This window comes from Schistocerca cancellata, chromosome 2, assembly GCF_023864275.1.
Source record: "Schistocerca cancellata isolate TAMUIC-IGC-003103 chromosome 2, iqSchCanc2.1, whole genome shotgun sequence".
Lineage (NCBI taxonomy): Eukaryota > Metazoa > Arthropoda > Insecta > Orthoptera > Acrididae > Schistocerca > Schistocerca cancellata.
In genome coordinates, this window is record NC_064627.1 from 977,849,920 (window position 1) to 977,922,008 (window position 72,089).

The following is a 72,089-nucleotide window of genomic DNA, read 5'->3' on the forward strand; positions in this document are numbered from 1 at the left end:
TCCTAATTCCACTAAATAACTGGTTCACAAGAAATGATTCACACAACTTTCCTTCATCGAGACGTGTTTATTGCGGATTATGTGTGACGTGCGCTGGAGAACCGTATGACCAAGACATTAATGTAGACATTAGAACGGAAGAGCTAAACGAAATGAAATGTCAGGAACATTACGACGTCCACTGTTGCTGATTCACGTTTAGAGAAACCCACTCATAAAAAGTGCAAATCAAGAACTGACAGACCACATTCACTTTCTAAACAACTTGTTCCCTGTTCCTTGTCCCTTCTTCGCCTCTCTCTCTCTCTCTCTTTCACACACACACACACACACGCACACACACACACAACACACACACACACACACACACACACACACACGTTCTTACGCACGTGTTCCCCGAACGCTTAACCGGAAACCTGATTTAAATGGCCCAGCACTCCTTCACATCTGACGTATTACGGCTGTTGCTGCATCGACAGAACAGGGTAGTGCCGGAGGGCTTACGGTCTTAAGGTATTCACTTCCGGCGTGATATTAAGATATCATTTTCTTTGGTGTTGATCATATTTTTGCACAAATCTCTAAAATGAAACTAGTCATGCGCATGAAACTTACGCGTGACGTAGGCCCGGAATTTACGGATTGTGGACTATATTAAAAGATGCATTATGAAGCTTCAAGGCTAAGGAAACGGACAAGTATGGAATGAGTTATGTAATTGGCCTAGGTTATACTCTGTTATCAGAGAGCTGTATTTCCTGTATTTACATACTATAAATTTAAGTCCCCCAACGCGTTTTTCTGACTCTGTGTGAGTGCAATTCGCGAGAAGTGCTGTAGGAATTTTGATACGGTATCCACTAATAGACAGACAGGTGCAGCTATTCCCTATGAAAGTATGTGGAGAGAAGAATTTACGCAGATGTTACCAGAATCGTATCATCTACATTCATTTAGACAGCCAAGCAGCTCTGAAATGTCTATCAGCCCCTGTAACGAGGCCAAATATGGTTGCAGAATATCATTCAACTCATGTGAGGCTAGAGGAAAGCAACAGGGGAAACGTGCTGTGGGTCCCTGGTCACTCAATAATCAGTGGTAATGAGCAAGCTGACTGGCCGGCTAGAGCAGCTGTGATGATTCTTTTTGTTGGTCTGGAACCTGTCTTAACCATCACTAAGGCGATGGTAAAATCTAAACTAAGTAGCTGGATCAGGCGGCAACAAATAGAATATTGGACTAAAATCCAAAAACAAAGACAAAGCAAGCTAATGACGCCGGAACCATCTTATAAGAGAAGTTCTGCAATTTTGGGCTTGAAAAGGACACAGATTAAACTCATGGTAGGTCTAATGAGTACCCATTGGAAATTCAGCAAACACCAGCACACAATGGGAATGAAACCGCACCACATTTAATTTTACAGTGTGAAGCACTGGGGTCAAAAGACACAAAATATTTGGATCATTAATTTCTGAAGAAATTGTGGTTAACGGAGATCTAGTAAATGGAATTCTGCTACTCTATAAGTCTAGTGGCTAATTTTCTACAATGACAGGGCGAAATACTGCACAATACATACGGATCCAGTGTGGACAACAAGGGACTAGGATCACTGTCGATTTGGCTCCCTGGCTAAATCAAATCAGATCAGTTGTCTGACTGATTCACGAGGAAGATTTCTGTATATAATTTACAATTCTAGTAATCATGAGTGTGTTATATCTGCCGGCCGGGGTAGCCGAGCGGTTCTAGGCGATACAGTTTGGAACCGCGCGACCGCTACGGTCGCAGGTTCGAATCCTGCCTCGGGCATGGATGTGTGTGATGCCCTTAGGTTAGTTGGATTTAAGTAGTTCTAAGTTCTAGGGGACTGATGACCTCAGAAGTTAAGTCCCATAGCGCTCAGAGCCATTTGAACCATTTTTTGTGTTATATCTATTATTTGTTACATATTTAATTGACTTTTTGGTTGACATGTCGTTAGAGCTACGAGTTGATCACCTACAGATGAGGCGTTGTCCGAGGGAGGAAGCAGGAAAGTAAACAGCTGTCGCAAGTCAGAGCAACGAAGCTTGCCCAGAATCTATGCATACCTACACATACACTCCTGGAAATTGAAATAAGAACACCGTGAATTCATTGTCCCAGGAAGGGGAAACTTTATTGACACATTCCTGGGGTCAGATACATCACATGATCACACTGACAGAACCACAGGCACATAGACACAGGCAACAGAGCATGCACAATGTCGGCACTAGTACAGTGTATATCCACCTTCCGCAGCAATGCAGGCTGCTATTCTCCCATGGAGACGATCGTAGAGATGCTGGATGTAGTCCTGTGGAACGGCTTGCCATGCCATTTCCACCTGGCGCCTCAGTTGGACCAGCGTTCGTGCTGGACGTGCAGACCGCGTGAGACGACGCTTCATCCAGTCCCAAACATGCTCAATGGGGGACAGATCCGGAGATCTTGCTGGCCAGGGTAGTTGACTTACACCTTCTAGAGCACGTTGGGTGGCACGGGATACATGCGGACGTGTATTGTCCTGTTGGAACAGCAAGTTCCCTTGCCGGTCTAGGAATGGTAGAACGATGGGTTCGATGACGGTTTGGATGTACCGTGCACTATTCAGTGTCCCCTCGACGATCACCAGTGGTGTACGGCCAGTGTAGGAGATCGCTCCCCACACCATGATGCCGGGTGTTGGCCCTGTGTGCCTCGGTCGTACGCAGTCCTGATTGTGGCGCTCACCTGCACGGCGCCAAACACGCATACGACCATCATTGGCACCAAGGCAGAAGCGACTCTCATCGCTGAAGACGACACGTCTCCATTCGTCCCTCCATTCACGCCTGTCGCGACACCACTGGAGGCGGGCTGCACGATGTTGGGGCGTGAGCGGAAGACGGCCTAACGGTGTGGGGGACCGTAGCCCAGCTTCATGGAGACGGTTGCGAATGGTCCTCGACGATACCCCAGGAGCAACAGTGTCCCTAATTTGCTGGGAAGTGGCGGTGCGGTCCCCTACGGCACTGCGTAGGATCCTACGGTCTTGGTGTGCATCCGTGCGTCGCTGCGGTCCGGTCCCAGGTCGACGGGCACGTGCACCTTCCGCCGACCACTGGCGACAACATCGATGCACTGTGGAGACCTCACGCCCCACGTTTTGAGCAATTCGGCGGTACGTCCACCCGGCCTCCCGCATGCCCACTATACGCCCTCGCTCAAAGTCCGTCAACTGCACATACGGTTCACGTCCACGCTGTCGCGGCATGCTACCAGTGTTAAAGACTGTGATGGAGCTCCGTATGCCACGGCAAACTGGCTGACACTGACGGCGGCGGTGCACAAATGCTGCGCAGCTAGCGCCATTCGACGGCCAACACCGCGGTTCCTGGTGTGTCCGCTGTGCCGTGCGTGTGATCATTGCTTGTACAGCCCTCTCGCAGTGTCCGGAGCAAGTATGGTGGGTCTGACACACCGGTGTCAATGTGTTCTTTTTTCCATTTCCAGAAGTGTATCTTCTAAACATACACTGAGGCGACGAAAGTTGTGGGACAGCGATGTACACGTATATAGATGGCGGTAGTACCTCTTATACAAGGTATAAAAGGGCAGTGCATTGGTGGAGCTGTCATTTGTATTCAGATGATTCATGTGAAAAAGTTTCCGGCGTCATTATGGCCGCACGACGTAATTAACATACGTTGAACGTGGAATGTTAGTTGAGCTACACGCAAGGGACATTCCACTTCGGAAACCGTTAGTGTATTCAATATTCCGAGATCCACAGTGTCAAGAGAGTGTTGAGGATACAAAATATAAGGCATTACAACTCACCGCGGACAACGCAGTGGCCGAAGACCTTCGCACAAAGACCGACAGCTGGACGTTTGCGTAGAGTTGTCAGTGCTAACAGTCAAGCAATACCGCGTGAAACAACCGCAGACATCAATGTGGGACTTATGACGAACGTATCTGTTACAAGAGAGCGGCGAAATTAGGCGTTACTGTGCTATGGCAGCAGACGACCAACGCGAAACCATTGATTTTGATACGGGTTCCATTAACAAACAGACTGATTCACGAGGAAGATTTGTGTATCTAATTTATTACCGTTACGCCAGACAAGCCGTCAGGCCGTAGATTATTTTGCCCGTGCGAAGTGGTAATGTTGTTCTAAAAGAATGTGATATATGTTAATTCGAAATTTTTTTTTCTTTCTCTGACTTTTTTTTCTTTCTCTGGTACTGCTGTTCGGTACCATATTAAGAAGTGCTTTGACATCGTGGAATCAACAACTATTGAGCCTACTTATCAGATAGTGTTCCCAAGATTGTTCGTTGAGGACAGGGTAGTATTTTGCTTGGGTGGTAGAAAAGACTCGCTGAACGAGTTACAGAACATTTATAATCAGTATTGGGAATAGCAGCTCTCTTAATAAGTGGATAAATGCAGAATAATGTCAGTAAACAAGAGAAAGAACCCAGTAGTACCATATTAAAGCAACACTGATAAACTATTTGAACCCTGCCCACGTTTCCGTGCCTATGGCTCATATGAGTTATTCGAAACGATAAAAAAGTAATAACACTTGAAATCTGTAACAGGGAATTAGCGGAAGACTAAGGTTTATCGTTATGGTTATGTACAGTACATCTCTAAGGCAAATCAAACTGCACACACAAGTCTAATGCGATTTATTATAGAGAACCGCTTCACTGTTTGTATTCTTTATCAATTCGGCCTGGTGGAAGACGTCGAAGGAATCCAGAAGTACACTGCTATGAATTTAATAGGTCAGTGTAGCGATCTACGAAAGCAGTGCAGAGGTGGCCATGAGAGTTATAGGGGAAGCGTTGTAAGAAACGGTACGTTGTTACTAACGTATAAATTTAGAGAAATGGTATTCGAGATAGTTTGTACCGGTTTTCTATCGTGTATCTGGAGTAGGGATCGAATAAAATGTAGATTAGCTAGCGCACGGAGGCGCACAATAGGTCATCTCTTCATCGTTTCTTGCACGAGTGCAGTGGGGAAGGGAGTAGCGGATACTGGTACGATATACTCGTAATTTCCATCATGAATAGCACAGTGGCTTGTAAAGTACGAAGTGCGTATATGTAGAAGCAAGTGGAGTCACAGCAGTAAACCAAGTTTTATCTAGAAAGGCATTCTCCCACTGTACGGAATGTGCATGTGCGGTAAATGTGGACCAGCCTTCTGATAAATGTAACCTACAGCTCTCTACGCCCGCAGCTCGTGGTCGTGCGGTAGCGTTCTCGCTTCCCACGCGCGGGTTCCCGGGTTCGATTCCCGGCGGGGTCAGGGATTTTCTCTGCCTCGTGATGGTTGGATGTTGTGTGATGTTCTTAGGTTAGTTAGGTTTACGTAGTTCTAAGTTCTAGGGGACTGATGACCATAGATGTTCAGTCCCATAGCGCTCAGAGTCAGTTCTCTAAGTCTTTAACATTTCTTTTCGTTGTGACGTGTTAGAGCTTTTACTCTCATTTAAAAAACAAAACCCCGTCCCCCTATCGAAACAGCGTTTCGCTCTTAAGGAAGGGACGGCGTGTGCACAGGGTTAGTCACAAATACCTCCGTGGTTTCAGAAGACGACAGCGTTAAAACTAAAAAACACAGAAAAATGACACTTATCAATGGATAGTGTATCTTCAAGTTTAGACTCTTAATACGCACCATGCTGTAGATGCACTAGGTGGCAACCGTATCAGAACGTGTGCACAAATCATCCTCTCTGTACGGTCACATCGGATTAGTTCGCGCCTGAAAATAAACACAATGAACATATTTCCAAAGCTGTCTGCTGTCAGATCTTCCCGAGCGGTTTGCCTCAGTGACTTCAATGAGTTCTATCCACGTATTGGCGGTACCCATAGTAAGCATATGTAATGTAAGTTAAGAACTTAGAGAGATGCTTTCGCCATTTGTATGTGTCTATCTTCTGTATGTGTTGTAGTTGTTGTGCAGTCGTACTCTGAAACTCTGGGGGCACTAATGAATAACCCTGCGTAAACTAGAGTACTCTTCGCTGAGGCAGGCAATTCAGCTCGACGCGTTCTTCGTGTGTGCTCAATAAACGTGCTTATAGTGGTGATAATTTTAATTTCGGTTTCTACATGACGTTATCGTCTACCAGGCTGTAAACATACAAAGTGAACAGTGTAGTCTCAACACACTTCCCTAGGATACATCTGAAATTATTTCTACATCTGTCGATGACTTTCTGCCCAGGGATTAACTGGGCAGCACCCCAGATCTTCGTTTGTAATGGAGCAGTCGAAAATGGAGTTCTGCATTTCTGCTTTTGCTCTGCACTCTTCAGTTTCGGTTATCTTGCCATCCATTAGAGTCTGGACCCTAGATTTTATGACACTGACAGATTGAACGTGGCAATAATTTCTTTGGGTTTTAGGACAGGTTTTTCTATAAAATTTTGCTGTGTTATCGTCCATTGATTCATGCATTGTCCTTTTAACAGCCAAACGAGTTTCATTTTGCATCTCTTTATTTATAGCCCTATGCTTTATTTCACACATATTGAGCAGTAGTCGCTGTTTCCTTAGATATTCCTTTATAGAAACTGTTTTCCTTTGTTGTTTCATGCATTGGAAGAGAAATTAATTAATGTAGCTCCATATCCGGAGTACGGGACTTCGGCTGGTCGATTTCCAATAACAAAATATCAACAGCCGTTATTTTGATTTTACGTAACCAATGTCGGCATTGCATTGTGCCATCTCCCGGCCTGCATATATCGTGTAACCGTCGTGTTAGAAACCGTTGGTGCACTGTCAATTGGTATCGTGAAGATTTTTTTTCCCCACGGGCATGTGCACTACTTGGACAGTTGCCAGTTGCTGACAACATGCCAGTGAGAAAAAAATCTTCACGATACCAGTTGGCAGTGCTGCGTTGGTTTCTAACACGAGGGTTACTCGATATATGCAGGCATGAAGACGGCATAATGTAAAGCCGAAACTGGTTGCCTAACAAACAAAATTAAAATAACGGCTGTTGGTATTTTATTATTGGAAAAGAGATTGTCGGTACTCCCTCGTTATAAACTCCATTTCGTCTAATATTACTGTCGTGATTATTACGCAAGATGTATTTGGAGGAAATAGTAAGTTCTTTTTACTCATTTTCCAAAGTGAGCTCTGGAATTACGTTTGTAAGGCTCCGAGGGATGCACAATGTCTTTCTTGTCCAGCATTCCACTGCAATTTGCTGACCTTTTCTGTGATTCTCTCTCGCTGACTAAAAGAACCCGTGACAAGAGCGCACCTCTTCTTTAATTATACGCTACGTCTTCCGTGAATCCAGCACGCTAAAGGTCCCAGGACGGCAAACAATGTTTAAGAATTGACTGAACGAGCATTTGGTAAGCGGGATTTTTCGTGAGTTGTTTAAATTTTCTTAGAAATAAAGGAAATAAATATCCAAAATGTATCTAAGATCAGTGTGAATATTTGTGAACAACGCCGTCCAGATACATTTAATATAAATTCCTTTATGTGTAACGGCGTTTCAGCTTCTGTCATCATCAGATCAAAACTTAGAACTTGCAAAACAAAATGGCAGTAGAGTGGCATAGGAATAGATTTTCTTGCAACTTACAGTGAGCTTTGTTTTACTAATTTTAAGTTTTGATCTGATGATGGCATAAATGCAGAAATACATTAAACGACCTAGACTGCTTTATTATACACTGAAGAGCCAAAGAAACTGATACACCTCCTAATATGGTGTAGTGGCCCCGTGAACACATAGAAGTACCCCAAAACGACGTGGCATGGACTCGACTAATGTAGGAAGTAGTGCTGGAAGAAATTGATACCATGAGTCCTGCAGGGCTGTCTACAAATCCTTAAAATTACGAGGGGGTGGAGATCTCTTCTGAACAGCACGTTGCAAGGCATCCCAGATATGCCAATAATGTTCATGTCTGGGAAGTTTGGTGGCCAGCGGAAGTGTTTAAACTCAGAAGAGTGTTCCAGGAGCCACTCTGTAGCAGTTCTGAACGTGTGGGGTGTCGCATTGTCCTGTTAGTATTGCCCAAGTCCGCCGGAATGCACGATGGATATGAATGAATGCAGGTGATCAGACAGGATGCCTACGTACGTGTCACCTGTCAGAGTCGTATATAGGCGTACCAGGGTTCCCATATCACTCCAACTGTGCACGGCCCACACCGTTACAGAGCCACCACCAGTTTGAACAGTCCCCTGCTGACCTGTACACGTCCATCTACTCGATATAATTTGAAACGAGACTCGTCCGACCAGGCAACATGTTTCCAGTCAACAACGGTCCAATGTTGGTGTTGATTGGCCCAGGCGAAGCATAAAGCTCTGTGTCGTGCAGCCGTCAAGGGTACAGGAGTGAGCCTTCGGCTCCGAAAGCCCATATCGATGATGTTTCGTTGAATGATTCGCACACTGACACTTGTTGACAGCTCAGCACTGAAATATGCAGCAATTTGCGGAAGGGTTGCACTTCTGTCAAGTTGAACGATTCTCTTCAGTCGTCGTTGGTTTCTTTCTTGCAGGATTTTTTTCCGGCCCCAGCGATGTCGGAGATATTCATGGTACACTAGTGAAATGTTCGTATGGGAAAATCCTCACTTCATCACCACCTCGGATATGCTGTGTCCCATCGCTGGTGTGCCGAGTGTAACCACGTTCAAACTCACTTAAAGCTTGATAACCTGCCACTGTAGCATCAGTACCAATCCAACAACTCGGCCATACACTTGTATTACAGACGTTGCCGACCGCAGTGCCGTCTTCTACCTATTTACATACCTCTGTATTTGAATACGCATGCCTATACCAGTTTCTTTGGGGCTTCAGTGTATATAAAAAAAACGCAACCTCACATTTCTTCCAATGAAGGCAGGTGCGGCATCTATTTAGTCCAGATAGATTTATGTACTCGATCCATCTTCAGTTTTTCCGGACAGATGTTCCTATATCCATTATGCATGTTACTGATTTCAGCTTCTGTTCACCTATCGTGTAGTCAAACAATATTTGATTTCTTGGTCTATTAACGCAGCTTTCATTACACTGATTTATGTACAGGATCGGATGCCAATTCTCGCATCACGTGGTCGTCACCTCCAAGTCTTCTTGCAATTTCTGAGAATTTCCGAGCACTGTCACCACGTCTGCGACTAGCATCAGGAGCTACAGTCGTTCAGTCGTTACCCGTCACCCTATTTATACAGGGTGACTTTGCTGAATGGGATCAAACTACGGGAAACAATCCCAGAAAGGAGAAGGGGTAAAATTGATCACACACACACACACAGACACACACACACACACACACACACACACACACACATACACACACACACACACACACACACACACACACACATATATATATATATATATATATATATATATATATATATATATATATATATATATATGGCCGGGAATGCGTTCCAAGGGAGGTACACTCGCTTCACTATGGAGATAAAACATGTTCGACAGTGACTCCGGTATCAGCACCAGGAAGGTGACCCACCAGCTTGGGATGACCAGACGACCGTGTGGAACATTCTCGACGACAGCTGACACTATCGGAATCACCTACAACGCGTACAGGCCTCATTTCCTGCAGACGTAATTCAGCACGGACGGTTTTGTCACTGGTTCGTTGCAAAGACACCAGGGTGCTGGGATTTCAGTCAAATATACTATTCACAGATGAGGTTACCTTCTCAAGAGGCGGTATCGTCAACTTTCACATGGCATACCCGTAATGTTCCCCCCCCCCCCCCCCCCCCCCCCCCCCCGATGAACCATGGACCTTGCCGTTGGTGGGGAGGCTTGCGTGCCTCAATGATACAGATAGCCGTACCGTAGGTGCAACCACGACGGAGGGGTATCTGTTGAGAAACCAGACAAACGTGTGGTTCCTGAAGAGGGGCAGCAGCCTTTTCAGTAGTTGCAGGGGCAACAGCCTGGATGATTTACTGATCTGGCCTTGTAACACTAACCAAAACAGCCTTTCTGTGCTGGTACTACGAACGGTTGAAAGCAAGGGGAAACTACGGCCATAATTTTTCCCGAGGGCATGCAGCTTTACTAAATGGTTAATGACGATGGCGTCCTCTTGGGTAAAATATTCCGGAGGTAAAATAGTCCCCCATTCGGATCTCCGGGCGGGGACTACTCAAGAGGACGTCGTTATCAGGAGAAAGAAAGCTGGCATTCTACGGATCGGAGCGTGGAATGTCAGATCCCTTAATCGGGCAGGTAGGTTAGAAAATTTAAAAAGGGAAATGGATAGGTTAAAGTTAGATATAGTGGGAATTAGTGAAGTTCGGTGGAAGGAGGAACAAGACTTTTGGTCAGGCGAATACAGGGTTACAAATACAAAATCAAATAGGGGTAATGCAGGAGTAGGTTTAATAATGAATAAAAAAATAGGAGTACGGGTAAGCTACTACAAACAGCATAGTGAACGCATTATTGTGGCCAAGATAGAGACGAAGCTCATGCCTACTACAGTAGTACAAGTTTATATGCCAACTAGCTCTGCAGATGACGAAGAAATTGAAGAAATAAAAGAAATTATTCAGATAGTGAAGGGGGACGAAAATTTAATAGTCATGGGTGACTGGAATTCGACAGTAGGAAAAGGAAGAGAAGGAAACGTAGTAGGTGAATATGGATTGGGGCTAAGAAATAAAAGAGGAAGCCTCCTGGTAGAATTTTGCACAGAGCAGAGCTGAATCATAGCTAACACTTGGTTCAAGACTCATAAAAGAAGGTTGTATACATGGAAGAAGCCTGGAGATACTGACAGATTTCAGATAGATTATATAATGGTTAGACAGAGATTTAGGAACCAGGCTTTAAATTGTATGATATTTCCAGGGGTAAATGTGGACTCTGACCACAATCTATTGGTTATGAACTCTAGATTAAAACTGAAGAAACTGCAAAAAGGTGGGAATTTAAGGAGATGGGACCTGGATAAACTGACTAAACCAGAGGTTGCACAGAGTTTCAGGGAGAGCGTAAGGGAACAAATGGCAGGAGGGGGGGGGGGGGGGGGAAATACAGTAGAAGAAGAATGGGTAGCTTTGAGGGATGAAGTAGTGAAGGCAGCAGAGGATCAAGTAGGTAAAAGGACGAGGGATAGTAGAAATCCTTGGGTAACAGAAGAAATATTGAATTTAATTGATGAAAGGAGAAAATACAAAAATGCAGTAAATGAAGCAGGCAAAAAGGAATACAAACGTCTCAGAAATGAGATTGACAGGAAGTGCAAAATGGCTAAGCAGGGCTGGCTGGAGGACAAATGTAAGGATGTGGAGGCTTATCTCTGCCTACAGGAAAATTAAAGAGACCTTTGGAGAAAAGAGAACCACTTGTATGAATATTAAGAGCTCAGATGGAAACCCAGTTCTAAGCAAAGAAGGGAAAGCAGAAAGGTGGAAGGAGTATATAGAGGGTCTATAGAAGGGCGATGTACTTGAGGACATTATTATTGAAATGGAAGAGGATGTAGATGAAGATGAAATGGAAGATATGATACTGCGTGAAGAGTTTGACAGAGGATTGAAAGGCCTGAGTTGAAACAAGGCCCCTGGAGTAGACAACATTCCATTAGAACTACTGACAGCCTTTGGGGAGCTGCAAAATATTAACCCGAATTCTTTACAGATGTTGTGAATTGGCAGGAGCCAATTCACGGAGTTTGGAGGAAGCCGAAAGGCACGCGATTAAGCTCACGCAAGCTGGCGTGAGGTCTGGAACAGGACAGAGAAATAAGACTAGCAAAACAAGAGTAACTGGTAGAATACTTAACTTTAATCCACAATTGGTGAACATCTCTCGTTACTGTACAGGCTTCACAATATTAATTATCAAATGCTTTGGCGCCTTGCTAGGTCGTAGCAAATGACGTAGCTGAAGGCTATGCTAACTATCGTCTCGGCAAATGAGAGCGTATTTTGTCAGTGAACCATCGCTAGCAAAGTTGGTTGTGTTGTGTCTAGACAAGACAGTCTAGACACAAGGCGAGGAAGCCGAAAGGGCACGCGCTTAATTCACGCAGGCTTGCTTAGGTCTGAAACAGGATACGTAATGAATGCTATAAAGAAAAGTACGTAGCTGCTGGAATACTTAAATTTAATCCATCATTTGTATACAGCATTCTTGATGATACAAGTGAGACTCTCAATTGAAATGGTTAATGGCGCCTTGCTAGGTCGTAGCCATGGACTTAGCTGAAGGCTATTCTAACTATCTCTCGGCAAATGAGAGAAAGGCTTCGTCAGTGTAGTCGCTAGCAAAGTCGTCGTACAACTGGGACGAGTCCTAGTACGTCTCTCTAGATCTGCCGTGTGGTGGCGCTCGGTCTGCAATTACTGATAGTGGCGACACGCGGGTCCGACATGTACTAATGGACCGCGGCCGATTTAAAGCTACCACCTAGCAAGTGTGGTATCTGGCGGTGACACCACAGGTTGTACAACTGGGGCGAGTGCTAGGAAGTCTCTCTAGACCTGCCGTGCGGCGGCGCTCGGCCTGCAATTACTGACAGTGGCGACACGCGGGTCCGACGTATACTAACGGACCGCGGCCGATTTAAAGGCTACCACCTAGCAAGTGTGGTGTCTGGCGGTGACACCACAATAGACGAATGGAAAAACTAGTAGAAGCCGACATAGGGGAAGATCAGTTTGGATTCCGCAGAAATATTGGAACATGTGAGGCAATACTGACCCTACGACTTATGTTAGAAGCTAGATTAAGGAAAGTCAAACCTACGTTTCTAGCATTTGTAGACTTAGAGAAAGCTTTTTACAATGTTGACTGGAATACTCTCTTTCAAATTCTGAAGGAGGCAGGGGTAAAATATAGGGAGCGAAAGGCTATTTACAATTTGTATAGAAACCAAATGGCAGTTATAAGAGTTGAGGGGCATGAAAGGGAAGCAGTGGTTGGGAAGGGAGTGAGACAGGGTTGTAGCCTCTCCCCGATGTTATTCAATCTGTATATTGAACAAGCAGTGAAGGAAACAAAAGAAAAATTCGGAGTAGGTATTAAAATCCATGGAGAAGTAATAAAAACTTTGAGGTTCGCCGATGACATTGTAATTCTGTCAGAGACAGCAAAGGACTTGGAAGAGCAGTTGAACGGAATGGATAGTGTCTTGAAAGGAGGATATAAGATGAACATCAACAAAAGCAAGACGAGGATAATGGAGAGTAGTCGAATTAAGTCGGGTGATGCTGAGGGTATTAGATCAGGAAATGAAACACTTAAAGTAGTAAAGGAGTTTTGCTATTTGGGGAGCAATATAACTGATGATGGTCGAAGTAGAGAGGATATCAATTGTAGACTGGCAATGGCAAGGAAAGCGTTTCTGAAGAAGAGAAATTTGTTAACATCGAGTATAGATTTAAGTGTCAGGAAGTCGTTTCTGAAAGTATTTGTATGGAGTGTAGCCATGTATGGCAGTGAAACATGGGCGATAAATAGTTTAGACAAGAAGAGAATAGAAGCTTTCGAAATGTGGTGCTACAGAAGAATGCTGAAGATTAGATGGGTAGATCACGTAACTAATGAGGAGGTATTGAATAGGATTGGGGAGAAGAGAAGTTTGTGGCACAACTTGAATAGAAGAAGGGATCGGTTGGTAGGACATGTTCTGAGGCATCAAGGGATCAGCAATCTAGTATTGGAAGGGCAGCGTGGAGGGTAAAAATCGTAGAGGGAGACCAAGAGATGAATACACCAAGCAGATTCAGAAGGATGTAGGTAGCAGTAGGTACTGGGAGATGAAGGAGCTTGCACAGGATAGAGTAGCATGGAGAGCTGCATCAAACCAGTTTCAGGACTGAAGACCACAACAACAACAACAACCCGTAATGTTATTTAGTAGATGTTGTGTCGAATCCATTTTGAAAGTGAAGAAAAACGGCGTTGATGGGAACTCCACTCCGCTGTCTGCTGTCTTCTCGATCTCATGAAAAAATAGAACAAGCTGGGAGTTGTATCACAACATCGGTGTTGACGGTAGCCATGTTGATTAGAATCGTTCGGGCTCTAGAAGATTCATCAGATCCGAGTATGAAGTACGTTCCTTAAGTCTACAACGTATTGACGTCAGAATTGCACGCGACACAGCATTTCTGACCGAATGTGAGACTTGGAAAATCTGTTGCAATAATGGGCAATGTACACTATGTTAATAAAAAATAGAACACCTCCAACGACTAGAGATAGGACATTCATATTCACAGGACATTTACGTTAGTATGTTCTGCAGAAATGATTAGCATTTCAGTGACATCAGTTCAGCATGTGTCGTGTTGCCTAGCAGGCACAGGGTCCGCTATGGGCCCTGATAACTTTGTTGCAAGCGTGATGGCATCGACGCGTCCTGTGGTATAGCTATGCGTGCTGCATTCACCTGGTTCCAAAGTTCGTCTGTGGTGGTTGTCATTGGGTCGCAGCGCTGCACCCGTCGCTTCACCACATCCCACACATTTTCTATTGGCGACAAGTCTGGTGATCTGGCGGACCAGCGCAAAAGGCTGACATCCTGTGACACCAAGAAGGCAGGTGTTCGTGCAACAAAATGTGGTCGTGCATTGTATTGCTAAAAATGGTGTCTGGGGTGTTGTGCAGAAAGGGTATGGCTACTGGTAATAGGATGTCATTCACGTAGGTCAGGCTGGTCACACTCCTTGGAAACGCACAAACTGCGATTCGTGGTGGTACCCAGTAGCATACTGCACGTCAGGCTTTGAGCTGGCGCTGTATGTTTTGAGCGAATGCAGTCACTGTGATGCCACTTCCCATGTCTGCGACGAACGAAGATGCGGCCGTCATTTTCAAACAAACAGAATCTCGATTTGTCCGAAAACACTGTCTGATGGCCTTCCTGCCCCAGTGACGACGTTCCATACACCATTGCCGCCTAGCATGTTTCTGCACATCCGTCAAAGGTAGGCGGAGAAGTGGAGGACACACACGTAACCCGAACCGTAAAAAACAGCGACGGACTGTCACCCCCAATCGTGTACGATGTGGTACACCGTTCCACTGTTGCGCCAGAGCTGAGAAGGACGCAGATTTGTCCTGCATTGTCATTCGCGTGAGGTGTCAATTTTCTCGGCGGGTAGTCTAGGTAGCGCGACCTGACGCATGTCATCGTGTTCTACGGCCTTCCGAGAACCGTTCTGCATACACCCGTTGCACTGCCAACACACTTCGTCCCACACGAGCAGCAATTTCCCTGGAGGGTGCGTCACATTCAGTCGTGAGAATAATGCGCCCTGTTTCAAACTCACTAGTTTGACGGTAGGGTTCGCGCATACGCCTGCGAGGCATCCTGCACATTTGCTCAAGTCACACTGATCCATTACCCTCGGTTTATAGCGACAAGCAGAACCACAGCCACATTTTATCGGTAGGTGGTGTTGCGCCGCGATATCAGTGTTGATCTTGAACACGCTGGCCGACATGGTTCAAATGCTAAGTATTTCTTCAGAACATACTAATGTGCATGTCCTGTGAATATGAGCGTCCTATCTCTAGTCTTTCGAGGTGTTCTGTTTTTATTTCTGAACAAGAACGTACTTAGCACAGAATATACAAGAATCTGCAAATTAAAGACGAAGGCATGTAGAGTAGTGGAAAGGAGAACAATGACTTGCTTAACATATAAATTTGGAACGACGCACTAGAGGAAGAAGGGAAAGAATTTTTCTATAAATGAATTTAAATAGCACACAGTGGCCCTAGTAAGGACGATACTGGAAATAGCGAAAGTAGGAGAAAGTATTCTTCAATAAAACAGCAGTACTAGTATCAGATACTGATAAAATGAGGAATAAGTTCTTGACTATTTACTTATGGGTACAGCATTGTACAGAGGTGAACATCGGAAATTCCAACAAGAAGAAACTCGAAGCATTTTAACTTTGCTCCTCTGTTCATTTTTACTATATAAATGTACTGTTCGGATCAATAATACTCCACAACCCTTCTACTGACACACATTTTTCGTACCGTTGTTGAAATTCTTATGTACCAATATGTTGTTGAAAATAATAATAATGATAATACTCAGAACTTCTTTAAAATATAATAATAACAATAATAATGCTATTACATAACTTAATTTAACAAAATTTATTAGTTTAATATTCACGTAGGGTAAATTTGGAGTAACAGACAATTTTCAATTAGGCACCCTTCCTAGAAAGCACTGTATTATATTTCTTTTTATACCAATTTTATTACTTTACTGAGTGCAGTTTGGACACAAGTAGTCATACAAATATGGAACAACGGTTTTCAATAAAGGCAGTTATTTTTGAAAGCAGAACATTTCCTTTCTAATTTCTATTCTTACTCGTTGCAGTTTGAAGACAAGTAGATGACAAGTGTTTTGTAAACATCTTTATTGCATTTTCCTCACAGCATGTTTGTTTTCTTGTCATTGGTTTCTGGACACAGCATACAGCGTTTCTTGTTGTCCCTGATTTTGACTCTTTGCTACATTTTCAAGGTTTTGGTTAGTCCAGACCATTCTCAGAGAATCTTCTGTTCTTGGAAATGCTTCTTTGATGCAATATGTTCTGCTACCAGTGAATTTCCAAGTTTCTCCAAGAATATCCTGTCTCTCAATATTTGACACCTCTGTCATTTCATTTTGAAGAACTACACAAAATACTGCTTCAAATGAACTGTTTCAGTTACTTATTCTGCTGCTTACACACCTTTAACTCCAGGAGTACTCTCGATCACACGTGAAACTGATAGAAGGCCATGTTGTGCTGGTGGGGGTAACTGCTATCCACTATCCCAATGTTTAGAAACAAAAGAATGTACACTGTTTTGAACGGGCTGCCTTCAGAACACTTGCTTTTAAATGCATTACTTCCATGATCTTAAACTTGGATAGCGGTCTTCCATCTGTTGAGGAATTTACTACTTCTTCCAAGTAAACATCAGTCAGTGATCAAACTGACATGGTGTAACAACCGAAATTTAGTGTAAACACTAAAGATTCAATGACTGGGTGGTACTAAACAGTTACTTGGAAAAAGCAAGAAACAAGCACATTGCTATAAACCCAGAGGCTTTTTTTGTTTTTTCAGAGTAAGCTGGAACGATAAAAATCTTTATTATGGTAACTTATAACAAAAAACTAAAACAATATTTAACGTTAGAATAATAATATTTGTGTTGGGTCATTATGACCCAAGCATAATATATTTAGGTATGTAACCAAATTGCTTAAAATATTTTCAAAATATCTTTAATCATGTGTTGCCTATGCATTTCAGATAAAATCACCAAATTTTATAAAGGTCTCTTGGTATTTAAATAATGACAAACTAAATTTATAACCATTTGGGTACGTATAGACATGAACAGAACAGCATAGTTAAATTTGATGTTTCAGACGTTAACAATGGAATATACAGATAAAGTACAAAACGACGAAAAACTAAAAGCATCTGTGTGGTAAGGAGTTTTTTATAGATCATTGCCAGAAAAAAGGGTAGCTTAAAGAGACGTCTGCTATGGTGTTAAGGAATAATCAACTTTGTGCTGAATACACTACTGGCCATTAAAATTGCTGCACCACGAAGATGACGTGCTACAGACGCAAAATTTAACCGACAGGAAGAAGATGCTGTGATATGCAAATGATTAGCTTTTCAGAACATTCACACAAGGTTGGCGCCGGTGGCGACACCTACAACGTGCTGACATGAGGAAAGTTTCCAACCGATTTCTCATACAAAAGCAGCAGTTCACCGGCGTTGCCTGGTGAAACGTTGTTGTCATGCTTCGTGTAAGGAGGAGAAATGCGTACCAACACTTTTCCGACTTTGATAAAAGTCAGATTGTAGCCTATCGCGATTGCGGTTTATCGTATCGCGACATGGCTTCTCGCTTTGGTCGAGATCCAATGACTGTTAGCAGAATATGGAATAAGCGGGCTCAGGAGGGTAATACGGACGCCGTGCTGGATCCCAACGGCCTCGTATCACTAGCAGTCGAGATGACAGGCACCTTATCAGCTTGGCTGTAACGGATCGTGCAGCCACGTCTCGATGCGTGAGTCAACAGATGGGAACGTTTTCAAGACAACAACCATCTGGACGAACAGTTCGACGACGTTTGCAGCAGCACGGACTAACAGCTCGGAGACCATGGCTGCGGTTACCCTTGACGCTGCATCACAGACAGGATCGCCTACGGCGAACCTGGGTGCACGAATGGCAAAACGTCATTTTGTCGGATGAATCCAGGTTCTGTTTACAGCATCATGATGATCGCATCCATGTTTGTCGACATCGCGATGAACTCACATTGGAAGCGTGTGTTCGTCATCGCCATACTGGCGTATCACCCGGCGTGATTTGTATGGTTTACCATTGGTTACACGTCTCGGTCACCTCTTGTTCGCATTGACGGCACTTTGAACAGCGGACGTTACATTTCAGATGTGTTACGATCCGTGGCTCTACCCTTCATTCGATCCTTGCGAAACCCTACATTTCAGCAGGATAATGCACGACCGCATGTTACAGGTCCTGTACGGGCCTTTCTGGGTACAGAAAATGTTCGACTGCTGCCCTGGCCAGCACATTCTCCAGATCTTTCACCAACTGAAATTCATGTCGGGTTATATTGACTTTTTAAGTGTTTGATATTATGTGAATAACCTCTTGATGATACGTGAGAAGATAGTAGTGATCTAAGCGATACACTGCCGGAAAAAAATCCTAACATCAAAAACTAATTAATGAAGAATAATGAAGTTTCGGGAATACATTTGTCTGGGTAACATTTTAAAGTGATTAACATTGCATAATCACGAGTTAATGTAAGGGTAAGATAAGCCATTGCAGATGTGAAATGTTGTTACGTTAATAACTGGTGTAGCCGCCAGAATGCTGAATGCATGCAAGCAAACGTACATGCATTGTGTTGCACAGGTGCCGGATGTCAGTTTGTGGGCTGGACTCCACGCCTTTTGCACTAGGTCGGTCAGTACAGGGACGGCGAATGCCATTTGTGAACGACACTGGAGTTAGCGTCCGACGATGTTCCATTTCTGTTCGATTAGAGACAGATCTGGTGATCGAGCAGGCCAAGACAACATGTCGAGACTTCGTACAGCATGTTGTTGTTGTGTTCTTCAGTCCTGAGACTGGGTTTGATGCAGTTCCCCATGCTACTCTATCCTGTGCAAGCTTCTTCATCTCCCAGTACCTGCTGCAGCCTACATCCTTCTGAATCTGCTTAGTGTATTCATCTCTTGGTCTCCCTCTACGATTTTAACCCTCCATGCTGCCCTCCAGTACTAAAGTGGTAATCCCTTGATGCCTCAAAACATGTCCTACCAACCGGCCCTTCTTCTGGTCAAGTTGTGCCACAAACTCCCCTTCTCCCCAATTCTATGCAATACCTCCTCATTAGTTATGTGAACTACCCATCTAATCTTCAGTATTCTTCTGTAGCACCACATTTCGAAAGCTTCTGTTTTCTTCTTGTCTAAACTATTTAGCGTCCATGTTTCACTTCCATACATGGCTACACTCCATAAAAATACTTTCAGAAACGATTTCCTGTCACTTAAATCAATACTCGATGTTAACAAATTTCTATTCTTCAGAGGCGCTTTCCTAGACATTGCCAGTCTACATTTTATATCCTCTCTACTTCGACCGTCATCAGTTATTTTGCTCCCCAAATAGCAAAACTACTTTACTAATTTAAGTGTCTCATTTCCTAATCTAATTCCCGCAACATCACCCGACTTAATTCGACTATATTCCACTATTCTCGTTTTGCATTTGTTGATGTTCATCTTATACCGTCATTTCAAGATAATGTCAATTCCGTTCAACTGCTCTTCAAAGGCCGTTGCTGTCTCTGACAGAATAACAATGTCATCGGCGAACCTCAAAGTTTTTATTTCTTCTCCATGGATTTTAATACCTACTCCGAACTTTTCTTTCGTTTCCTTTACTGGTTGCTCAATATACAGATTGAATAACATCGGGGAGAGGCTACAACCTTGTCTCATTCCCTTCCCAACCACTGCTTCCCTTTCATGCCCCTCGACTCTTATAACTGCCATCTGGTTTCTGTACAAATTGTAAATAGCCTTTCGCTCCCTTTATTTTACCCCTGCCACCTTCAGAATTTGAAAGAGAGTATTCCAGTCAACATTGTCAAAAGCTTTCTCTCAGTCTACAAATGCTAGAAACGTAGGTTTTCCTTTCCTTAATCTTTCTTCTAAGATAAGTAGTAGGGTTAGTATTGCTTCACGTGTTCCAACAATTCTACGGAGTCCAAACTGATCTTCCCCGAGGTCGGCTTCTACCAGTTTTTCCATTCGTCTGTAAAGAATTCGAATTAGTATTTTGCAGCTATGACTTATTAAACTGATAGTTCTTTAATTTTCACATCTGTCAACACCTGCTTTCTTTGGGATTGGAATTATTATATTCTTCTTGAAGTCTGAGGGTATTTCGCCTGTCTCATACATCTTGCTCACCAGATGGTAGATTTTTGTCAGGACTGGGTCTCCCAAGGCTGTCAGTAGTTCTAATGGAATGTTGTCTACTCCCGGGGCCTTGTTTCAACTCAGGTCTTTCAGTGCTCTGTCAAACTCTTCACGCAGTATCATATCTCCCATTTCATCTTCATCTACATCCTCTTCCATTTCAATAAAAATGTCCTCAAGTACATCGCCCTTCTATAGACCCTCTATATACTCCTTCCACCTTTCTGCTTTCCCTTCTTTGCTTAGAACTGGGTTTCCATCTGAGCTCTTGATATTCATACAAGTGGTTCTCTTTTCTCCAAAGGTTTCTTTAACTTTCCTGTAGGCAGTATCTATCTTATCCCTCATGAGATAAGCCTCTACATCCTTTCATTTGTACTCTAGCCATCCCTGCTTAGCCATTTTCCACTTCCTGTCGATCTCATTTCTGACATGTTTGTATCCTTTTTGCCTGCTTCACTTGCTGCATTTTTGTATTTTCTCCTTTCATCAATTAAATTCAGTATTTCTTCTGTTACCCAAGGATTTCTACTAGCCCTCGCCTTTTTACCTACTTGATCCTCTGCTGCCTTCACTAGTTCATCGCTCAGAGCTACCCATTCTTCTTCTACTGTATTTCTTTCCCCCATTCCTGTCAATTATTCCCTTGTGCTCTCCATGAAACTCTGTAAACCTCTGATTCTTTCAATTTATCCAGGTCCCATCTTCTTAAATCCCCACCTTTTTTGCAGTTTCTTCAGTTTTATTCTACAGTTCATAACCAATAGATTATGGTCAGAGTCCACATCTGCCCCTGGAAATATCATACAATTTAAAATCTGGTTCCTAAATCTCTGTGTTACCATTATATAATCTATCTGAAACCTTTTAGTATCTCCAGGGTTCATCCATGTATACAACCTTCTTTCATGATTCTTGAACCAAGTGTTAGCTATGATTAGGTTGTGCTCTGTGCAAAATTCTACCTGGCGGCTTCCTCTTTCATTTCTTAGCCCCAATCCATATTCACCTACTACGTTTCCTTCTCTTCCTTTTCCTACACTCGAATTCCAGTCACCCATGACTATTAAATTTTCCTCTCCCTTCATTACCTGAATAATTTCTTTTATCTCATCATACATTTCATCAATTTCTTCATAACTATGCTGTTTGTAGTAGCTTACCTTTACTCCTATTTTTTTATTCATTATTAAACCTACTCCTGCATTACCCCTATTTGATTTTGTATTTATAACCCTGTATTCACCTGACCAAAAGTCTTGTTTCTCCTGCCACTGAACTTCACTAATTCCGACTATATCTAACTTTAACCTATCTATTTCCCTTTTTAAATGTTCTAACCTACCTGCCCGATTAAGGGATCTGACATTCTACGTTCCGATCCGTAGAACGCCAGTTTTCTTTCTCCTGATAACGATGTCCTCTTGAGTGGTCCCCGCCCGGAGATCCGAATGCGGGACCATTTTAACTCTGGAATATTTTACACAAGAGGACGCCATCATCATTTAATCATACGGTAAAGCTGCATGTCCTCGGGAAAAATTACGGCTGTAGTTTCCCCTTGCTTTCAGCCGTTCGCAGTACCAAAACAGGAGGGCCGTTTTGGTTAGTGTTACAGGGCTAGATCAGTCAATCATCCAGACTGTTGCCCCTGCAACTACTGAAAAGGCTGCTGCCCCTCTTCAGGAATCACATGTTTGTCTGGCCTCTCAACAGATACCGCTCGGATGTGGTTGCACCTACGCTACGGCTATCTGTATCGTTGAGGGACGCAAGCCCCTCCGCCAACGCAAGGTCCATGTTTCATGGAGGGGTTATAACAGCAGTATGTGGTCGAGTGTTATCCAGTTTGAAACCACCCCCTGTAATTCTGTTCTTGAATGGCAGCACAACATGTCGAATCACCCGAGTGACGTACAAATTTCCAGTCAGGATGCTTAGGATAACAACGAGAGTGCTCCTGCTAGCATACGAAATCGCACCTCGTATCATAACTTCAGATGTACGTCCAGTGTGTCTAACACTTAGACAGATTGATTGTAGGCTTTCAATTTGTCTCCTTCTAACCAACACACGGCAATCACTGGCACCGATGCAGAACCAGCTTTCAGCAGAGAACAGAACTTACTTCTACCCTGCTATCGCTCGACAGCACTGAAATCGCAAATGGCGGTGGTTTGGGGTGAGTGGAATGCATGTTAAAGGGCACCTGATTCGGAGCTGTCCTTGAAGCAGCCGATTTGCAACAGTCCTTGCGTCACTGTGGTGCCCACTGCTGTTCAGATTACTGTTGCACGATGCGACAGAGCCATACACCGAACACTACGGTCTTCCCTCTCTTTAGTGCCGCGTCGCCGTCCGAAACCCAGTCTTCTTGCGAGCGTGCATTCTCGTCTCCATCGGTGCCAGCAAACATGTATGGTGGCTACATTCCTGCCAGTTCTTTCTCCAGTACCGCAGAAGGAACATCCAGAGTCTCGCAGCCGCAATGCAAGACCTCGTTCGAACTCAGTGAGGTGTTACTAGAATGAAATTTTCACTCTACAGTGGAGTGTGAGCTGATATGACACTTCCTGGCAGATTAAAACTGTGTGCCGGACCGAGACTCGAACCTAGGTCCCGAGTACGAGTCTCGGTCCGGCACTCAGTTTTAATCTGTCAGGAAGTTTCAATGAGGTGTTGTTAATGGCGAGGTCGTCGCTTTAAAGGCATTGTTGACTAACAGTCTCGAAGATAAGTAACGCTTACGACCGTTACAGCGTATATTGAAAGCAAACGGCCGGCCGTAGTGACCGAGCGGTTCAAGGCGCTGTAAGCCTGAAACCGCGCGACCGCTACGGTCGCAGGTTCGAATCCTGCCTCGGGCATGGATGTGTGTGATGTAACTAGGTTAGTTTGGTTTAAGTAGTTCTAAGTTATAGGGGACTGACGACCTCAGAAGTTAAGTCCCATAGTGCCCAGAACCATTTGAACCATTTTTTTGAAAGCAAACCTGATTTGTATCCCGATTTGCTAGCAGTGCCACTCTTATGTCGTTGGTGCGAAATTTGAATAGAGACTCTTCAGGATGTAGAAACGCACCTACCAATTTTCGTTATTGCTGCGTTTCTCGGTGTTGAGATTTTTCAATCGTGTATTTTCAATATTGGGATAATGCATTAAACAGTATTCTTTCTTATATTGCTTCACTACTGTAAACCACAAAAGATATAGTTTTCAAGCAGCATTACATAGATATTTTATTATAAACTGAAGAACATGTTCTTGCGTTAATGAACACTGTGGAATATATGGCTGTTTTTAACATTATACATAATAAGATTGGTGTATGACCAGGCCACGATGGAACGAAATAATTTTTTTTATTTTGTTAATGCTCTGAATATCAATTTTATGATAACTGAATTGATAATAACAAATAATGAAGCATTTCAGAGAAAACTTAAATCACATTCTTCTAAATTCACAATATTCTGGAAGCGAAGAAATACAAGTGCATACAGGTGATATAGAACTGACCGTTTGTATTAACCTGTGTAGTAGGGAGATAGCGATGCCAAGACACTTTTGATAAGCAAATTAACTAAATTTATCAATTAATTACCATCCACCAAAATCCCACACTTCACCCCCTGATGACATTATGTGTTTTCCTAAGCTGGCACGTGGGTCCCCTCTCCCTCCCCCTTCCCCACCTCTCCCTCTCGCCCCACCCACACTCACCCTCTTGGCGGGAATTTTGAATTTTGGCGGAACTTCGAATTTTGGTAGGAATTTAAAAAATGGTGGGATTTTCGAATTTTGGTGGGAATTTCTTTGTTCCAAGGGCTGTGCTAACGTCCCACCCCAGAGAAACTAAAAATGGTGGTCCCATTGCTAGGACTCGAACACTGGTCCTTCTGGATGGACAGCCCAAGTGTACCCCTAACATATGTAAACAGTCCAGATACAAGAGAGGAAGGTAAGAATGTGTTGTTGTTGTTATGGTCTTCAGTCCTGAGATTGGTTTGATGCAGCTCTCCATGCTAACCTATCTTGTGCAAGCTTCTTCATCTCCCAGTACCTACTGCAACCTACATCCTTCTGAATCTGCTTAGTGTATTCATCTCTTGGTCTCCCTCTACGAGTTTTACCCTCCATGCTGCCCTCCAATGCTAAATTTGTGATCCCTTGATGCCTCAGGACATGTCCTACCAACCTATCCCTTCTTCTAGTCAAGTTGTGCCACAAACTTCTCTCCTCCCCAATCCTATTCAATACGTCCTCATTAGTTATATGATCTACCCAGCTAATCTTCAGCATTCTTCTGTAGCACCACATTCCGAAAGCTTCTATTCTCTTCTTGTCCAAACTATTTATTGTCCATGTTTCACATCCATACATGGCTACATTCCATACAAATACTTTCAGAAACGACTTCCTGACACTTAAATCTCTACTCGATGTTAACAAATTTCTATTCTTCAGAGGCGCTTTCCTAGCCATTGCCAGTCTACATTTTATATCCTCTCTACTTCGACCATCATCAGTTATTTTGCTCCCCAAATAGCAAACCTCCTTTACTACTTTAAGTGTCTTATTTCCTAATCTAATTCCCTCAGCATCACCCGACTTAATTCGACTAGAACAGTGTACTTCATTTATTTTGGTTGGGAAACTGAAGTAAAGATCGGTACTAAATACGTAATTAATCTTTACACTAGCACTACCCAAGGACTGCCTAAAATCGCAATACCACTCAAAAATTGACGATGCCATACAACCGGTGCTATTCTGCTGGGAAAAAAATTCACAGTACCACTCGGAACTAGTGGCAGACAAACTCAAACTTTACCCTTCACCTACAAGCTGGCGGGAAAAAAGTTTGGAGTGGGAGACATTATCTTTATTTTTTTGGTGGAAAATATGTTCAATTGACGAGGTGCTGGTGTCGGACACAGAGGACATTAATAAGTGTATTACTTGTTACCGTACAGCTGACGACTGTATATATCGCCATTTGACATCAGAGTTCGCTCAGACGCCTCACTCTGCAGCGCAGGTACACTACTGGCCATTAAATTTGCTACACCAAGAAGAAATGCAGATGATAAAGGGGTATTCATTGGACAAATATATAATACTAGAACTGACATGTGATTACATTTTCACGCAATTTGGGTGCTTAGATCCTGAGAAATCAGTACCCAGAACAACCACCTCTGGCCGTAATAACAGCCTTGATACGCCTGGGCATTGAGTCAAACAGAGTTTGGATGGCGTGTACAGGTACAGCTGCTCATGCAGCTTCAACATGATACCACAAGGGTAGTGACTGGCGTATTGTGACGAGCCAGTTGCTCGGCCACCATTGACCAGACGTTTTCAGTTGGTGAGAGATCTGGAGAATGTGCTGGCCAAGGCAGCAGTCGAACATTTTCTGTATCCAGAAAGGCCCGTACAGGATCTGCAACATGCGGTCGTGCATTATCCTTTTGAAATGTAGGGTTTCGCACGGATCGAATGAAGGGTTGAGTCACGGGTCGTAAGGCATCTGAAACGTAACGTCCACTGTTCAAAGTGTCGTCAATGTGAACAAGAGGTGACCGAGACGTGTAACCAATGGCAACCCATACCATCACGCCGGGTGATACGCCAGTATGGCGATGACGAATACATGCTTCCAATGTGCGTTCATCGCGATGTCGCCAAACACGGATGCGACCGTCATAGGGTGTAAACAGAACCTGTTCATCCGAAAAAATGACATTTTGCCATTCGTGCACCCAAGTTCGTCGTTGAGTACACCATCGCAGGCGCTCCTGTCTGTGATGCAGCGTCAAGGGTAACCGCAGCCATGGTCTCCGAGCTGATAGTCCATGCTGCTGCAAACGTCGTCGAACTGTTCGTGCAGATGGTTGTTGTCTTGCAAACGTCCCCGTCTGTTGACTCAGGGATCGAGACGTGGCTGTAACGCCATGCGGATAAGATGCCTGTCATCTCGACTGTTAGTGATAATAGGCCATTGGGATCCAGCACGGCGTTCCGTATTACCCTCCTGAACCCACCGATTCCATATTCTGCTAACAGTCATTGGATCTCGACCAACGCGAGCAGCCATGTCGCGATACGATAAACCACAATCGCGATAGGCTACAATCCGACCTTTATCAAAGTCGGAAACGTGATGGTATGCATTTCTCATCCTTACACGAGGCATCACAACAACGTTTCACCAGGCAACGCCGGTCAACTGCAGTTTGTGTATGAGAAATCGGTTGGAAACGTCCCTCATGCCAGCACGTTGTAGGTGTTGCTACCGGTGTCAACTTTGTGTGAATGCTCTGAAGAGCTCATTTGCATATCACATCATCTTCTTCCTGTCGGTTAAATTTCGCGTCTGTAGTGCGTCATCTTCGTGGTGTAGCAATTTTAATGGCCAGTAGTGTAATTGAAGCCATAACAGGCTCCTGCAACTGATGGAAAATGTTTCACTGCTCTGATTACACATCGAAATTGTGGAAACACCAGCACTCGTAATGAACAACTCATAATGCTACACAGGTACCGGGGAAAGTCGTCGTGTGAAAAGACTGCAGATGGGCGGCAGCTAACGTTGTAAGTAGGCTGTTTAGGTTCTTATATCGGTAACGCCACGTTGCGCTCTGTATGAAAATCACTGGCTGTGCTGTGTGCAGTCTGTGGCTAGTTTGCATTGTTGTCTGCCATTGTAGTATTGGGCAGCTGGATGCTAACAGCGCGTAGCGTTGCGCAGTTGGAGGTGAGCCGCCAGCAGTGGTGGATATGGGGAGAGAGATGGCGGAGTTTTGAAATTTGTAAGACTGGATGTCATGAACTGCTATATACATTATGACTTTTGAACACTATTGAGGTAAATACATTGTTTGTTCTCTATCAAAATCTTTCATTTGCTAACTATGCCTATCAGTAGTTAGTGCCTTCAGTAGTTTGAATCTTTTATTTAGCTGGCAGTAGTGGCGCTCGCTGTGTTGCAGTAGTTCGAGTAACGAAGATCTTTGGTGAGTTAAGTGATTTGTGAAAGGTATAGGTTAATGTTAGTCAGGGCCATTCTTTTGTAGGGATTTTTGAAAGTCAGATTGCGTTGCGCTAAAAATATTGTGTGTCAGTTTAAGCACAGTCATGTATAATTTTTCTAAGGGGATGTTTCATATGGATCCTGGCAGGGTCGCCATATGAAACATCCCCTTAGAAAAATTATACATAACCGCCGCCATAAGTGCCCGGAGTTCTGAACGTGAAAATGCTGCACTTAAAAAATTGTATTTAACCTCCTATAACTGAGCGTCTATTAAAAAGGAAAACCCAATCTCGATGGTAATAAATACTATCTTTCCACGAAAATAGGCGCAGTACATTTTCTTTTAGTTTTATGAGGAAAATCTTTATAGTTTTTACGTTCGACTTCAGGATACAATTTGTATCTCATTATTTTGCGACATTTAACGAAGTGCACCTCCGCCGATTACAGATGACCAAAATTCAGAGGTTGGGGTATACAGCCCCTATACATTCCCATCCTGCATAAAATTGGAAAAAAAAGCTTCAACTATTTTTGTGTGAAAACTATTGATCACCACAGAATGTCCTCGCCATATCGAAACCATCATCAGAGTAAAGAAAAAGTGAGAATTTAAACTCCAAAGAAAAAACATCTGTGTTAAGCAATTTCTTTCAGCTTGATGGACAAATTACACAAACTCAAGGTGTCTCTCGCATTTAAATCAGTGTCTGTAAATAAACTGTCATGCACGTATGTATTACAAACAATTCAGACACGTGAAATAACATTAGAGAACAGAACTTTCACGCCATTTGCTCACAATCATTGTATGTTCAACAACAACAACCTATAATTCAAGAGGGCAATACTGTTTTGTATACTTTTATCAGTGTGAAGCTATAACACACTGGAGTTTATTAAACAAATCGTGAGAGCCAGTCTTGTAATAGAACCTCCTATAAGATTTTACCACATCTCTCTCTTCTGTTTCATCGAAACCAAATTCCATCTATGTGCTTACATTTGACACTTTTGCCACATAACTCCCCTTTATCAACCTGCGTGTAAAGTTTCTATCATATAACATTTGCTATAGCAGCAGATTCTTGTATTTTAGTTTAGTAAGCAAACTGATCATCACAGCCAGTTTCAGGCCATCTACTTATATGGTGAGAAAAACACTACCATCTATCATTTCTACGTTCCACAATGAGCTATAATTCAAGTGGTGTCTACTTTACAATTAGAAATTATGAAGTATGAAATAACATAGGACTTCTAGTAACATCTCTTTTTAAACATGCAATCGTGATGATAATAATAAAAACATTCATAATTCAGCAAGAAAAGGTCACCGATTTCTATTGGTTTTATGAGTAAATTCGATGTAGTTTTGAAAGTAGTATCTGCATAAAAACTTTAACCAGCTATACTACTACTTGCAATAGAACCTCCTATAAGATTTTATCGCATCTCTCTCTTGCCTATATCGAAAAACAAATACTATGTGTTGAGATCGAGCATATTGCACATACAAGATTCACTGCACTGGAGCAGGTGGCCATTGCTCAAAGTGGCTTGTGGAGTTCTGCATAAAGTTTTGTTGACAGTACTGGAGCAAGACCATATCCAACAGGTTATCAATTACAAGAGAGTATTGTTTCTTCACAAGCAGTTCAATACATTATTTATTTTTTTCGACTGTAACACTCCAAGCAATGTACAACTACAGCTTTGTACACAGCCATACACTTTGTTTTTCTATCATGACTTCAGGGTCTGTGTTAGGAGCTAAACTGACATTAACAAGTTTCAATTCATTGGCTCTCACAGAAAGCTGAATATCACATGGTGTAAACAATGCAGCTCCCATAACCTACAGGTTGGTAGAAATAAAACACAGAGAGGATGTATCTCATTGACAAAATGTGGAAGACGTTGCAACACTTGGAAACTGAAGAGTTTGCTGCACTGTAGAGCGTTTCCAACAGCTGTCCAAAGGTAATGGTCTATACAGCTAATCTCATCTTCCACAGTGATGGGGCAGCAGATGTCTCGGTGTTCCATTTTAAAGAGCACTGTTTTTTCATTCTGCAGTTATGCACATGATTACTGTATCAGTATTGACTATCACTGGAAGGTTATGTTGCCAACACGTGCAAAATAGTAGAAATAAAAAGAGGTACTGTTATCTTATTGGTGAAAAAAACATTTGGAGGGCATTGCAGCATATGGAAATGGGACGGGACTGCAGCACTGACAAACAGTTCCAGACAACAGTCTGAAGGTGATGACCTCTACATTTAATCCCATGCTCTACAGTGATAATTAGCAGTCATCTATATAGTCATGAAGACTATCTCTCTCCAACCAGTGGACATCTAGTACACAAAATAAGCGGAGTTGGGATGATTATCTGCTGTCATTGTGGATCTTTAAGAGTATGAAAAGGGGTGTGACAGGGGAGGTGGATGCCTTAGTTTGTCGTTATTACTGGAGAATCTAGACACGACTGTTATGAAATGTCGGTAATATAACTTGCATTGAAAATGTTATGCTCTTTAGCAGGATGAATTTAAATGTGCTTACATCCCCTACAGAATCGTTTTGCGGAGAGTTTTTCGCTATTTGTGGGGCTGTAGCACTTTCCAACTTTGAGTTTCCATCAACTGCATCGCTACATGACTCTGCAGACAAGCCCTCTGATGTTTCATAGCAGTACACGGATTTGTTTCCATATTACAAGTTTCCGATCTACACCACTCGATGAGTCTCATCTAGGTATGAGGCGAGTGCTACAGTACTTTTCATGAGCTTCCTATCCAAAATGTATATATGTAGATCATCAAGAAGAGATGAATTACTAGAATTTTTTAGTTGGCTAGTGTATAGCACAATCAAATATCTTCATGTAAAATCAAACAACGCGTGGGTATGCTGGCAATATGATCAATTACATACGGAAAAGTATCAAAAAACTATGAAAAATTATATAAAATTGCTAAAAATAGAGGAAAACCTTGTATAATTACGACAAATTGATTGAAAAAATGCAAAAGTGAGGGAAATACGACGAAAAATGTAAAACCTCGAAAAAACTTGGAATGCAAACTTATGTAAATTAACTGAAAATACATAAAATTACAGGAAAAGTACCATGGAATGCGGGGAATTGAGGTGGGTTGGGGGTAGCTAAACAGCTTTTAACCCTCCCCCTCCCCCTGTAAAGTAAATGGGTTTTCGTAACACATACTTCAATGAAGCGACATAAGTATTACACAGAGGCGCTATATTAAAGCAGGCAAAACATTTGTATCCTAATCCATAACTGCATTCTCACACACACAGTCGAATATAGATATTACCGAATTATGGTTGGTTCTCACAAACTACGTTATTAAGTATCGAGGAGAAGAATCAACGGGTTTATTAAACTTAAGCCATTCCCTAGAGTGTTCTGTAGGGGAGTGGACTGATGCCACATATATCACCTTTAATAGTGTGAGGGGGTTGTACTCGAGAGACGTGGTGTTAGGACGAAATTGCTATATTACCCTAAACATGAGCAAAACTTCCTAACATCAGTACCAGGACTTCTCCATGCAAGAGGAATGCTACCAGAGCTGTGGTGGTGTTACTGTAAACAGAAATAAGACAGTTACATCTCCTTTGTCTACTGATTGTGGTGCTTACTTCTTCATAAAAAGTTGCTGATTCGTCATGAGCATTTTGGTGCAGCAGGGCGTGGGTGGTACCTCAATATACACTCCTGGAAATTGAAATAAGAACACCGTGAATTCATTGTCCCAGGAAGGGGAAACTTTATTGACACATTCCTGGGGTCAGATACATCACATGATCACACTGACAGAACCACAGGCACATAGACACAGGCAACAGAGCATACACAATGTCGGCACTAGTACAGTGTATATCCACCTTTCGCAGCAATGCAGGCTGCTATTCTCCCATGGAGACGATCGTAGAGATGCTGGATGTAGTCCTGTGGAACGGCCTGCCATGCCATTTCCACCTGGCGCCTCAGTTGGACCAGCGTTCGTGCTGGACGTGCAGACCGCGTGAGACGACGCTTCATCCAGTCCCAAACATGCTCAATGGGGGACAGATCCGGAGATCTTGCTGGCCAGGGTAGTTGACTTACACCTTCTAGAGCACGTTGGGTGGCACGGGATACATGCGGACGTGCATTGTCCTGTTGGAACAGCAAGTTCCCTTGCCAGTCTAGGAATGGTACAACGATGGGTTCGATGACGGTTTGGATGTACCGTGCACTATTCAGTGTCCCCTCGACGATCACCAGTGGTGTACGGCCAGTGTAGGAGATCGCTCCCCACACCATGATGCCGGGTGTTGGCCCTGTGTGCCTCGGTCGTATGCCGTCCTGATTGTGGCGCTCACCTGCACGGCGCCAAACACGCATACGACCATCATTGGCACCAAGGCAGAAGCGACTCTCATCGCTGAAGACGACACGTCTCCATTCGTCCCTCCATTCACGCCTGTCGCGACACCACTGGAGGCGGGCTGCACGATGTTGGGGCGTGAGCGGAAGACGGCCTAACGGTGTGCGGGACCGTAGCCCAGCTTCATGGAGACGGTTGCGAATGGTCCTCGCCGATACCCCAGGAGCAACAGTGTCCCTAATTTGCTGGGAAGTGGCGGTGCGGTCCCCTACGGCACTGCGTAGGATCCTACGGTCTTGGCGTGCATCCGTGCGTCGCTGCGGTCCGGTCCCAGGTCGACGGGCACGTGCACCTTCCGCCGACCACTGGCGACAACATCGATGTACTGTGGAGACCTCACGCCCCACGTGTTGAGCAATTCGGCGGTACGTCCACCCGGCCTCCCGCATGCCCACTATACGCCCTCGCTCAAAGTCCGTCAACTGCACATACGGTTCACGTCCACGCTGTCGCGGCATGCGAACAGTGTTAAAGACTGCGATGGAGCTCCGTATGCCACGGCAACCTGGCTGACACTGACGGCGGCGGTGCACAAATGCTGCGCAGCTAGCGCCATTCGACGGCCAACACCGCGGTTCCTGGTGTGTCCGCTGTGCCGTGCGTGTGATCATTGCTTGTACAGCCCTCTCGCAGTGTCCGGAGCAAGTATGGTGGGTCTGACACACCGGTGTCAATGTGTTCTTTTTTCCATTTCCAGGAGTGTATAAGCTATCGAAAATATTTGTCGGTTTATCCTCGCTCTATTTTCTAGTGAGACATAGCAGCTTCCATCAAACCAGTGCGACTGCTACTAATGATAAGATCGACTGATTCGGGAAGTGTGATCAAAAAGTCAGTATAAATTTGAAAACTTAATAAACCACGGAATAATGTAGATAGAGAGGTAAAAATTGACACATATGCTTGGAATGACATGGGGTTTCATTAGAACAGAAAAAAAGACAAAGTATTGCTAGACGCGTGAAAGATCTCTTTCGCGCGTCGTTTGGTGATGATCGTGTGCTTAGCCGCCACTTTCGTCATGCTTGGCCTCCCAGGTCCCCAGACCTCAGTCCGTGCGATTATTGGCTTTGGGGTTACCTGAAGTCGCAAGTGTGTCGTGATCCACCGACATCTCTAGGGATGCTGAAAGACAACATTCGACGCCAGTACCTCACCATAACTCCGGACATGCTTTACAGTGCTGTTCACAACATTATTCCTCGACTACAGCTATTGTTGAGGAATGATGGTGGACATATTGAGCATTTCCTGTAAAGAACATCATCTTTGCTTTGTCTTGCTTTGCAATGCTAATTATTGCTATTCTGATCAGACGAAGCGCCATCTGTCGGACATTTTTTGAACTTTTGTATTTTTTTGGCTCTAATAAAACCCCATGTCATTCCAAGCATGTGTGTCAATTTGTACCTCTCTATCTACATTATTCCGTGATTTATTCAGTTTTCAAATTTATACTGACTTTTTGATCACCCGGTATGGATAAAATCCGTTAATTTCCTAATAGACAGAGCAGCAGTCTCCTGACTTCATTCTAGTTGGTTTATAAGCAGCTCGAGCTGTAGCTATACTGTCGATGCCTTCCTAGGACACCAGAATAGTGTAGAAGGAAGTAGCTTTATCATTTTAATTTTTATCACCACGGTGATTGGGGTAGGAAACATGCAGGGTGGTTGTATGTCTGATGTTGGACAAATATATCCTGCATTAGAGTATTAAGAGCGTTGCATTCCACACGACTAAATACTTCGGAAATTTTAATACTTCAACAATATAGCCTTTGTAGGTGTAGAACTGTGTAAACATAGGTGCGTGTGTTTATGCTCTATGATCATTACTCTCATGCCAGTACCTACCTGGTACTGAGTCCAGACAGTGGAATGATGCTTCTGAAATTATAGCACAGTTGATTTACGTGAAATGTTTCAAACATAATCTGTCTCGAGCTCCATCACGTGTAAACCATATTGTTCTTCTTAACCATCTGTTATACCACTGAAACACTCTCATGTCTGTTATACACTGATAAGAGGTGTTACCCTCCTCAACATGCACACATATGGAGATATCTTGTGCATTTGGATTGGTGGCATGGGTAAGACTGCTGCAGAACAGTCTTCGCTGAACAGCAGTTACAGACGTAGCAATCTGTTCATACATATTATCAATGTTTGAGACGTGGTTCTATTAACGAAGTGTAATAATTGCTGAAGACTTTTGGAAGTTTATTTGAAGATGAACTTTATGAGTGAGTGATCTGACGAAAGTTCTGTTTTAGTCAAGTGAAGCTTTCTTGGCAGTGAAGTCTCATTTATTTCGTACTGCAAAAAGTGACATAAGACAATAAGATCTCTGGATTGTCTAAATTCTGCAGTTACGCTAGTGAGATTTGGTTGACTTCATTTCATGACAATTTTAGTGAGAGTGATTTTTCGGAGATCCTTGCAAACCTGAAGGAACGCAGAAATATAAAGTTAATGATGAAATTTGTTTTCACGTGGCAGTTTATAGTAAACACACCGAGATATTCTTAGCGACAGAAGCCTAACTTATGCGAGTAACCAAACTAGTGTCGCTGGATGTTATAAATTAGGCTAAATGCAATATTAATGTAGGTCACCGTACTAATGAAAGAACTCTGCTTGATAATACACTCCTGGAAATTGAAATAAGAACACCGTGAATTCATTGTCCCAGGAAGGGGAAACTTTATTGACACATTCCTGGGGTCAGATACATCACATGATCACACTGACAGAACCACAGGCACATAGACACAGGCAACAGAGCATGCACAATGTCGGCACTAGTACAGTGTATATCCACCTTTCGCAGCAATGCGGGCTGCTATTCTCCCATGGAGACGATCGTAGAGATGCTGGATGTAGTCCTGTGGAACGGCTTGCCATGCCATTTCCACCTGGCACCTCAGTTGGACCAGCGTTCGTGCTGGACGTGCAGACCGCGTGAGACGACGCTTCGTCCAGTCCCAAACATGCTCAATGAGGGACAGATCCGGAGATCTTGCTGGCCAGGGCAGTTGACTTCCACCTTCTAGAGTACGTTGGGTGGCACGAGATACATGCGGACGTGCATTGTCCTGTTGGAACAGCAAGTTCCCTTGCCGGTCTAGGAATGGTAGAACGATGGGTTCGATGACGGTCTGGATGTACCGTGCACTATTCAGTGTCCCCTCGACGATCACCAGTGGTGTACGGCCAGTGTAGGAGATCGCTCCCCACACCACGATGCCGGGTGTTGGCCCTGTGTGCCTCGGTCGTATGCAGTCCTGATTGTGGCGCTCACCTGCACGGCGCCAAACACGCATACGACCATCATTGGCACCAAGGCAGAAGCGACTCTCATCGCTGAAGACGACACGTCTCCATTCGTCCCTCCATTCACGCCTGTCGCGACACCACTGGAGGCGGGCTGCACGATGTTGGGGCGTGAGTAGAAGACGGCCTAACGGTGTGCGGGACCGTAGCCCAGCTTCATGGAGACGGTTGCGAATGGTCCTCACCGATAGCCCAGGAGCAACAGTGTCCCTAATTTGCTGGGCGGTGGCGGTGCGGTCCCCTACGGCACTGTGTAGGATCCTACGGTCTTGGCGTGCATCCGTGCGTCGCTGCGGTCCGGTCCCAGGTCGACGGGCACGTGCACCTTCCGCCGACCACTGGCGACAACATCGATGTACTGTGGAGACCTCACGCCCCACGTGTTGAGCAATTCGGCGGTACGTCCACCCGGCCTCCCGCATGCCCACTATACGCCCTCGCTCAAAGTCCGTCAACTGCACATACGGTTCACGTCCACGCTGTCGCGGCATGCTACCAGTGTTAAAGACTGCGATGGAGCTCCGTATGCCACGGCAAACTGGCTGACACTGACGGCGGCGGTGCACAAATGCTGCGCAGCTAGCGCCATTCGACGGCCAACACCGCGGTTCCTGGTGTGTCCGCTGTGCCGTGCGTGTGATCATTGCTTGTACAGCCCTCTCGCAGTGTCCGGAGCAAGTATGGTGGGTCTGACACACCGGTGTCAATGTGTTCTTTTTTCCATTTCCAGGAGTGTAGATCAAAGCCAAAGCATCCATTAAGACTGATGGTGCAGATTAATTTAGGTTGTGCATCGTGAATTACTTATACAGTAGTTCAAAACCGAATATTGAAGGATAAGAAATAATTTACGGCGTCAGTTTCACATGAAAGTAGTATCTGTGAGTCACTGTATCAAACACATAAACAAGACTGTGATAAGATGATTTTCACATCTCAAATACTGTATTACACCTGCCATTAATAATAGAAAACTTACACCTTACACTTACACCTTACACTTACACCGTAGAGATAGAACCTGCAAACTGATTAAATATTACAGATTGTAATATATATTGTATCCATTGTATCTTCGGAACTATACAGTGGTGTGTGCCTGCGGTACAAATTACGCATTACCTGGAGCATCATCTCGTAACTGACAGGTAGCATATTCCATCCCGGTGAAAGAAGACGAACGAATCACTGTAGACCCTTAGCGATGTCTCCAACATTAGGAAACGTCACCTTAGGCCGAGAAAAATACCTGAGATCAGGGCCTAATGCCCAGCTAAAATCACCGAAGATGTAAATACCGATCGTGAATGCCGGGATTGTAAGTATCAGTATACATTAAATCGACAACAGTCATGGATACCTCCTAATATCGCGACGGACCTCCACAAGTTGTTGGCATTCCCCTGCAGAAACATTGAACCATAGTGCCTCTGAAGCCGTCCGTAATTGCGAAAGTGTTGCTGGAGCAGGATTTTGTGCATGAACTGACCTCCAGAATATGTCCCATAGCTGTTCAATGGGTGGCCAAATCATTCAGTCGAATTGTCCAGAATGTTCTTCAAACCAAGCGCAAACAATTGTGGCCCGATGACACGGCGCATTGTCATTCATAAAAATTATATCGTTGTTTGGGAATATAAAGTCCATGAATGGCTGTAAATGGTCTATAAGTAGCTGAACATAACCATTTCCTGTCAATGATCGGTTCAGTTGGACCAGAGGACTCAGTCCGTTCCATGTAAACACAACCCACACCATTATGGAGCCACCACCAGCTTGCACAGTGCATTGCTGACAGAATGGGTCCATGGCTTCGTGGGGTCTGTGTCACACTCGAACCCTACTATCAGCTCTTACCAACTGTAATTGGGACCCGTCTCAACAGGCCACGGTTTTCCAGTCGTCTAGGGTCCAATCGATACGTTACGAGCACAGGAGAGGCGCTGCAGGCTTTGCCGTGCTTTTAGCAAAGGCACTTTCGTCCGTCGTCTGCCGCCATAACCCATTAACACCACATTTCGCCGCACTGTCCTAACGTACACGTTCGTCGTACATCCCTCATTGATTTCTGCGGTTATTTCACACAGTGTTTCTTGTCTCTACGCAAACGCCGCTTCTCTCGGCGGAAACATTATCACATTAGCCATACGAGGTGCGGCTAGAAAAAAACCGGACTGATGCTGGAAAAAAACATTTATTTACAATTATTTACAATTTCATGTTATCTCCTCAATGTACTCTCCTCCTCGGTCTCTACACCGCTCCATACGAATTTTCCAGTGTTCATAGCAATGCTGCAGATCATTTTCGGTAAGTCCATACATTACTTCCGTCGCTTTTTCTTTTACTGCTTCAACAGTCTCAAATCTAGTTCCTTTCAAAGCTGACTTGACTTTAAGGAAAAGAAAAAAGTCACAGGGGGGCAAATCAGGTGAGTAGGGTGGATGATCTAAGATGGGAATGTTGTGTTTTGCCAAAAACGTCTTCACTGACAACGCACTGTGAGCTGGGGCATTTGCTTGGTGAAGGATCCATGACTTTTTTCTCCACAAATCGTTCCGTTTTCTCCGTACTCGCTCACGTAGGGTAGCCAGGACGCTAATGTAGTAATGCTGATTCACTGTTTGTCCCTCTGGTACCCAATCAATGTGCACAATCCCTTTGATGTAAAAAAAAAACAATAATCATTGCCTTGAATTTCGATTTTGACATTCGTGCTTTTTTTTTGTCGTGGAGAACCAGGAGTTTTCCAATGCATCGATTAGCGTTTAGTTTCGGGATCGTAAGTAAAAAACCACGATTCATCGCAAGTAATAACATTTTGTAAGGAAGTGGGATCACTTTCAATGTTTTCCAGGATGTCAGAACAAATCATTCTTCGCGTTCCTTCTGTTCAATTGTGAGACACTTTGGAACCATTTTTGAACACACTTTGTTCATGTTGAAACTTTCATGAAGAATCTGCCTAACACTTTCCTTGTCAACTCCTGTTAACTCAGACACTGCTCTGATTGTTAAACGGCGATCTTGTCGAACAAGTTTACCGATTTTTTCAATGTTTGCATCAGTTTTTGCTGACAATGGTCTGCCAGTGCGAGTGTCATCACTGGTGTCTTCGCGGCCATCTTTAAATCGTTTAAACCACTCAAACACTTGTGTTCGCGATAAACAATCATCGCCGTACACTTGTTGTAACATTACAAACGTTTCACTTGCAGATTTTCCTAGTTTGAAACAAAATTTGATGTTAACACGCTGTTCTTTCTGTACACTCAACATTTTCCGACGCACCGACAAAACGTCAACTACTTAAAACAGACGCCATGGGCAGACTGAGTGCAGGAGGCAGATGAAACTGGAGCAGTAGGCGGAGCGAGAGTCACGTGACAGGCCACGCGACTTTCAGCCTTATTGCATTTGTTTTATTGTTTCACCAGTACTAGTCCGGTTGTTTTCTAGCCACACCTCGTATGAGTGCAAATGACAACTCCGCCAATGTACTGCTCTTTTGTACCTTGCGTACGCGATACCGCCGGCATCTGCATATGCGTAAATCGCCTGTCCCATGACTTTTGTCACCTCAGTGTAATTACTTGAAATGTATTCGCAGTCGCGAATAAGGACAACCATCAGCGGAATAATGGAATGACGATAACGGAAATGTGTGCCGGACCGAGACTCGAACCCAGATTCCATATTTGCAACTGCGAATACGTTTAAAATGGCTCTGAGCACTATGCGACTTAACTTCTGAGGTCATCAGTCGCCTAGAACTTAGAACTAATTAAACCTAACCAACCTAAGGACATCACACACATCCATGCCCGAGGCAGGATTAGAACCTGCGACCGTAGCGGTCGCTCGGCTCCAGACTGTAGCGCCCAGAACCGCACGGCCACTCCGGCCGGCCACGAATACGTTTAATGTATTTCATAAGGTCTGTAGACACTTCAGTGCTTGCTCCTTCGAACATGCCTGTATGTTCTAAGGATCATAGCATCGTAATTCGGAATAACACAGGCACTGCAATACCGTATGAATGTAACTAACAAGGGAACATCCCCATCGCACCCCCCTCAGATTTAGTTATAAGTTGGCACAATGGATAGGCCTTGAAAAACTGAACACAGATCAATCGAGAAAACAGGAAGAAGTTGTGTGGAACTATGAAAAAATAAGCAAAATATACAAACTGGGTCGTCCATGCGTAAGATAGGCAATATTAAGGGGAATGTGAGGTGAGGAGCGCCGTGGTCCCATGGTTAGCGTGAACAGCTGCGGAATGAGAGGTCCTTGGTTCAAATCTGCCCTCCACTGAAAATTTTGCTTTCTTTATTTTCGCAAAGTTATGATCTGTCCGTTCGTTCATTGACGTCTCTGTTCACTGTAATAAGTTTAGTGTCTGTGTTTTGTGACCGCACCGCAAAACCGTGTGATTAGTTGACGAAAGGACGTGCCTCTCCAATGGGAACCGAAAACATTTGATCGCAAGGTCATAGCTCAACCGATTCCGCCACAGGAAAACACGTCTGATATTTTGTATACGACACTGGTGACAGCATGTGCGTCACATGACAGGAATATGATGTCGACCCACCTAACTAGTACACTTGGCGAATGGGTTAAAAGTTTCTTCTACCTTGTCCGATTTAGGTTTTCTTGTGGATGTAATAATCACTCCAAAAAAAGTGATGAAAACATAAGAGTTTTTCACATAAACTGAAAATAAAAAGTTAAAATTTTCGTTCAAGGGAAGATTTGAATTAAGGACCTCTCGTTCCACAGCTGTTCACCCTAACCACGGGACCACGGAGCTCCTCACCTTACATTGCCCTTAACATTGCCTATCTTACCCATGGACGACCCAGTTTGTATGTTTTGCTTATTTTTTCATAGTTCCACACAACTTCTTCCTGTTTTCTCGATCGATCTGTGTTCAGTTTTTCAAGGCCTATCCACTGTGCCAACTTATAACTAAATCTGAGGGGGGTGCGATGGGGATGTTCCCTTGTAAGTAGTAATTTTTTGCTTCACTCCAAAAGTGTAATAGGTGAAGTACTTTGTGCTTAAACGTGTCATGTAGATTGTGGATAGACTACGACTACGTGCACAGAGCGTGAGAAGTCTTCACAGCACACTACAGGATCGTAGCCTACGTCACCGTTACCTAACCTCCACTGAATTACGCTGGTAACCTGTAGATCACACGCGGTAGTACGGAAAGCTCCTCTTGCGACAGAGCGTACAGGGAACTTCGCGTATGGAGAATTCTGACCAACAGAAATGTAGCCATTTCATTACTTAAGAGTCAAGAGAACAGGAAATAACGGTTGCGAATTATTTGAGGCTCGCCTAGCGTCTTTTTTAGTTTTCAACTACCGCACACAACACTGTTTTTAAAACAGGCACTGCTTCCCTGTTGGCAACACTTTAATTCGTATTATACACTTTGAGTTACAGGGGTGCGGTGAAGTAACACCAGCAGCAGCGCAACGCCTGCTCAGTCTCGTCTCCACGTAGCGCGAACAAATGGTGCCAACATTAGCGACTTGCGGCGAATTTACTTTCCATCTAAAGTAAATGCCATCAGGCTCGATGCGCCGTGCAAGACAACTTTCCTGCCGTTGCGTCAGCAGGAGGAACCGGGTCCTTGCTACACCTATGCCCACAACGACATGTTGGGAAGAGACTCGCAATTTCGTCTCGAAAGTACGCTTCATTTCTAACAGCCCCATTTAGCAGCTGTACTTTTAAGAATTTCAATTTCTCCGCATCATTCCCATCAGTTCTTTTTCTCTGAGACAGTTTTTCCTCTCCAGTCGGACCGAGCGAAGTGTCGCAGCGGCTTGAGGCAGCGCGTTCATGAGCAGGAGAGCACAATTCCAATCCTCAGCTAACCATCCAGATTTAAGTTTCCGGTGGGTTCTCTAGATGACTTCAGGCGCATTCCGGGGTGGAGACTTAGAATGGTCCAACGGATATAGTGTTACTGTCCGAAGTGAACGAAATTTTAACCTTTCTTCCTACCAGACACCAATATTTGCCTCATAACAGATAACACTACGTATAGCTGAAATTAGTTGTGACGAGCTGAAATTTAGGAGGAAAAAAGAAACGAGTAGATTAATTAGTCGCATCAGGCTCCATTTGCTGCGCATTGTAAGTATAAAATTTTGTGAACGTTTAATTTTAATTCTTTATAACGGGATTAACAGCAGATGAAGTACATTGCAGAAGTAATGTTTATTTAACTTATCGCATCGTTAAAATTTATGCGACTGTAACATTATCCATTTACGTGCATGAGAGGTTCATACGAAGAACAAAGTTGAAACTTTAGCCACAGAAGTTGGGAAAAGACACGAATACAGCAGTATAAATCCCCTAAGAAACAAATAAAAGGATAAAGACAAAGATTAAAGATAAAGATAAAGTGAAATAGCTCCAGGAAAAACGTGAAGAAAATAAAAAAGAAATGGCTGTCGGTAGGTCACTTCAGCGTAGAGGAAACTCAAACTTCGGTGAAATTAAAAGCAAAGGTGTTCAAAAATTTTCAAATGTGTGTGAATTCCCACGGGACCAAACTGTTTAGGTCATCGGTCCCTAGACTTACACACTACTTAAACTAACTTATGCTAAGAACAACACACACACCCATGCCCGAGGGAGGACTCGAACCTCCGGCGGGAGGGGCCGCGCAGTCCGTGACTTGGCGCCTCAAACCACGCGGCTACTCCGCGCGGCAGCAAAGGTGTCACCATTAAGAGTGCAAGAGCAATTCCACTGTTAAACACAGAGGACAGGTGGAAAGAACACACTGAAGGCCTCCTTGAGGGACAGGAACTGTATGATGACGTTATACAGAAAGAAATGGGAGTTGATACAAAAAACATAGGTGAACCAGTGACGGGGTCAGTGTTTAACAGAGCTTTGGAATACTTAAGATCCAATTAGGCGGAAGGGATGTATAACATTCCTTCGGAATTATGAAAACACTGGGAGTACTGCAACGAAATGAGTAATTTGGCGTGTAGAATCTATAAGATTGGACACATACCATCATATTTTTGGAAAAATACCATCGACACAATCCCGAAGGTAGCAAACGCATAGGAGTTCGAGAACTATGGCACAATCAGCTTTCCGGCTTATGCGTTCAAGTTGATGGCAAGATTAACATACAGAACAATGGAAAAGGAAACTGAGGATATGTGAGATGACGATCAGTTCGGTTTTAGAAAAGAAAATCCACCAGAGAGACAATTCTGACGTTGCGCTTGATAATGGAAGCAAGACATCAGAAAAATCAAGACTTTTTCATGGGATTTTTCGATGTAGCAGCAGAGTTAGATAATGTAAAATGGTACAAGTTACTCGAAATTATCAGAAAATAGGGTTAAGCTAGAGGAAAAGCCGGATGATATAAAATATGTACAAAAACCAAGAGGGGTAATAAGAATGGAAGTCCAAGAAGGAAGTTCTCGGATTGAAAAGGGTGTAAGACAAGGATGCAGTCTTTCCCTCCAACTGTTTGATCTATAAATGGAAGATGACGGAAGTAATAAAGGGTTCAGTAGTAGGATTAAACTTGAGGGTGAAATGACATCAAACATCAGATTCGCTGATTACACTGCTCTCAACAGTGAAAGTGAAGAACAATTACAAGACTTGTTGAACAGAATGATGAGGCTAGTGAGTAAAGAATATGGGTTGAGCGTAAACCGAAATATGACGTAAGTAGCGAGGGCATTCGTGACCCATCGATGTCCACTAGTATCAAACATCGGCATTAATCTGAGAAACAAAATATCTGAGAATGTAAGTTTGGAGCACAGCGCTGTATGGAAGTGAAACATAAACTATGGGAAACTTTGGTGCTACAGAATAATGTTGCAAATTAGGTGGACTGATAGGGTAAGAAATGAGGAGCTTCTCCACAGAATCGGCGAAGAAAATACCATAGGATGAAGGGACAGGATGATAGGACATATGTAACACCAGGGAGTAACTTGCATGGTACTAGAGGGAGCTGTAGAGGCTAAAACTGTAAAGGAAGACAGAGATTGGAATCATCCAACAAATAATCGAGGAGAAATGAAAAAGTTGGCACAGGAGACGAATTCGTAGCGGGCCGCATCACTCTATGCGGAGTTTTTTTGGGGATAGAATGAGTAAGATAGGAACAACAAGTAACGCACCCATTACTGAAAAAAGGTTTCTTACAATGCTATTAATTTTTTAAAAGATTGGATGATTCCGTACAAAGTAAAAATCGAATCGGCATCTGATTTCAGCTGAATTTCCGAACTTTTAATAAGACTTACTTACGTCATTACCATCATCAACCATTAGAAATCAACTGCAGGCTAATGACCCCCCCTCCCAGCCCCGTCATCCTCTAGCCTTTCCTACATATTATGATCAGTCAGCGTGGTGTATCCATGTTGCTTCTGCATATTTGCTAACGTCACTGGTCTCTTTGCCATTCGATAATCGCTTTAGTATGAGTGGTGGAACTTGAATATGGCAACAATTTACTTAAAACTTAAAAAAGTAGGTTCATGTTTCAAAGCTTTACTGTACATCAGAGTAACGACCAGCACTGTGTATAACCCGTTGCCAGCGATGGGGAAGTCGTAGGATAATCTTAGGAGCGCCAGTTGTGTTTATAGTTCGACTGGAGCGGTCTATTCCCCGACGAATCTCTGTAACAGTTCTGAAGTGAATGCTATGAAGTGCTTCCTTCATCTTAGGAAAGAGCTGAAGTCACAAGGGATTAAGTTCTGGGAAAATCATGAGGGCGCAACACTTTCCAGCCTCTACATCTACATACATACACTGCAAGCAACCGTATGGTGCATGAAGGATGCCCATTACTGTGTTGTCCACACACGAATCTGTGCGATGGTCAAACAACTGTATGAAACTTCCTGGCAGATTAAAACTGTGTGCCGGACCGAGACTCGAACTCGGGACCTTTGCCTTTCGCGGGCAAGTAAAGGAGCTACCCAAGCACGACTCACGCCCCGTCCTCACAGCTTTACTTCTGACAGTATCTCGTCTCCTACCTTCCAAACTTGGAAGGTCTGCCGGTCTTCGACGTCAATATCACAGTTCTCAGTGTTAAAACCATTCTCTGCACGTTCTTTCACTAACTGGTGCCTCACCATAGGTCCTACCAGCATTTTATGAGCTTCAGCCGCAGATCTCTTCATGTTAAAGCAGAAATTTAAAACTCGCAGCAATTGATGAGAATTGGACTCGTAAGTTGCTGTATTCAATCGAGGATAACTTTATGATGCAATCACAAATCGACTAATATTTTGATGGCTTTATGTTTACAAATGCCTAAGCTTATTGCATGACATCTACCACTTACCACTTGCACCGCAACTTGCCGCTACTGTCAGCTATTGCAAACGGAGCTGTAGACCTAATAAACTTCCAACCCTCACTTTCTCTTATCTCTTAAAATCCAGCAAAGAATTTGCTTTCTCCAGGTACCATTCATTCGTCTGGCTGTGTGTTCCACCCACCTCCAGGTACGCAAGTCTCTTCTGCTCGCTAAGTATCCTCGGTTTGTAAATGGATTTCATTAAATGCCTGCGTCCCATTTCGATAACTCAGAACTGATGATACACTTTGATTTCAAACTTACCATTTCGGAGAGGTTAGTACATCTGGGAACAATGTTTAGCTTACCCACTGCACTTATCTTTAGTCCTCTGGGCATTCCTTTTTTTTCTCCATCTTTGGACTGTTAAATCCTTTCACTCGTTGATGACTTTTTTTATGCACTACAGGCAGACAGCGCAACGTCACCTGCCGCATATGTGCCAATAATGCATTTTCGTTCGTAGTCTTTGCAGTTTAATGATCTGAAATGACAATCCATGGCTGCTGAAAATAGTTTCAGTGATATGGAAACTCCCTGCCGGATTCCTCTTTCAGTTGTAAGTTATTGCCTGTGCTTATGAAGCCTAACGACAACTTTGGCATTGGCGTACTTTTAAGTATACTAACTTAGGGTGAATTTATATATTGTTTCTCAGTGGCTGTTGGTACATAACCCGTAAATTTCAGATTCATTAAAGAGTCGAACGCCAGTGTAAAAAGAGCTTCAAGCGTCTGATTGCTTTACAAATGTGTCATTGTTTTAAATATTTGCCTTTAAGCATGTAAGCGGAACAACATTTATAAAAGGTTTGATATTATGCTTAAAGTTTGTTCCAAGTCCCTAAGTGCTCTCATTATGAAACACTGAATGAATATAAACTAGGTAATTTGCTCTCCATTTTAAGCGAAAGCTAGTTTCGCAAGCTTCTCTCTGTTTATGACGCCATATATCCTGAACTATGTGTCATAGAATGATAATTTTGCGGGTGTATTAAGTGATATATTTAGATACTGTCTGCAAAGTGTGTTTCGAATAGAGTTAGTACTAAAGAAGTAATAAATTAAAACGTCGTGCCTGCTGCTGAAGTTATTCTGAGTGAAAAGCAAAAATGCAGTGAGCGATAGACTTTTTTTCTTTCTTCATTATGTGGGGAACATCAGCGAGAAAAATTTTCCCAAAGGATTGACATTATTCGTAATCTTTGTTGGAGGTAGCTAACTGTTATCATTCTCTAATACTGTGTGAGTGAAGTGTATGTATTTGTGCGTCGTCAGTTACGCTGCCTTAAGACAAAACATACATCGTCTAACTGTAATACTTGTCTTATTACGTTAAACTTCTAACTTAGATAATACTTCTTGACGATTAGACTTTGGCACCATTTTAAATTTTTAAGTTCGGTCAATAATTACGCGCATACTGAAAATCAAATTTTTGCTGGTCAAACGCTTGAACTGGTGGTGGGTTCCGGATTTCGGGATGTTTTCGTAATGTAGATATGTTGAAAGATAGTCTAAGGTTTCTTAACACCTGGGAATCTCGGACAAAGTGGTAGTTTGTATTCATTGCTCCGTTTTATATTTTCGTTCACAGCTAGCAAACGGTACAGTGTGCAATACCTCCTCGTAAAATCAGCTTTTTGTTCTGTTTGATTTAAAATTAATATTTTTTCTGTGTCTTTCGTGATAAGTTTCGTGAATATTTTGCACATTACGAAGTAGCTCTTGCTTTTCAAGTATTTATTGTATTACTGTTGTTTCAGCTTTACTCATTCCTATTGAAAAACTATCACCCTCCGGCGACTTTTCCCTGCTTCATATCTCGAATCTTATTAAACACCGCATCTAGCTTCAATCTGGGGCTGTCATTATTTTGATTATTTACTACGTATCTTTTCAATTCATCTCTTTGAACTTGCTTTTATATAAATCTTCGAATGTTCGCTCAATTTCATCTTTGTTGTGAGTTACGGTGCCTTCATTTCGTTCTGCTCGGGTACAGGCAATTATACGGAATACTGATAATTACTTACCTTATGCATTTACAAACCAATATGATAGGGGAATTAAGCTGCAAACATCCTGTGCTGTGCACCATTCTCTCGTATCAGAGATACATTACTGGTGAGCTGTTGTGTAATTCAGCTAGCGAAGGTTATGGTGAGTGATATAATCTTTCACCGATTATTAAAAGAAGCAGCCATCAACCATAAAATTTATTTCAGTGTCTGCTACTGGCGTAGTTTTCTCTGGGCGGTCTTTGACACGACAGTCGACTTATCGATTTATTTAGAGGGAGAAGTGACCGTTACGTTTAGGATGTAACTCCAAACCTTGCAGATTTACCATCTACTACCTAACAAATTCGGCATTGCCCAGACATTCATTTTGCCAATTTTCTATTAGAAAGGAAAACAAAAAAATGAACTGTGTTTGCAGTGTAATATCCCGGGCAGTTTCTGTACGCTGAGCGCAGCTACTTCGCGTGTCTAAAGTGCGAGTTTATAAACGTCTCTATGACAACGCCTCTCGATAGCTCTTTAGGCAGCGATTGTTTCCGACTGCAACTGTTTGCGCTTCGCCGTTGAAAGCTATCAAAAGCGTTGCCGGATGTCAGGAACTTCCTAAAGTTGACTTGACTGTAGGAGTGTCTTTGTCGTAAAGAATAAACGTATTAAAACGTCATGCACGATGAGGCATTTTTTTTTTTTACGAATCCAGTGTTTATGACATCAAATCTCTTGAACAATGTGTCGTAGAAAGATGTATCTGCCTAGGTACAGTCAGCAGGATATGCGGATACTGTCTGAAAAATGTGTTGCTAGTAGATTTAGGAGCAAAGAAGTGATAACTTTAAACCTCATGCATAATGCTACAGTTTCTCATGCGTCTTAATATTCCTGACATCGTATCTTCTGAAATATGTGTGGTACCGTGATATAATTTTGTAGGAGCATTTAGCGGCATATGTGCAGACTGTTTGCGAAATTTCTTGCGAATAGAGTTAGTAGCACAGAAATAATAAAACGTCATGCATGATGCGGCAGTTTCTCACGCATCTGATTGTCATATCTCCTGAACTATGATACACAGATGTTTTTTACCCCGATAGTGATTGTTACCTGACACTTAGGGGATATGTATACCAAGTTTGGTTGAAATTGGTCCAGTGGCTTCGGAGGAGATGTGGAACATACACGCAAACACTAACATCCATCCATTTTTGTACAGTATGTATTGATTAATCAGCCCATACAGACGCAGGAAATGGTGACGAAAGCGTTTCTCTTTTGCTGTCGTGTGGTGCTGAAGAGAAAGATAATCGCACTCTACGTTCACAACAGTCCGTTGCTCTAAATATCCTGGCCACGCTATTAGATCCTTAGGTAGGCGTATCACTAGCATTTGTGCAGTGTAAGTAGTTTACGTCACTATTATTCGGCGGTCACTGTTGGAAACAGAGTATTGTTCATTTCTGATCAGCAGACTGCTACCGGATGGATTACATTCTAAATCTCAGCACAGTCTTTGGTACTGAAGGAGTAAAATGCTGTTGATGTTGAATTGTGCGCTGCAGAATGAAGTTGTTAAGTTTGGGTGCAGATTCCGGGTTGAGGAACTTAAATGCCGCTCCTGAATTCACCTTCTGTCTTTTAATATCTTCATCATCAGAAACATAAAACGATTTTTTATTCACAGTTACGCCACCGGTTGTTGTTGTGGTCTTCAGTCCAGAGACTGGTTTGATGCAGCTCTCCTTGCTACTCTGTCCCGTGCAAGCTTCTTCATCTCCCAATACCTACTGCAACATATATCCTTCTGAATCTGCTTAGTATATTCATCTCTTGGTCTCCCTCTACGAATTTTACTCTCCACGCTGCCCTCCAATACTAAGTTGGTCATCCCTTGATGCCTCAGAACATGTCCTACCAACCGATCCCTTCTTCTAGTCAAGTTGCGCGACAAATTTCTCTTCTCCCCAGTTCTATTCAGTGCCTCCTCATTAGTTATGTGATCTACTTATATAATCTTCACCAGTCTTCCGTAGCACCACGTTTCGAAAGCTTCTATTCTCTTCTTGTCTAGACTATTTATCGTCCATGTTTCACTTCCATACATGGCTACACTCCATACAGATACTTTCAGAAACAACTTCCTGACACTTAACTCTATCCTCGATGTTAACAAATTACGCTTCAGAAAAAATACTATTGACACGTTGTGAAGAGGAACGCCAACATACTTCCTTGCGTCCAAGAAGTGATGAAACATTTCGTCTTGGGGGCTAATACCTCGGATATACAGGGTGGTCCATTGATCGTGACTAGGCCAAATATCTCACGAAATAAGCGTTAAACGAAAAAACTTGAAAGAACAAAACTTGTCTAACTTGGAAGGGGGAAACCAGATAGCGCTATGGTTGACCCGCCATAGGTCAAACGGATATCAACTGCGTTTTTTTTAAAATAGGAACCCCCATTTTTTTATTACATATTCGTATAGTACGTAAAGAAATATGAATGTTTTAGTTGGACCACTTTTTTCGCTTTGTGATAGATGGCGCTGTGATAGTCACAAACATATGGCTCACACTTTTAGACGAACAGTTGGTAACAGGTAAGTTTTTTAAATTAAAATACAGAATGTAGTACGTTTGAACATTTTATTTCAGTTGTTCCAATGTGATACATGTACCTTTGTGAACTTATCATTTCTGAGAACGCATGCTGTTACAGCGTGATTACCTGTAAATACCACATTAATGCAATATATGCTCAAAATGATGTCCGTCAACCTCAATGCATATGGCAGTACGTGTAACGACATTCCTCTCAACACCGAGTAGTTCACCTTCCGTAATGTTCGCACATGCATTGACAATGCGCTGACGCATGTTGTCAGGCGTTGTCGGTGGATCACGATAGCAAATATCCTTCAACTTTCCCCACAGAAAGAAATCCGGGGACGTCAGATCCGGTGAACGTGCTGGCCATGGTATGGTGCTTCGACGACCAATCCACCTGTCATGAAATATGCTATTCAGTACCGCTTCAACCACCCGCGAGCTATGTGCCGGACATCCATCATGTTGGAAGTACATCGCCATTCTGCCATGCAGTGAAACATCTTGTAGTAACATCGGTAGAACATTACGTAGGAAATCAACATACATTGCACCATTTAGATTGCCATCGATAAAATGTGGGACAATTATCCTTCCTCCCATAATGCTGCACCATAAATTAATTCGCCAAGGTCGCTGATGTTCCACTTGTCGCAGCCATCGTGGTTTTTCCGTTGCCCAGTAGTGCATATTATGCTGGTTTGCGTTACAGCTGTTGGTGAATGACGCTTCGTCGCTAAATAGAACGCTGTGCCCAGTGGCAGAACTGTAGACGACGTTCAAAGTCGCCGCCATGCAATTCCTGGTGCATAGAAATTTGGTACGGGTGCAGTCGATGTCGATGTGCGCTCAGCGAAAATTATATTACTGAAACTCAATACCAAAGCCCATTATAACAGTTGCATGATATGAACTGCAATGTTTGACTTGGAATATCCACAAAAAATAAATTATTCCTCTACTTGAAAGAAAGTAACTGATGAAATTACCAATACTGTTCACTGAAAATTTATCTGCTTTCTAGCCGTACACCAGACAGTCGCGACTATACACTATTTGTTCAAGAATGCAAGGTGAAATCTGCCCTGAAATAAGAGTGACTTACTTCTTGCTCAGCATGCTGTTTTTATGTCTGGAGTACTGACGTTCTCGAAAGCAAATACAAATCAGCAGATGCAGGAGCCAAAGATAAATAATGTACACAAACATTTTTTGCTTGTTAAAAACATTCTGTTGTTGCGTGTGCCGAAGCTGCAGTGCACACACGACAGAATATTTAACACTTTATTATGGATTATGGAGGTGGGTTTTACATTAAAGAAAATCGTTTTTGAGGAATCAAACCGCGATTATTGACAAAAAACAGTACAACATAAAAAGACACTAACATCTACAAAATTCTCTCATTACAAAGAAACTACGAACATATCTTTAAAATTCCTCTAAAATATTCTCCATCAATATGAAGAACAAAAACGTACTATAAATGAGTTTTCATCTCCATAATAAAGTATTTCATGTAGCTTCTCCCAGATTCACAGAAAACAGATCTCATTCTCTGAAAAAGTCAACTGCACGCTGCTGTGCATCAAATAACAATGCCCCAGCGCTGACTAGCAAGTCAGCCATAGATAAAACTAAATATATTCTCAAAGATTTTATTCACTATTCATACTGTGTGCACATTAATCTTTGTCCCAGTACAGTAAAGGTGAATTGCACTATATGATCAAAAGTATCCGGACACTCCCAAAAACATACGTTTCTCATATTAGGTGCATTGCGCTGCTACCTACTGCCAGGTACTCCATATCAACGACCTCAGTAGTCATTAGACATCGTGAGAGAGCAAATGGGGCGCTCCGCGGAATTCTTGGACTTCGAACGTGGTCAGGTGATTGGGTGTCACTCGTGTCATACGTCTGTACGCGAGATTTCTACACTCCTAAACATCCCTAGGTCCACTTATTTCGATGTGATAGTGAAGTGGAAACGTGAAGGGACACGTACAACACAGAAACGTACAAGCCTACCTCGTTTGTTGACTGACAGATACCGCCGAGAGTTGAAGAGGGTCGTAATGTGTAATAGGCAGACATCTATCCAGACCATCACACAGGAATTCCAAACTGCATCAGGAACCCCTGTAAGTACTATGACAGTTAGGCGGGAGGTGAGAGAACTTGGATTTCATGGTCGAGCAGCTGCTCACAGGCCACACATCACGCCGCTAAATGCCAAACGGCGCCTCGCTCGGTATAACGAGCGCAAACATTGGACGATTGAACAGTGTGGAGTGACGAATCACGGTACACAATGTGGCGATCCGATGGCAGGGTGTGGGTATGGCGAATTCCCGGTGAACGTCATCTGCCAGCGAGAGTAGTGCCAACAGTAAAATTCGGAGGCGGTGGTGTTATGGTGTGGTCATGTTTTTCATAGGGGGGGCTTGCACCCCTTGTTGTTATGAGTCGCACTATCACAGCACATGCGTAGATTGACGTTTTAAGCACCTTCTTCCTTCCCACTGTTGAAGAGCAATTCGGGGATAGCGATTGCATCTTTCAACTCTGGCGGAGTGGTTACACGACAATAACATCCCTGTAATGGACTGGTCTGCACGGAGTCCTGACCTGTATTCTATAGAACGCCCTTGGGATGTTTTGGAACGCCGACTTCGTGCCAGGCCTAACCGACCGACATCGATACCTCTCGTCAGTGCAGCAATCCGTGAAGAATGGGCTGCCATTTCCCAAGAGACCTCTCAGCACCTGACTGAACGTGTGCCTGCGGGAGTGGAAGCGGTCTTCAGGGCTAAGGGTGGGCCAACACCATATTGAATTGCAGCATTACCAATGGACGGCGCCACGAACTTGAAAATTGTTTTCAGCCAGGTGTCCGGATACTTTCGATCACGTAGTGTATTAACAGTAGCAGAATACATATGAGAACTTTACAAATCTCAGAGAGCTCCCAGTGTTGGCGACAAAGGTTTGTTTGTACAGTAGAATTTTATGATACGGTGCTTTGTCATGTAGGAGAAGTTTCGTGAATAAAGCATCCGTCAACTTACTAGTAACATGCAAACGTCGAAGAGCACAGAGGTTACAGCACTGTTGGAGCAACAGTAACACCCCAATCATAACGCGAGAAAGGTAGGGCACAACTGAATTTAACGGTAGACTTCGGTAGTATGAATTATGTTTTATTGCTTACAGCGAGATTGGCAGTAGTCAAAAGATACAAGTGGTTGCTCTGTACCGAATAGGATGTTTACTTCCATTTAATATTTAATATTCATTTCTAGCCGTTAGTTTCTTATCTCAAAGCACTCAGTTCTTAACGGAGCAAATTCTTCAGACGAATATGTACCTTCGGCCGTATTCCAAATGAGTGTCAAGCGACCATTACTGTTCACAATATACGAGTATGCAGGGTGACTGTGTGTTATGGGAACAAACTGCAGAAAATATCCCTGAACGCATAAGGAGCAGAAATGTTCAAATGGACTTATGGTTGGAAATGGGTTCCAAGGGGGTAGACCCATTTGAAGGTGAAGATTTGAAGGTGAAGAAAAATATATGTTACGTTGTAAGTTTTAATTATTGAAAGCACACATGAGAACACACAGGAAGTGGGAATGTTCTAAAACACTGCGCACTCAAGTGGACAGTTACCTCGAGCACCATACACAGTCGCCACATTACTCTTCGTACCAGAATAGACTCGTCTTCCATTAGGGCAGGCAGGGTCACCCGCAGGAAGCGCAGATATGCCTCGCCTTTGAGGCGTTGTGGAAGGATGACTGGTTCCACGAGGCGGTCGCCTGTAATCCCCACCAGCCGGCCGGTGTGGCCGAGCGGTTCTAAGCGCTACAGTCTGGAACCGCGGGACCGCTACGGTCGCAGGTTCGAATCCTGCCTCGGGCATGGATGTGTGTGATGTCCTTAGGTTAGTTAGGTTTAAGTAGTTCCAAGTTCTAGGGGACTGATGACCTCAGATGTTGAGTCCCATAGTGCTCAGAGCCATTTTAACCATTTGAACCAATCCCCACCCATGCATTGGGGCTGAATCGTTGCTGATGGTTCAGTGTCACAGTACTATGAGGATTCTCCGTAGCCCACAGTAGAAATTGTGAAAGTTGACGATGCCGCCTCTCGCAAGGGTAGCCTCATTTGTGAATAATATATTTCATTGAAATCTGAGCACCATGCTGACGTTGTAAGATGATCATGCCATTTTGATTTAGTACGTCATCGCTGTGCACGTCAGAGAGACAGCAAGTTACGTTACTGTTAAACAATCTTTGGTCTTGTCGTGTCACAGTCATTGCCTCTGCGCAGTCTGATACATTATTAAGTGAAAAGTGATGGGTGTGAACTTACTCAGTAGTGCTGCGTTGACTTGTGATGGTATCCGTTAGATGAAGGAAGATTTACTGTAAGGGACAGCAAAGATGAATACGATGTATATATTGAAAGGTGAAAAGAATATAAATTTTGAATTTTTTTTTTACTAGCGTTACTAGCATCACGCAAGTAGTTTGTAGGAATGATTATTGTCAGCTAGTTAACTTCGTTCACTTGCTCAGAGCTGAGAGAAAGATCACCTCCACTTCCCTGAGTCATGCATTAACGTATTAACTGATTAAGCTGTTTGGGTTTTATAGATATGCTCTGTTAGCACTAACCTTTTTAAATCTTTGTTCACATTGTTAAATATAGTACTGTTCAGACCAATATTATGTGTGTAGATCATTCTGTCTTTTTGAATACATACTTCATTCTAAAATCGTTGTCTTGAAATATCATTTGTAGGAACAATTACTCTCGCCATCCCACTCTTTCTCATTACGCATTATCACATGCAACAGTTTGTATATTTATTTAGAAACCTTGTCTAGCTTAGCCGCTGCCTGCTTGCTGTTTGCTTTGGTGCTTTCGAGAAATTTGCAACAATGTTTTCAAGACGCGGGGTAAGTGGAAATTTTGATTAGGGCCAGATAACTGTTTTACTTCAGTTGCCCATTTAAGATAAAGACAATCTGCATTCAGCTCAGTCACAGTTCAAATTAGGTTCTGTTTAGTCAAAGATCAGCATACGTGTTTGAGTTGGATAACATTTTGTGGGTGCATAGTTTTGGTAACACGTAGATTTTATAGAGTGGGAGGTAAATTTGGGCTAAATTTCATACAGAAAGAAGTTTAGTGGGGACGTTACAACCTTCGCCACGAACCAGCGACAAAACCGTCCCCACTGAGGCAAGTTCGTAGGTAGTAAGGCCTGCATGCATTGCTGGTGATATGCATAGTGGCACTTGTGGGGAACGTTCCACACAGTCATCTGGCTTACACCATGGTGGCGGTCCGCCTGCGTGGTGCTGATACCAGAGTCGCGGTAAAAGATTTAACTCCACATTCAAGTGGATGTACTGCTTTGGAACGCATTTCTGGCCCCATGCCCACGTGACCTTTTTCGCTCCTCATCCTCTCAGAGATTGTGTCTTGCTATTGGACCCCATCTAGCAAAATCACCATTTATAAACGAGCAACTAAATAATGTCTGAAGCTCCAGTCTGTGGATGATGCTGTAACGCCGGAGATGCTTATCCTCATATTTCCATCTATTGTACTATAAATTTTTTTCCTTGTTTTGTTACCTGAAGATATGACATTTCTGTGTCTTTATATATTGTAATTGGTTTACTATTTGTATGTATGCATTTATGTCAATGTATAATTGGTTTGTTTTGTAAATATTATTTGTATTTTTACGCTGGGTCTGGCCTAGGGAAAACTATGCTATCGAACGATTACATCGATAGGTCATGTGGAGAACCAAAGTGTTTAGGATCTTTGGTAGTGTGAACTCTGCCGCGTGGAGCGCGGGCAGAGCCGAGTTTGGCTGGAGTAGGGCGGTGGAGCAGGTGTGTTGAGAGACGCTCCCGCGAGTTGCCCCGCTTTCTGACACGGTGTCGCGGACGGGAAGCATTAGCTGGCTCACATCAAGAGCCCGTTTCGTCTGGTGACCGTGTCGAGAAGAAGGCGCGCCAACATCCAGCTTCTGCAACAGTGACGGCCAACAATGAGTGACTGTCGCCACCTCCTCGATCGACGACTTTAAACCTTCAATCAACCAACAAGGAAGCCTGGAAGCACGTAATGTTTTAGAACTGTATGGCAGACCTCAGCTTTTCAAACTGTTTAATTTGTCTAACAAAATTACAGCAACGTACCATGAACCTTTGTTGCTCATTGTCCCAATTGCATTACCAAGCAGGGTCCATTCCTTTTCCGGAATGAACCCGAGTTTCGTTGAAATTCAAACGCCAGCATTAAAGTAATATCATTCCATTTCACTGCTTTAATTTCAAAGTTCAGTTAAAGTATTCATAGCTGGCTACAATATTTAGATTACACAAGCAAAAATTAAGAGTGCGAGTTTTGTTACCATATTTTAGCTTACCTGTGACTGCAGCTCAGCTTGGTACGTACTAAATTTTACTATTGTTAATTGTTCAGAATCATTTAATTCAGGTTCAAAGTTAAATCTCTTATTTCTAAATTGCGTAGATTCAAATAGCTTTTGAAATGAAGACTAACCTTATTTTACTGAATTTCGTACTGCTTCAGAAACAAAGCTCACTATTAATTTCAGTCACTACAGTAACTTTCAGCTTTCCAGTTTTATTAATTCTTTTGCTAAATTAAGTCAGAGTGTAGCGAAATTTTTATTCCTTCTGACAAACATTCAGTTTTCACACAACACGTGTCAACCTTCAGTTGCCACGCTTTTAGTGCTAATTATATGTGCAATAACCTTTCTTTTTCAGTTATTATAGTAGTTGCCCATAGGACTGGCGACCGTAATTTTCCCCAAATCTCAAATATCTAATTAACGCAAGTTAACTGTTAATGTAACGCCCGCACATTTACTTTCTTTATTAACTGTACCCCTTTTCAAAATTAATTTCCACCAGTTTCATTTGCATTTTTCCTTTCATTTAGATGTAACCCTTTCCTCCACCTTTACCGACAGATTGACTTCGGTGACGATTGCTTTTCCCAAATTTCCATTAGGTACACGCGGTTTAAGTTTTCACTGTCATTAAGGTCGATAAGTGAGGGGGAGGTTACAATGCTGTTATACACATGGTGTACTATTATGGGTACAAACGAAAGGGGCGAGCACAGACCAAAGAAACAAGCATATAACAAACACAGTCTTCAAACTAGAGGTTCCCATGAAGTGACATGTGGACAAGTATAATCATGTCAATATTAGGACACTTTTAATGTCTAAGGCTACTCGACTGTTTGGATGCTGTTCCTCATGGTGAAAGAATGCGTATGCCGTACGTCCAAGATGGTAGACTGGCTCTCTTTCATGTGATAGCTTCAGAATATTTATCACGAATCTTTGATCGCAAGAGTGTCTGTCGTGGCTTGCCAGTACCACGGCTTCCAAGGTGCCCCGACTTGAAATTGTTGGATGTTTTGTCTGGAGATATTTAAAAGCTTTAGTGTGTTCCAACACTACTAATGTGCCGATACTCTCCTGGAATGCACTGAAGATGGTTGTCAATGCATTCGGAGCAAGCCTGGGATTTTTGAATACGTACAAGCATCGATGAGGAGACGTGCTGAAGTCTGCCTTCACATGAACGCTGGTCATGCGGACCACTTGTTCTAATGTTTTTATCCTAAACTGGATATCTGTAGTTTGGATCCCCGGGGGCTCTGTTATATGGTGATCATGTTCTCAGTCGAGAGTACATCGTATCGGAGGAACCATTGGTGTCAGAACATATGTTTATTATGATTACACGTTTGTTTCATTGTCCTCTATTCACCTCTTTATTTTGCACCTACAATAGTCAAATACCCTGTGCAGAGAAGACGCATAGTCACAAAATTACAGCGAAATGCAGGAAGCTTGGTGCACAGATTGGGATGTGACCACCAACAGAAACAAATAGAACGTACTGTTCATAAATAAGCGAAGAGACCCAATATTTTATGAATACACAATATCTGGAACCGTGCGTACAGAGTCAAAGTGGAACGACCATACGAAACTAGCTATAGGAAAACCAGGTGCCAGAATTAGATAAATTGGAAGAATCCTTGAAAGTGTAGACCACCCACGAAACGAGTGGCTTACAAAACCCTCGTTCGACTGGTAACTAATGGTCCTAAGTTTGGAATCCTTACAAGTGAGGATTGACAGAGGAACTAGAGGAGATACAAAGAAGAGCAGCGTGTTTCGTCACAGTTTCGTTTAGTAAACGCGAAAGCGTCACGGAGATATTTACCCAGTTCTAATCGCAGATGCTACAAGAGGGGCGTTGTGCATCAGGGAGTGGTTTACTGTTAAAATTCCGAAAGTGTACGTTACTGGAGCAGTCAACCAATGTATTGTTTCCTCATACACATACACCTCGCGAAAAGTTCAATGTAAGCTTCCACTCTCGCTGCGTCCTACACTCCAATGACATTAACGGTCGCCAATTTAATTACAGGCAATTCAAAATTATCTACTTGGGAGGGGAGGGGGGGGGATAGTGAATTCACAAACATGTATACAAGGGAATGTTAAGAGGTATGACTATGTGCCTAATATACATCCCAGGCCTTGTTCGATTTAAATATAACGTGATTGTTTTCATATTTAATTCGAGCAGGTAACTGATTGCCCATGGTTTATATTCAATAATTTAGACTACCACTTATGTAATTCTAGTCCATCTTTATTAGACAAGCATATAGAACTCTAACAGCTTCAGTTTGTATTCACTCATCATTGCTTTCGTAATACTAATTTTATTCTGGTAAGTATCATGCAATATTTACCCACAAAAAATTAAATGGACCGTCTTTAACTTTTGTTGCCGTGTCGTCCACAGTTGCATGTAGTATTACACTGATAACTATTGCTTTAGATCCATCTAATCACAACTGAATAAAATACATTTTTCGTGTCATGCACTTTTCGCCTTTATTATTTGCAAGGCATCTTCAGTGGCCTGGAATACATACATGTTTTTGTTTATTCTATTTTGCTATGCGTTTTGGGCATTATACAGGGTGACACAGAAAAACGGCAACATTTCCACAATCCAATAAAACTAGAAGTGCTGAAGGAAAGTATTGCGTTCATATTATTTGAAACCTTACAACTTTGTCATTTACGAAACATTTATGGCATTTATCATTTTTAAAAAATTACGTCCTTTAGATGGCATCCTAATGTACGAATACATTCGTGAAATCCGCTGTTGAGATTCCTCATTGACCGCTTCAACATCCCGAATTCTCTGTTCCAACTCATCCAGGGTTCTTGGTCGAGTCGTGCAGACTTTGCTCTTGAGGCAGCTCCACAAGAAAAAATCACAAACGGATAAAACTGGCGATCAAGGGGACCAGGAAATGTTACCGAATCGTGAGACCACACGGTTGCCAGACAATTCTCGCACATATGCCATTGATTGCCGTGCAGTGTGTGATGCTCCGTCCTGTTGCAACATGTCTTCTTGAACGTTTGGAAAGTTGTTCAACGGAGGTGTAACGAAAGTTCGTAACATTTTCTCGTAACGATCGGCATTGACAGTAATTGTGTTTTCCTACTTATTTGCGAAAAAATACGGTCCGGTTATCTCATGTCATGAAACACCACCGCATATTGTCACTTTACCTGATGTGGTCTTTGCACCGTGTTTTAAAATTCCTGCCTATCCTGCCTATGCATACTGCATCACAGCATTGACATTCAAGTTTGTACATTCCTGATTCTTGGGAATTCCAGGGGTCAGGAATTTCTCCTTGTTCATAGTTCATTGGCTTAAGTTTATTCGGAAAATTTGCACAGTTTTATATGGCATATATCGCCCCTCTTTCTTTAGTATGTTTGCAATTCTGTGTGTTAATTTATGTATGTAAGTCGTGGTGTACCATATGCTTTGCTTCTGCGCGGTGTTGTCATTGTGTATGTGTGTTGTGTTTATTTGTGAGTTTGTGGCTTGCGATTTTTACTCCATTATCGATATTTTGGATGTGTTGTATTTGTTTCGTATTTGTGCTTTAATTTTTTGATTGAGACTGTGTAATAATGTCTATCATATCCATTACTCCTAGCTATATGTATGATTATATTCGTTTCTTTTTCATAATTTCTTTTGTTGAATTTATACCATACCAGCTGATCCGACAGATATTGTCCTGTCCAGATGTTAATAAACGTGTTTACGATAATTTTATGAATTCGTGAAAAGCTAATGGAATGTGCAAACAAAATAAAAATCGTAAAAAACGTATTTTTGAGTGACCGTTGCATCTGTTGACGATTGTGGCCATGGGTATTCAGTTTAAGGAAGAGCACATTCAGAAGTACACCAGTTATAAATTTTACATGAAAGATGAATTCTATCCGCATTAAAACGATAAAATGATGGAAATCTGTGTTATGCCTGGAATGTGATCGACTTGAAACAATGTAGTTTTGTTCCAAAATTTAAGTCTCAATTAAATTAAGCCAGAATTTCATACCAACCAAATGCTTTATTTCCTTCCATTAAATTTGAAACCACAATGAATCTCTAGTTGTTTTATTTAAATTTCGATTTCGATTGCAAGGTTGATGTTCAAGTAAACAATCAAAACAAAGAAATGCTTCGTTTCGACAGGTTTCTGTAACTTCATCATTTCGTTCATTGCAGTGCTTTATGATGCACGACATGTTTTGTTTTGTTGTCTGGCGTATAAAAAAAAATTATTGTTTTCCGGCTCGGCAACAGGCGACATAAATCGACCATGCTAGATGATGCATGGCTTTTCAAGGTTAATGCTGCAAACACTCAGAGACTTTTCTTCTGATTTGTTTATCATTATTACGAAAGTAAGCCGCACTGGAAACTGCAAGCATTTAAAGTAGAATGGCCTGTCACTTGGACTCGTGGAATGCTTGGTAAAAGAACGTCACCTTAGTCCATTCGTTTGAGAATTGTTGCTTCAATGACGTTGCTCATCAGAGTGTTCACCGGTAGCCGACGCCATTACAAAGACACAGTTCAAAGGTGCCCATATGATAGTCTGTGTGTGTGGGGAAGGGGCGGCTAAACTTGCGGATGGGAAGTGTTTTTAATATTTTGGAAACTGGACGGCGACTTGTAAGTAGCCATCAAGAAGTTCCAGTTCCGACCCTGTTAGAAACCTGCATGGTAACGACTTTTCATTCAATCTCTTAAAAAAAAAAAAGACACCTGACTGCACTATATCTTTTTCTTTCCCTGAGAGCTTAGGGGAGGAGGGGACCGCTTACCAGGTATGTACGTCCTTGACATCGTTGGTTTATTTTTCACCACTCTGTGATTACTGACCTCAATTTCAATTGGAGATTGTAACCCGGGCAGTTCTAGCGAGTTTAAAAATTCTGTTGGATAGCTGACGACATCGTATTGGATGGTCAGATTTAATGGGCAATTCATCAAAAGAAGTAGATCAGCGTTACATACACAACGGTTCGGCGAAAAGACCAATTGTGGAACAACTGCAACCTTTTTTTCATCAAGATAATCAATTGACTGCATTGTTCAAAACCGTACTGTTCAAAAATATGTTCAAATGTGTGTGAAATCTTATGGGACTTAACTGCTAAGGTCATTAGTCCCTAAGCTTACACACTACTTAACCTAAATTACCCTAAGGACAAACACACACACCCATGCCCGAGGGAGGACTCGAACCTCCGCCGGGACCAGCCGCACAGTCCATGATTGCAGCGCCTTAGACCGCTCGGCTAATCCCAACCGTACTGTACCACATGTCATCTCATAATCACAAAATTGTAATATAATAGTGATATTACATATAACAGAATCGTGATAATAATGTTGTCGACAAGTAACGTTGTGTGGAAGTAACTACGATGTTCGGTGTTGTGTGGAAGTGTCGAGTGGTGTGAAAGATGTTGGTGTTCCAGTTTGCTTGAAAGTGGTCACTAAATAGTCCCGACCCACATGAAGTTATTTGGAAGAAACTCTTGTATTTCTGGATTTATATTTGGAAATGGAACTACAGTTGTCCGACCATAACTGCGCTTTCTGTGACTGCTCCGGGAGATGGCTCACTGTATCTACAACATACGAAATATTAGTTTATTTCATTATATGAAGAAATAAAAAGATTTAATAACTTGATACAAACCTTAGCCACAGGGGTACTTGATGATTTATAGCTGTCACTGACTACTAAAGAATTGCCTGATGCAGTAATTAACAAACTGTTCTCTTGAAGTACAATGTTCAACATTTACAAAAGTATATTTCCATCTGAGACGAGTATAGCACTTTAGTCCTACTTGATGATGTTCAGTCCCGACGTCTCGAGGTCATGAATTGGAGAGAGTGCTTCCACGCTCGGCTTTATATTGACCTCTGTGTGAGGGCGCTGTTGTGCTGAGAGAGATGGCGTCTCTTCTTCAGCCTCTGCTATTTGTCGCTGCCGACTGCAGCGGGACATTGTTAATGTCTGTAGCATCGATGTGCGTTGCCGATTAAGGTATGGCACCGCGATCTTTGGACAATACCACATACACCATGAAGTTAAAAGAGATTCCAGCTCAGACGGAGGCTTATCAACAATCATTTTTACCATGCGCCATTCACTTCTGGAGTAGGGGAAGTGACAGTGCCACAAAGTATCCTCCATCAGATATCCTCTGGTGAGCCTTGGCCTAAAGATGTAGACAGAAAAATCACAAGAAGGGAAATAGAGCCAGTGATTTTAGATGATCGTACAATAGTCACAAACATACTCAACTTATAGCTCCCTTAACATGGCACCAAGTGCTAAAGGAAGAGTATACACTACACCTATAACGTGCTGACACGAGGAAAGTTTCCAATCGATTTCTCATACACAAACTGCAGTTGACTGGCGTTGCCTGGTGAAACGTTGTTGTGATGCCTTGTTTAAGGAGGAGAAATGCGTTCCATCACGTTTCCGACTCTGATAAAGGTCGGATTGTAGCCTATCGTGATTGCGGTTTATCGTATCGCGACATTGCTGCTCGCGTTGGTCGGGATCCAATTACTGTTAGCAGAATATGGAATCGGTGGGTTCAGGAGGGTAATACGGAACGCAGTGCTGGATCCCAACGGCCTCGTATCACTAGCAGTCGATATGACACGTATCTTATCCGCATGGCTGTAACGGATCGTGCAGCCACGTCTCGATCCCCGAGTCAACAGATGGGGACGTTTGCAAGACATCAACCAGCTGCACGAACAGTTCGACGACGTTTGCAGCAGCACGGACTATCAGCTCGGAGACCATGGCTGCGGTTACCCTTGACGCTGCATCACAGACAGCAGTGCCTGCGATGGTGTACTCAACGACGAACCTGGGTGCACGAATGGCAAAACGTCATTTTATCGGATGAATCCAGGTTCTGTTTACAGCATCATAATGGTCGCATCCGTGTTTGGCGACATCGCGGTGAATGCACACTTGCACACTAGAAGCGTGTATTCGTCATCGCCATACTGGCGTATCACCCGGCGTGATGGTATGGGGTGCCATTGGTTACACGTCTCGATTACCTTTTGTCCGCTTTGACGGCACTTTGAACAGTGGACTTTACATTTCAGATGTTTTACGACCCGTGGCTCTACCCTTCATTCGATCCCTGCGAAACCCTACATTTCAGCAGGATAATGCTCGCCCGCTTGTTGCAAGTCCTGTACGGGCCTTTCTGGTTACAGAAAATGTTCGACTGCTGCCCTGGCCAGCACATTCTCCAGATCTCTCACCAATTGAAAACGTCCGGTCAATGGTGGCCGAGCAACTGGCTCGTCACAATACGCCAGCCACTACTCTTGACGAACTGTGGTATCGTGTTGAAGCTGCATGGGCAGCTGTACCTGTACACGTCATCCAAGCTGTGTTATTGACTCAATGCCCAGGCGTATCAAGGCCGCTATTACGGCCAGAGGTGATTGTTCTGGGTACTGATTTCTCAGGATCTATTCACCCAGATTGCGTGAAAATGTAATCACATGTCAGTTCTAGTATAATATATTTGTCCTTCTTGGCGTAGAAATTTTCGTGGCCAGTAGTGTACTTCTTCATTCCATTTTTTATAATTTTGAAATCAAGAGAACACCTAGCACCCATGGGGAACGGCGTCGTAGACACAGGCAGCAGACGTTGCTGCGTGGGTGCGCGCAGCACACGGCCACCTGGCGGAGGTCACGCCCTGTTACATGCGCACTCACCGCAGCCGGTCCCCTTCGCGCCCGCGTCGCATCCACACGTACGTTCACCGGCACCGCTTCCTAGTTCCGCGTCCATCTGGGAAGCTGGCACCTCAATTGAGCGCGCTTTCACTCCTGCTTTTTTCTCTCATTTCGTAACCTATAGAATATTCAGCGCGAGGAGTCGCGGTTGCATATATTTGTTAGAGCGGCTCTGCAGCTGTGCTAACGCCGGTATTAGTTCAACTGGCGACAAAACGCTTCCGTTGCGAGTTACTTGCCGGAGCGAGAGGTGTATTACATGTCCAGTCACGAATCTGTCAAACAGCTAGCAGAATTACAATGCATTTATCTTGTGTAGTCTTTCAGCTCTTTCTTTTTAATACAGTATTTTAGACAATATACGCTTGAATAACATCACAACTGTTGTGCCCGTTGTCTGAAGCGCAACTAATTTACTTCGGCAGTAATTATCTCAATAGTTTCACATGGAAAACTTGATAACCTTTCACTGTGTGTACTTCGAAATAGTGCTCTAACACAAATGTTCAAATGGCTCTGAGCACTATGGGACTTAACTGCTGAGGTCATCAGTCCCCTAGAACTGGGAACTAACGTAGCGACCCTTTTTTCTATCCCGAGTTCCGTATCTTGCATGAAAGTAGGAATATTAATTTATCTATACATTGACTGGTATTGAGGGGTTTTGTTTTATCCTGACTAGTTCTTAAATTAACACCAGTGAGTCACTACACGTATTGTATTCCCAGTTTTGAAGGAAAAAGCATAAGTAAATTAATACTAGTCTTTTCAATAAATTCTCGTTCACTTGTTTCAGTTACTAGTCTGCAGTTTATTCTTGGTGAAAATCACGTAACCTAATTATTTATGAACTTAAATGGAAGTACAGTTCAAGACGAACTGTCAGTTTCAAATTAACACGTTATTTTATTTAACAATAATGATTAATAAATCAGTTCATTCACACGATAGCATTCAAAGGGGTTCTTTGAATAAGTATCTAATCTGGAACCCCGTCAGTATCAGAGATACTAAACAGTGTTCTATCACTTTCGTTAAAAAGATTGTTCCCGTTTAATATCCATAAACTGTCACGAACTATGATTACTAGTCTCGTGAAGTAAAGCTTTTCCACTATCACAATACAAAGTCCGAATGTGTCCAAAAATCGTTAATTTCGTAAAATATTTAAATCTTCACACGAAGTGACGTTAAAGTCAGAGAGATTATTGATCACCTCCCCGTTCCTCTAATATACCAAAAGTTCTAATTCTGATCTGAAATTAATGCTTCCCAAAAAACAATCTCGTCGCGATTTATTCTTGCGCCCTGGTTTAATAAAGCTCCTGTTGTTGCTTCCTAAAGCTGTACGTCCTAATTGACTTCGAACAGACTAGAGGATAGAGACTGGAGTATCATAATTGTATTGTATGGCTATTTACACTTTAGTAAACGCTATCTTTGGTGTTCAAGACCTACGTTCTGTGACTATAATATTGATTTTCTCATATATAAGAATAACTAGTAATTTCTATCTTTTCCCCCCCTCCCTTGCTTCCAAAATTTATAATCAAAATTCTTTTCTTTTTCTATTATTTTTCTACTATAGATTTCCCTCTATTTGTCTCTTATTTCTATTTCGAAAATTACTACTAGTGGAGGGGCTTGGGACATTTTCTGAATTTATATTTCGAGGGCATGGGAGCTAATTTGGGAACTATTTTGGTTTATTAACACCGTGAGGCGTTGTAGGTGTTACACTACTTAAACCTAACTAACCTAAGGACAACACACACATCCATGCCCGAGGCAGGTTTCGAACCTGCGACCGTAGCGGTCGTGCGGTTCCAGGCTGTAGCACCTAGAACCGCCTGGCCACTCCGGCCGGCAAACACAAATGTGTTGATAGTCTTGTGGGACGTTACACATAATACACCTGATCATATTCACTTCAGTTGGGTCGAGGTTAGCTAATCACAGAGAGTGATCACAAGTAAAATACATTCTGCATCGCAAAAAAAAATCTCGTTCAAAAAAATTAGTTTCAGATTCTGACCCAAAAACACAAAAGGCGATAAACATGGTCATTTATACTTTCTTTCACGACAACATTGCTGGAACGTTACTGGAACATGAGCTCGATTTGAGTATCCTCTATTATCTCGTACTTACAATGCAGTACTCGGATTTCATAGTCGTTACTATATTTTCATAACACTCCCAAGTGTTGCAGCTAATGTTTCTGAAATGAAATGTCATATTTGTCTACAATGAGAACCCACAAACATTTGTTACGCGTTTTGGAAATCAAGTTAGAAGTCTAGTATTTCAGAGACATTATAATCAAATGGTTCAAATGGCTCTAAGCACTATGGGACTTAACAAATGGTTCAAATGGCTCTGAGCAATATGGGACTCAACATCTGAGGTCATCAGTCCCCTAGAACTTAGAACTACTTAAGCCTACATAACCCAAAGACATCACCCACATCCATGCCCGAGGCAGAATTCGAACCTGCGACTGTAGCAGCCGCGTGGATCCGGACTGAAGTGTCTAGAACAGCTCGACCACAGCGGCCGGCTGACAATACAATCGAACAGACGCTTAATGATATTTACGGATGTGATCCTATAATTCATAATCACCATGACATAATATTGACAACTGGTTTTCATTACCTACAAAACGTTCTTTTGTAAATTTCTGTAAGTGCCTTTGGGAGTGGACTGATTAGAACTTCACAGCACGGATCTATGCTTAAAGGAGCAAAAGAAAAAGGGTGTAGTTTAGAGAAAATGCATGTGGCAGAGCGGTGATTGGAATCGTGACGTAGTTCTAATGTTCCGCAGCAAGCGACAAGATCTCGCTATTGTTCTCGAGGTCAACCACTCGAATGCGTCACAGATTGGAGACGTGAGCGCCTGTGGCCAACTCTTACGTCTTGTCGATACGAAACGTTTAGTGTGTAAATGTTTTTGGAAGATCAATCAGTTGTTTATGAACTTTCCCAAACATAAATAGTTTGTTTTCTAAATGGTAAATAGTTCAGCTGCTTCGTAGCACAATAAATAAGCTGAGAGGTAAAAAGTATTTCATCAGTAGGACAAAATAAGGGACCAGGATGTGTCATTAAAAGAAAATAATTTTGAACTATTGTAATTTGATACAGCAGCTGCACGTCACTTCATTAAAACTACATGGTGGACTATTAGAGTCTCTGACACACTTTTGGTGACAAGAGAATATGCCACTTCAGTCTTCTCGTGCTTCGTCCTGTTAATATTTTGCCTAACACACCGTGTGTGTAAATCGGGTACTTTAATGCATTCTGTAATTGTGATGCAGTTAATGTTCAACGTTTATCTAGATTCAGGTGATAATGTTTGGACGCTTGTTCTGTAACTGTCATTCTTTATACCTGATGATGGTTTGTTATTTAATTGAAACTGACACTTTTACCAAATGACGTACATAGATTTAGTGTCAAATGATGGTTTTTCGAAAATATGCAAAAGCTGTAAATCATCATCTTCTTAAAACAAGATATTGCTGAATCTTTAAATTCTCGAATGACGATTTAGTTGTAATGAAACCAGTTTCGATTAAAATCTGGTTAAACTTAAGAGGTTCTGTGTACATACTAGATTTTTTTTGGTTTGCTTTCTAGCAATGTTGCGCAGTAACTGCTTTTTCAAAAAAGAGGTGGAGTCTGAAAGCACTTATGTTTTCTTTGAAACGAGTTTTGAAATTTCTGCCTTTTGTCCCTTCATAGGGACTGGGGCATGATACTTTTCACTGTGTTGAAATTCTGGTTGTCTGTTCTTATTTTGTAGACTAGTAAGTGTCCTAATTTATTATCAGTTGAGAATGCAATTGAAAACTGAAGATTGATGCACAGGTTGCGAAATGCCTCATGTAATTTAATAAAACACGAAAAAATTTTGACTGAAGGCGTTTCTATTTAGATTTCCTGTGTATTGAATACAGCCACGTTCACAGTTGCAAAATATGGATGATTCTTTTTTAATGTTTGTTTCTAGTGGAGCGTTAACAATGGCTGTGTCATGATGAAGTGATTATCTCTATGGCAAAAACTACAGCCACAAATGAAAATATTTGGAAACTGTCGATAATTTTTTTTTCTGGTGATACGTTTTCGAGGAATCAATGGTTACGTACATCATGTCATTCCGTTTGCAACTTAATCTCTCTGTGCGTCACTTTTTGTCCTCAGTTTCTTCTCTATTCGCTGAAAAAGTTTACGACAAACAAACGATTTTTATATCTAGTGCATAGTCAACGTCTCTTATCCTTCTTAGTAATTCGGCGTTCGTCTCCTAGTCCTATTAGTATTAAACTCAGATAACCAATACCCAATGGTCCTTCCTCCATTATCATAATAAACTATTAACGCTTGCTCATTACCGTTTGCTGCTAATCTCAGCTGACATTCTTCAAGGTTAGTTTAATGAGTTTGTGAAAATGGAAACCAGTACCTGACGTTTGATTTACAGGGAAGCGTTCAGAGATAGTCTGTGATGTAGCTGCCCATATAATACGTCTATAGAGATGACGTCTGTAAACACCAACCATAACTGACAAGAAACTTGGAGGCCGATTTTTTTTCGCAGCAAGCAGAGAGTAGTCTAGGGATCGAAGATGCGGTACCAGAGAGGCGAGTGAGCGGTGATTAAGTCAAGGTGCCACGGAACCTGTTCTGCCGGCAGGGAGATGTGATCACGGGACCTATTGCGTGGAAGTTTCCAGCAACGCCGCGAGCCATTCTGGATACACTTCGAATAATCTGACTTCTGCCGAATCACAAGGACAGAGTGTCAAAACGGGAAATCCGTAGCTGTATGTTTTGTCTTTATACTCAGAGATATTATCAGTCCAGGCTTGTTCATGAAGCAGTGGGGTATTTTTTATATTAATATGCCAAAATTAAATGCAATAGTGCTGCAGCAGCACAGCGGCGATTTCAAAGCAGGTTCCGATGCAAAACTGAAAAATAATTAAAGTAAGCAGAGCTTAAAAAACAGTGAGACTACAAGGCAGAACATAAATAATGTCCAAAGTTTTCAAGACAGACCACTGAAGAATTTGGTCAGAGAAAAGAAAGGAACAGTAACGGAAGAGCATGCGACAAGGTGCATATAAAAAATTAACTGTTGAACAAACATGGTCCGAAGTTGTTCAATCTGAAAGAAAAGGGATAAATAAAACGCACTCAGATAACAATGGCAATTGTGATAAATGTAATATGTATACATTTGTTGTTAAATGACTCCTCTCTTGATATACTAATCGAAATCTGGGACAAGCTTCTACATATCCTCGATTTTAGAAAATTATCGCCTGCGAATGCAACCAGATGTTGACAATTTGTCATGCGAGTGTCGTCTGGTGAGAGACAATTTTAAATGCAGAAGGAGATGCGCCAATTAGTTTCTTCGTGGAGTCGTGTGCCTCCACTCCAAGTACTGTTTTACGTGTGGTTCCAGATCTGTCTGGCTCAAGTGACGGCACAGTTAATTATCGGCGAGGAAGTTTATACACAAGCCTGATGTTCCATTGTCTGTCCTGTCGATAGAGTTATCGGCACACTAGGAAAGTAGCTTCTATAACAATTACTGTGGTTCGATATCGCATAGCAAGTGCTATCATTGCAAGACAGGTGTTCTCTCTAAATGAGTTATGGCTCCCTTCAGAGTCAAAGTTTTGTCGTCCTCTTCGCTTAGGATAGTGAACAACGTCACTTGCAAGTCCAAGCAACTGATTAGCTCCATCCCTCGTCTTCGTAAATGTACCATGTGACGGCGAATGGATGCTGCTTTCATATTTTCTAGACTCAAAAAACTAATCACCTCTCCTTCTTTACATGCAGCGCTCGATTCGATTCGGCTCATTTCTACAAACGTTGGTAGTGGCTCGTAGACAACTTTTAGCTATATACAAACATTTCCGTCCTACACGTGAAAAATAACAGCGGTAGTGTAGTGTTGGTAGAGTTCATTCGCCGAGCTTAATTTTTTTAAAGATATCTCACAAGGACAAATCTTAGATCGTAGGATTTTTCAAAAGAATTCCTACAATAATAACGGTCTGCATGTAATTATTCGATAATTACACAACTTTTGAATAAGCTAAGTGTACTGTATCACAGGTTCCCATGCAGTCAGACGTTTCAAGGTTCCCATGCGGTCAGACGTTTCAAACGTTGACTTTAAACAGCTTTAAATATCTCCGCTAAATCGCTGCTTTGTCAACTTCCGATCCCACAGATATTACTACAAATATTGAATCAAAGTCTAGCCTTCTTTGAGATCACCTGGAAGCTAGAAAAGAGCGACTTGTGTGAGTGTGCATTGCCTAAGTTCACAGCATGACAGGCGTCCGCACGAGGAATTCGGGACAAGAGGAGGCACATGCTCCCTTCTGGATTTCTGAGGGTATACGTTTTTTATTCATTACCAGATACTCTTGTCATGGCTGAAAAATAATGCGCCAAACTGGGGGAGACGAGGACTATCTTGGTTCAGTTCTAGGTTGTTAGAAGTCGATTCTACTGGCAAATTAGAAGGTGGTTTCGCATCTACCCGAATTGTGGTCTGGGTTACACTTTACCCAAAAAAACCAAAGACTGTTGCTTTCTTAACGCAGTTTACTCCAAATTAATTATGCCATTCGACAATGAACAAGAGAAACCATGAAAATAAGGTTAGATATATCGTTTGGCAAGTAAACGTAGTGTTACAGATAGCTTCAAAGTTGAAAAAGCATTCCTTTTCTGTTTCTCTGTTTTGAGGAGTATTAACCCTCGTAATATCAAGCTTTTTTTTTAATAACGTGTGTTACCAACGGGTGGATAAGGAATGGGGGCTGGGGAAACAATAAAAAATTAAATTAAAACAAAATTTGTTAATTCTTGTTGACTTAGAGTAACAACAGACTTTTAAAAGAGGAGACGATTCGTAAGTAAGGTGAAGAACTTGAAATACAGGGCGTTTCAAAAAGAAAGAGCAGATTTCAAACATTTATTTCTCAAAAACTACAAATGATAGAAACACAATTCAAACGTTTCTTGTCAGAGAAAGGTTCAAAGTTTTTCAATGGTCCGCGCAGAAGTTCCATGCAAATCCGCAGTGGCGCTGGCGTTTGTTTGTAGGAAAATGGCGACGACACCACAGGAACGATCATTTTGTGTGCTGCAATTTGCAAAGTTAGAGTCCATTGTTGGTGTGCAACGTGCATTCCGCCGTCAATTCAACAAACAGCCGCCTCGTCATAAGCAAATTTATGAGTGGCATCACAGATTCGTAGAAGATGGTTGCATCTGCAAGCGAAAAAGCACGGGTCGTCCACGCACATCGGATGAAAATGTCGAGCGTGTCCGTGCAGCTTACGAAAGGAGCCCTAGAAAATCCACGACACGGGCAAGTCACGAACTAAACATGTCTAAAACAACGGTATGGCGCGTTCTGAGTAACCGTCTGCACATGAAGCCGTACAAACTGCAGTTATTGCAAGCATTGCGTCCTGACGACCACAACAAAAGGTTCGAATTTTCAACTGCAATTCTACAGGACATGGAAGAGGACAATTTTGCCGAACGATTAATTTTTTCAGATGAATCAACGTTTCACATTTCTGGTAAAGTTAATCGGCATAACGTACGAATTTGGGCGAGTGAAACTCCGAGGGACGTTATTCAACATGAAAGAGACTCACCAAAGGTTAACGTCTTTTGTGCAATTTCGGTAAACAAAGTTTATGGACCTTTCTTTTTCATGGAGAAAACTATCACAGGAACCATTTACCTGGACATGTTAGAAAACTGGCTATTTCCTCAACTTCAGGAAGATTCAAATCACTTCATCTTCATGCAAGATGGCGCCCCACCACACTTCTCTGAACCTGTACGACGGTACCTAAATAACACCATTCCAGGACGGTGGATTGGAAGAGCAGGAGCACAAGATCAATGTCATCGTCTGTGGCCTCCCAGGTCACCAGACCTTACTCCCTGCGATTTTTATTTGTGGGGGTACATAAAGGACTGTGTTTATGTCCCACCTATGCCCGCTACTCTTCAAGAGGTACGACATCGAATTGTTGCGGCCGTGAATTCGGTAACTAAAGACCAGTTGCGTCGTGTGTGGCAAGAAATGAGATACCGGTTTGATATTTGTCGTGTAACAAATGGTGCTCATATTGAGGTACAGTTTTGGTATTTGTTGTGTAACATTTGGTACTCATATTGAGTGAAGGACCGTTGGAATTGTGTTTCTATCATTTGTAGTTTTTGAGAAATAAATGTTTGAAATCTGCTCTTTCTTTTTG